The sequence below is a fragment of the Sminthopsis crassicaudata genome, chromosome 3 (genome assembly GCF_048593235.1).
Source record: "Sminthopsis crassicaudata isolate SCR6 chromosome 3, ASM4859323v1, whole genome shotgun sequence".
NCBI classification, from domain to species: domain Eukaryota; kingdom Metazoa; phylum Chordata; class Mammalia; order Dasyuromorphia; family Dasyuridae; genus Sminthopsis; species Sminthopsis crassicaudata.
This window is the reverse complement of record NC_133619.1, coordinates 564,159,937-564,232,025: the sequence shown is the minus strand read 5'-3', so window position 1 is coordinate 564,232,025 and position 72,089 is coordinate 564,159,937. Positions and strand designations below refer to the sequence as shown.

Here is a 72,089-nt window from a genome sequence, read left to right as displayed (position 1 = left end):
ATGAAATGCATCTTAAATGTCTAGGGTGAAACTAGATGTTATTGCATGTTATTGTGTGTATCTTTCCAAGTGATGGAGTCTATACTTGTTAGAGATGAGGGATATCATCAATTATGATTTTGCTTGCTATGGTGTTCTTGAAATGTGCTTTTTAAAACTTCAGAAATGAAGGAGTAGAAATATTCTTACACTGCCTCATTTTCTCTTTTCAGGATCATGGCTGATGAAGTGCAAGAGGGCCTTTGTGTTAATTGCTTGAATGAAGTCATTAAGCTAATCACAGTTGAATGTGGACATATAATCTGTATGTCTTGCTTAAGGAAAAATGCCTCTCCATCTTCTTGTTGTACTACATGCTGGGAATTTTCTCAGTTAAGAACTCATCAAGTTGATATTGCCATGTACCCTGAAGAGGAAGGCATATGTGAGCTACACAGGGAAGACCAGAAGCTGTTCTGTGATAGGAACAAGACCCTACTCTGTGTGACCTGTTCTAAGTCTAGGAAGTCATGAGAACCACTTACACTGGCCCATTGCAGTGGCTGCTCTTTATTACAGGGTGAGTCCAACACAACTTAATGGCATTCCTTCAGGAATGGCACCGATTGTCCATGCACAATTTCACTGTTTCTACATTAGTTTATCACTTAGATCTGAATACTGTTATGTCAGAATGATGAGGAGTAAACTGAGGTCTAAACTGACATGGGTCAGCTCCTTTTCTCTCTCTCCTTCCTTCCCCAAAGTAACCAAGGGCGGGGTCGGCAGCAAAGGAATTTGCTACTTAATGCTGTATGGAAACATAGTCTTTATTGATTAGAATGGAAACACTGGAGAGCCGGTGGGCAAAATGGCTGCATGGTACAAGACCAATTTTGCAAAGAATAGGTTTTTGAGGACTCTGTTTTATACAAGAGCACAATCATTCAGATACAGTGATGTAAGGAGGTTCAGGAGAGTGATGTAAATAAGATAAGGATTCTCTTGTTATCTTTTGGGGACAGACGGAGGTCTCTTCCCAAAAAGGAATTTCCTGCTGGCATTTGGTCTGTTTGAGCAGATTAGAATGGGGGCTGTAAAACCCTGGCCAGATCAGATAGCCCATACTAGTTTGTCCAGATTTTGTATCCAAGGTCCAAGTCCCAAAGGAAGTTGGAGATCAAACTAAGGAATATCAAGGGGCTATCGCCCCCAACAAGAATGGGTTCATGGTCTTTCCTTTTGTGACTCTTCCTAACAAATCAATGAAATAGTACCAGCTTATCAGGGTTATTGAGTTTCTTAGTATGTCACAGAACTCACGCTCAGAAAGAGATTTCCTAACTGTTTATTCCTCTTTCTTTATAGAAGAAGATGCAGAAAAAGATGGAAATCTTGCACAGAAAGGTCAATATAGTTCAGAAAATTTTATTAAAAGAGAAGGAGCAACCTTTAGTCTGGGCTGTAGTATGGAATGTATTCAATAATATATTAAATATTCCCAATCATAGATGATTTTCATTAAAAGCCTCCCAGAATTAATTGACTTGTTTGGAAAGTGAGGAAATTGAGGTTCATAAGTAGTATCTCACTTATCACATGCCACTAAGGAATTCAATTTTTTTCAGCACTTAAGTGTATATCCACTTTATTATTATTATTATTATTATTATTATTATTATTATTATTATTATTATTATTATTATTATTATTTAATGGCATTTTATTTTTCCATATGCATATAGTTTCCAACACTAATTTTGGTAAGATTTTGTGTTCCAGATTCTTCTCCATCTCCTTATCCTTCTCCTCTCCCCAAAACAGCAAGCAATTCAATATAGGGTAAATTGCAATACAGGTGCAATTTCTCTAAACATGTTTCCATATTCATCATGCTGAGCATAAAAAAAGCAGATTCAAAGGGGAAAAAACAAAACCAAACAACAACACAAAGGTGAAAATACTATGCTTACATCATATTCAATCTTTTTTTCCTCTCTGAATGTGGATTGAACTTTCCATGACAAGTTTCCTGGCATTGCCCTGAAACACCTCATTGGTGAAAAGAGCCAACGTTATCACAGTCGATTGGCACATAATCTTGTTCTTACACTGTATAATGTTCTCATTCTGTTCACTTCACTTAGCATCAGTTTCTGTAGGCTTTCTTTGTTTTGTTTTGTTTTTTGCTGAGGCAATTGGGGTTGTGACTTGCCCAGGGTCACACCCTGAGGAAGTGTTAATTGTCCAAGGCCCGATTTGAATTCAGGTCCTCTTGAGTTCAAGGCTTTGCTCTATCTACTACACCACCTAGCTGCCCCTCATATAAGTCTTTTCAGGCTTTTCTGAAATCAATGTGTATATAATAACTTAGAGAACAATAATATTAAATTACATTTATATATCATAAATAATTAGGTAATTCCCCAATTGAGGGGCATCTACTGAATTCCAAGTTTTTTGCCACATAAAAGGAGATGCAAAAACATTTTTTACATGTGTGAGTCGTTTTCCCTCTTTTATGATCAAATTAGTTCAGAAATTTGAATCAAACTAATATCTTCTGACCTGAAATCCAGAGCTAAGTCTTAAGTTGGCTAGTGTTGGAGATGACATGCCATCTTGGTTCAGCTTTCTGATTTGTTTCCCAGTCTTAAGACTCCTTCATCAATCAAAACAGAAAAATGAGATTTCAAGGGAGAAGGAGATTAACCAGATAGAACACATTTGATAAATACACTTTGAGAGGTAAAGAGTTTGCTAAGCAATAGTATGAATTGATCACAAATTGGCATTGAAAGAGTACTTGGAAAATAGTGAATCACATTATCCTTCCACCATCATCTCCTGCAGTAATAATCTGTCAGTAAACACATTTTAAGCTTTTCCTAATTTTAAGTACTGTGACTTGGTAGAGAGAAATTGAAAGACAGAATAAGCCTCAGCCCATCATGATCTCTCAGACTAATGAAAAAGAAAACATGAAAAGAGACATGTTTGGCCAAGATATATACAAGTTAAATTGAATATAATCAATAGGAGGAAGAGACTAACATGAAAAAAAAAATTGAGAAAACTCTCCTCATAGATTGGAGGATTTTATCTGGAGTTGGAAGAATGTTGACCAGGACAAAGTGAGTTCCTAGCATTAAAGGAATTCCAGTGCTAAAGAAATCTGTGGATAGAAGAGCCTCTTTGAGTAAGAGCAAGGAGGCCATTGTCACTGCACCCTAGAATACATGGAGGGCAATGATGTTGAAGAAGACTGGAGAGCTTAGACACATATTTCTGATGCATTTCCAGTCAGGCAGGCATGTTCTTTTTATCAGACTTAGGTATTTATTTACTTAATAATCCCCCCTAGTAATATTAAAAACATTTTTTTTTAACATTTGTTTTATAGATGTTTAAGTTCTAGGCACTCTTCCTTATCCTCACCCACAATTAAGAAAACACATGTGAAGTTATGCAAAACATCTTCTCAAAAGTAAAGTTGTGAAAGAAAACATAGATCTTCTACCCTCATTAAAATAAAAATCCTCAAGAAAAATTAAATAATGAGAGAGAAAGAGAGAGAGAGAGAGAGCGAGAGAGAGAGAGAGATAAGCAGAGTGAAAGAGAGAGAGAGAGAGAGAGAGAGAGAGAGAGAGAGAGAGAGAGAGAGAGAGAGAGAGAGAGGGAGAGAGAGAGAGAGGGAGAGAGAGAGAGAGAGAGGAGAGAGAGAGAGAGAGAGAGAGAGAGAGAGAGAGAGAGAGAGAGAGAGAGAGAGAGAGAGAGAATGCTTTATTCAGATACAATCAGTTTCTTCTTTGGGTATGGATATGATTTTTCATCCTACATCCTTTGGAATAGTTGTGGATGATTGTTCTATTGAGAATAACAAAGCTAGAACATTGCTATTCTTTTTTATACAATATATTTCACTTTGTTCATAAAAGAATTTCCACGTGTGTTTTTTTTCCTCCTGTGAGCATCCTGCTCAATATTTCACAGAGAATGATAATATTCTATCACAAATGGGCATCCCTGCAATTTCCAATTATGTTAGTCTTGAGAAGAGAGCTGCTATGAATATTTTTTGTGCATATTGGTCATTTTGGGGCCATGACAGGGTCAAGGCTGGAACTGCTCCAGCAAGTCATGCACTGGGACCGTATGCTGGACTGCCATCCTGGCATCATAGTCATAGACCTTTCTGCTGAGCTTCTAAATTGCCTCCAGTGAGAAATTTTCTACTCCAGTTTTTGTAGTGTTCTGATGCTTTCAAATTTATTTAGAGTCATTGTGTTAAGGAATTTGAAGCAGTTTGGGGGAGAGGTTGAGTGAGTTCCTGCCTTTATTCCTTTACCTTGGCTCTGCCACATCAGCTGTCGGTAGCAGAGGCAAGTTATAGTTCTCTTGCAATAGGTAACCAATTGCTGTTTTATATTCTTACTAAGGAGAGCGCTACAAATACAGCATCTGTTACACAACTTAGGTGCATTTGGTGAGGAGAAATGACTTCAGAGGATCAGGATTTCCCCAGAACTTAGCTGGTTTGGGTCTAGTAAGAGAAAGACATGCTTCCTTTAGCATGTGCTGGAGAAGTCCATGAAGGTCAAGAAGAGTGAATTGCTTCTGGTGGGGAAGGTTCAGGAAGGGTTGGCCTTGCAGCCATTAGGGAATAACATGACCAAAGACACAGAAACAGGCAATCTGGGTGACTGCAGGGATGGTCTGGCAATTCCAGATGCTTCTATAAAAGTAGAGGGCTTTAATTCATGGAGAAGAGTAAATTTATGGCAAAAAAGTTTCAGTCATACTTAACAGGAAATAGGGAATCATGACAATATTATAAGGAAAAGGGCTTTTGAAAAAAATAATATAATTTCAAAAGACAATTTAAAAATAATTTTTATAAAATTTTGGATTCCAAATTTTCCTCCCTCCCCTCTTCTTAAAAAGGTAAGAACTTCAATATGGGTATTATATGTACAATCATGTAAAGGATAATTTTAATACTGGTATTAAATAGTATTATTCATGTTGTGAAAAAATTAAATGGGGGAGGGGAAGCAGCACAAATTTCCAATTCTTTACCACTACAAAAACAGGTAATATGAATATTTCTTGTGCATATAGGTCTTCTCTGTCCCATCTGCTTTTCTTTTCTTTTTTTTTTTATAATATTATCCCTTGTATTCATTTTTCCAAATCATCCTCCCATCCCTCCACTCCCTTCCCCCATGACAGTTAATCCCATACATTTTACATGTGTTACAATATAACCTAGATACAATATATGTGTGTAAATACCATTTTCTTGTTGCACATTAAGTATTAGATTCCGAAGGTATAAGTAACCTGGGTAGATAGACAGTAGTGCTAACAATTTACATTCACTTCCCAGTGTTCCTTCTCTGGGTATAGTTATTTCTGTCCATCAATGATCAACTGGAAGTGAGTTGGATCTTCTTTATGTTGAAGATATGCACTTCCATCAGAATATATCTTCATACAGCATTGAAGTGTACAGCGATCTTCTGTTTCTGTTCTTTTTACTCAGCATCAGTTGATGTAAGTCTCTCCAAGCCTCTCTGTATTCCTCCTGCTGGTCATTTCTTACAGAGCAATAATATTCCATAACCTTCATATACCATAATTTACCCAACCATTCTCCAATTGATGGGCATCCATTCAACTTCCAGTTTCTAGCTACAACAAAAAGAGCTGCCACAAACTCCCATCTGCTTTTCTGTGCCACTGGCACACAGAACCAGATGTGTCTTAGAAGACACTCAGGATGGAGGATATCCACCAGCAACTATGAATGATACTGGACTTGAAGCAAGTTTGATTTTGATTTGAACCTACTAAGGATATATGTTGTAAACATGGGAAAAATCACTTAATGTTCCCGAGTTCAGTGCCTTGACTGCAAAATCAACAATACTACCTATATTACAAGATGTCCTTGTAGTCAAATAAAATACTTTATAAACCTTTAAATCCCCACATGATTGAGAATTACCATTGTTACTTGAAGTCTGTTGCAGTCTATTTATCATGATTCCTAGTGCATAATAAAATATCTAGCAGAAAGACTTAATAAATGCTCCTTGGTTAATATAGGAAAAGAGGATGACTACAAAAGTGCATTCAGAAATGAGAGGAAAATAAAATGCCTTAGCACTTGTTGCAACTTTACTATCTTTCAGTAATTGAAAACTCAAGTAAGGGCATAGTTTAAGTTCGTTGGAGCAAGCATTAGTCACACAGTAACACCTGTGCCAGTTGATACTGGAAAAAATTATTTGATCAGTTCCCTTCTGTTAGCAGTTAACCCCTCCCCCTTTCCGTCCCCCTCCTCGTTCTCCTCGCCCTGACTCTTCCTTCCCGCTGGTCCTCCCCCTCTCCTTTTTCCTCTCCCTCCCCATCCCCCCCTTTCTCTGCCTCTCCGGGTGTGTAAAGGAGGAGAACAGGAAAAGGCTTTTGTAAGAGGGAGATAACTTGTCGATGGCGGCAGGGAGATGGAGGTCCTTGATTTCTCCACATTTTCCCTAAAAAAAAGAACCCAAAGTTCTGGATTGCCCCAAGCCACTCCAACCCTCCCTCACGAAGACACACAGACTCCTGTTTAGCGTTCCACCATGTCCTACTGCTCTTTTCTATCCCTTCCCTCCTTCAAACTTGGTCCACTGTCAAACGCCCATCAACTTCCTGACAAATTATCTGCTATGGTTCATAGCCAACTCATGTCTCCAGCTCTGTTATAATACAAAAAAAAAAAAAAAAAAAAGAAGGCTCCCCACTCCCACGCCCTAGATTTGTAGGCCACCGGGACCTGGGAGTCCCAGTTCAGCATCCCCTTACCACGCTCCAGGGAGCATCACACAGACCAAATCCCGGACATTCAAGTTCGGATCAGCACACAACGGGGCTGTAGAGTACCGAGGTGGGACTGCATCGGGCAGCATAGTCTCTTGAAGTTGGGCTGAGGGGGGTTCGGTTGTCTCCCCCTCAAGCTGAAAGCAAATGAAATTCTCAATTATTTCTCTTCCACGTCCTGAAAGGTCCCACTCCTAATCAGACGGTACTACTCACGGCGTCATTCCCCAGCAGGTAAGTTCCACAGGGATAGTACAAAGAACCGATCTGAAAGTCCATCTTCAGCTTCAAATGCACTACTGTCAACCCTGGCAGCGGCTGGGGTTCCCAGGAGACTTTCTAGGGGATGTGCCAGGGTACTTTGGGGAGGATGAATAGGGTATGCTTTAGCAAAGATGAGAAGAAGGAAAGGTGATTGGAGGACTTAGTGGCTACCCCGAGCCAAGCTCCCTCAGTGGCTTTCCAGGGAGGAAGCCAGAGTGATCTGCGGCCGCTTCAGGCGCTCATCTTCACCCCGCCTTCTGAACTGGGTGCTATCTTACCAGCAGCCCTGGAAGCACCTATCTTCTTCTGGGAAAACAACACAATTCCCACAGAATTTCAAGACTAGAAGAAAAGCAAAAACCTATAGCCCAGCAACCCCCAGCCTCCTCTCCAAGCCAGGACTGGCGATCCAGCAAGGTTTCTTGGGTTAGATAAGAGCCGGAAGTCTTCAGCCCTGTATGGTTCGAGAGGGGCAGCGCCAGCAGACAATATCCCAAATCTTGGTCTGGCCTTACAACTAACCAGGCTTGCTGTATGCCAGGGCTCCGCGTTCCAAAAGAGGGGCTCAATTCAAAGTCAACCTCAAAGGACAATGCTTAGCACCAAAGGCTAAGTGGGACAGAAGAGGGGGCTGATGCTCCTAGAGACAAGCAAGGGTGGGGGCGCAATTCGAGTTCTGGAGGCTTTACTGTAGGACAAGGAATCAAAAGTCGTGTCTCCTTCCTTCCCCAGTGTAAGTTTTCCTACTACTGAGTTCCTCACCCTGGCTCCACCCCCTACCATTTGAAGTGGGGCACACTGCAAAAGCACTGCACATGCCAGTGGAACATTACTGCCAGAGCAGGCCAGGACTACTGAACCCCGTATTCATCCTGGCACTCTTGGACTCACTCATTTGTGTGACTGGTATAAATAGACTGAAGAGCCCCTTAAACAACTCCTGCCTTTTTGCACAATCCTTCCAGCACTCCCCCACTCATATCCCTTAACAAAACCTTGAATCTTTCTGTCTCAGATGCCACCCTCAATCAGTCAATGAACACGTTTCAGGCCTCATTATTTCCCAGTTCTAGACAGATGGCTCCTTCTGCCAGCAATTTTTGAGGCTTTCAAAGAAATCATGGATGTGGAAAGTGCTTCTCCTCTCAGTCCCATGGTATTCCCAGATGCTGATAGCAGCCCTTACAGAACTCCCTAACATCAGGCTAGCTCAGAGAAGCTATAGAGATACTGGTTAGCAAGAAATGGAAAAACAAGCAAAATGGGTGGGTGGGTGGGGGGAAACATTTGCTTTTCTAGTCCTGTAGCCTTCATTAGAATCCTCCTCACTCAGTTCAATCCAATTTAGCTAACTGTCTTTTGGCCACCTATAACTTTTGCAGGCACTGTGCAGGATATTAGAAGATAAAGACAGGCAAACCAGGCCTAGCTCAGAAGAAGCTCCATTTGTGAAAGAAAGGTAGCGTGAGGGAAAGGAAACGAAACTTGAAATTCCCAAGTAAGTTTTACACACCTCTTGGGGCAACAAATTTATTTAAATAAATTTAAATTCATGTGATGTGCTATAACATGTACATTCAATGCTTTATTAGATTCCCCAGTAACACCTGTACTGCCATAAGCTTTGTTTTGATACTGCCTAAAATTCACTTGTGATAGCATTAATGGTGAATATAATGGGGTTCACATCTCATCCCATAAATATGTTTGTGTTTAATATTAGCCATTTCTAGGAGGAGGGCAGAAAGAGAAGAAAAAATATTTTAAAAGAAAATTTCTTTTCTTTTTTTTTTCCCCCTGAGGCAATTGGGGTTAAGTCATTTGCCTGAGGTTACACAGCTAGGAAGTGTTAAGTGTCTGAGGTCAAATTTGACCTCAGGTCTTTCTAACTTCAAGGCCAGTGCTCTATGCACTGTGCTACCTAGCTCCCCCCAAAAAGAAAATTTCAAGATACCTGTATTTTGTTATGTTATTTAAAAAACTCCTCCTCCTTACATTCAGAATAAAATAAATAAAATAAAAATACCAGTGTTCAAGTTTAGCAGATTACTAAATAAACTAGAACCACATTCTCACCAAGTGGATTTGAAATTCACATTGAATATCCACATCCATGAAGACACCTATAGTTGGGACATCTCCTTAATCAACTTAGTTAAACATCATAACCCCCAATAGAAAACCCAAAAAAGCTAGTGTCCTAGGAAGTTTATCATCACTGTTAGATTAAGTCATGCTGTAGCATTCCATTGTCACTGAAATATTTACCTGCTAGTTTCTTGCAAATGGACCCAATTCTGAAATTCAGAAAAGGAAATAAGTTTCCTAAACTAGAAACCTGTTTTTAAATGATTCATTCAAAATATGTCATTTATTTAAATTTTACCCTTTCCAACACAAGGTGGAAATTCACCTGAACCACATAAGATATAAATTCAATTCATTATTAGATTTCACAGGACCACCTCTTCTGCCATAAGTTTTGTTCTGGAACTTGCTGAACTTCACCTGGGATAGCATTAGCAGTGAGTATGATGGTGTTCACACCTCTGGGAAAGCAGCTAGCCTGCCTTAGTATGTTCTTGGCTTTGGACTTTCAGCAGGTGACAAATACAGAATGATAAAATTGGAAGATCCTCCCTATAGATATCAACTAGTGCAAATAGTACCTAACTGGAAATTATCTCTATTTCAGTGTCAATAAGTCTTACTTTTCTTTACTTTTCAAAAGAATTATTGGAATTCAATACACCACACTGAATTTATGTTGTGACTCAATTCTGGAGGTAGCTCAGTTCCCTTTCTATTTAATTAGGGATCCACTTCAATTTCTAACTACTCAGAACACTGTTCAATGGTGAGAATTGGGAGAAAACTTCATTGCATTGCCAAGTGATTTAGAAGTTGGGCCACCTCTACCAAATCAAGGAATTTCCCCTTTTCCCTCTTCCCCTCCATATCCTGTTTTATATCTTCCTACTTGGTTTTTTTTAATTCAGAAAATGTTTCCCCTGTAAGGGGTCAAGTGCCAGGCTGAGGAGGACTGGTCCAGATTTGCTCTGCAGTTGTCATGTATTACATAATAAATGTATATGGCAACCTTTGTTTCCTTGGTTATTTCAGATTTTATCCATCAATTCTTTTAAAAGAATCAAAAGAATTTAAGTTAGGAGAGCATGCTGAATGAATCCACTACTGATTGTTGTTATTTACTTTCAATTATGTCCTCAGCTGGGGATGGTAATCATTCTACCACTTCTACTTAATTGTCTATCACTCAAAAGTTAGCAATTCCAAACCCATCCTTTCTCCTCCTGCCTCTATTGATTGAGAACAAAATCTAGAGGTAAAATAATTTAAAAAGAAGTTTAAGCCATCCAGCAGAAGGGAGACTTAAAAAGTTGGATGGCTGTTGCCACTGATTTTCTGTAAATTATACATAATATAGGATTCAAACAAGGAAGAAAAAAAGAGAAGCTGCCTGGCCAGCTAAGAGGCATTTTCAAATAAGCCACATGAATCCTTGCGATGTGTACCTAAGGGAAACTCCTAACATTTCTTGCAAATCTTCATATCTGGCTGGGCACCTGGACAGGGTAATCTAAGTTCTGATTTAAATATTTAAAAAATCTTGTTTCTAAGCAACAGATATGTTTTCTAGGTTACATGGTGGCAGGTTCAACCAGTGCTCTGACATTTTCTCACAATTTCCCCAGAACCCAGTAGTTGATTCACCCACAAAGAACTTCCTTCATCTTATATTTCTTTACAAGTTTTAGACTATTTTCTGAGAGATGATGCTTCTCTGCCTTTTCTCACCTCACACCATTTGAAATTTCCCTTCACTTTCCCAGTGTGTACACTGTTTCACCATTTACTCAAGTCTTAGGGTTGGTATTATTATTACAGGGAAGGCAGCCTAAGGTTCCCAATCACACAGTGTCAAGTAGGGGATATGAGCAGAAGATGGGCAGTGTGGAATATGGAGTAAATATATGGCAGTCACTGAGATATGAAACAGAAGAGAGAGACCTTAAAGTTTTCTTGCTTCAATTCTTATTTGATAATTGAAGAAAGTGAGGTCTAAAAGGTGAAGTGATTAGTATAATATCATATAGTGAATAATTGATTTCACATCTCCTTCCAAAGGCCTCTTGAAGTCTATGAATCCTCTCAATGATTCTTATAGCAATCACAGAATTATAGTACCAAGGGTCTTTCTAATTCTGCACTACAAGGAAAAATGATAGGATGACTATTTGACTGAATTTGATGATATTCTGTCTTTGTACTCTTTCATCTGACATTTCTTCATTTCATTTATGACATTTCTTCATGTAAATCTATGGATTCTTGATACTTTAGATCCATTTGGGGGCATAATTGTAAATGTCTACTTGGGCAACCTGACACACATCCAGCAGTAGTGTCTCAGTTCATCTGTCTTCTCCCAGACCTTTCAGCATTGTCTATTTTTTCTATCTCTTTTGAACTTTGACAATTAATTGGTTATGAGGTTCTACCATTGAGTTCATTTGATTATCATTGGCTTAAAGAATACGTTCTTTAAAGAATGGTAATTTCTAAGCTATATTTCCCAAACTGATAATGGGAGAAATTCAGATAACTAGGTGGACAAGAGAAGATAATAATCCTTCCAGATTCCTACCAAGCTTTTTATTTTAGCAAGCTGACTTTCTCCACTTGTTCTGACATGCTGTTTCCTAACCCATGAACATGAAATCTTTCTCTCTTCTCCATTTGCTGGGTTCAGAAGACTCATTCCCAAAATTTTATATTATATTGTGGTGAACTACAGTTCTCAACCTCAATGCCTGCCATATTGTGATGGCCATTTTTGCATTCCTGACCCAGAAAGGAAGTTTTTAATAGAAAAAACTTAACTTTCTTTTTTCTTTTGGGATCTTTTCTTCAGCTTCCACTGTTCTGCCTTTCCTCTCTGTGTTCAGGTGAAGGAAACTCTAAGTCTGTCTCCTCTTAGGCCTTTCATATACTGCTAAGCACATTCATGAAGCCCCTCCTTCCTTCAAGGGGTGAATTCTCCTGACCTCCAAAGCCAAGAATAAACTCATATGTGATAGCCATTTTCTCAGAGGTAGGAATTCCATGGTGCCCAATGTTAATGCAATCACAAAAATGTGAATTTCAGGAAGTATCAGAACCAGGCTTTTGGCAGAGAGGTAATCCTGGATAATCCAATAATGAATTGAATTTACATCTTGTGCTGAACCAGGTAGGTGAATTTCTACCTTGAGTTGGGAGGGGCTGAAATTCAAAGGAAGTATCCTGAGTGAATCATTAAAAAAAAAAAAATATTAAAAAAGTTTTTTATTTATAAATATTGATTTCCTTTTCTGAATTTTAGAATTGGTTCTATTTGTAAGAAACCATAGGAGGAATGTTACATTGAGAAAGAAATGCTGCAGCATGGTTTAATCCAACAGTAATGATGAAGTATATAGACAACTTGCCCCCCCTTTGGTTCTTTGAAGGCAATTAGTTAGTTAAGGAGGAATTCCAATTTCAGCCTTAGGTATATTCAGAAATTTAGATATTCAGTGTGAATTTGAGAGTTAGAGTGTAGTTTGAGTTTACTGATCTGCTAATTTTGCACACTGTATTTTAAAAAAAAATTATTCTGAACATAAGGGGGGAAAGGGAAGGATTTACATAAAAATTCTTTAAAACGTATAATAAAGTTATCTGGTAATTGTTTTGTTTTGTTTTGTTTTCCCTTAACTTTTTTCTTCTTTCCACTCTCCCACTCTGGAGATGGCTAACATTTGGCACAAATATGTTTTTGGGGTGTGTGTTTGTGTGTGTGTGTGTGTGTGTGTTTCCATGAATGTGTATACATACACTATTCTCATGATTCTATTTATCAGTTCTTTAGCTATGTGCAGATGACATATTCCTCTATATATCCTTTGCAGTTAAGTTTGGAATTTATCATACTCAAAAAGTCAGTAAATGTTTTCTTAAAACCATATTTTGTTACTGTATACAGTGTCCTTTTGGTTCTCCTCATTTCATGCATCTTTATTTCTTTGTATGTTTTGCTGAGATCATTGAGCTTATCATTTGTTATATAGTAGCAGTATTGAATCACAATCACACATTACAACCTGTTCAGCTATTACCCAAATGATGAACTTTTCCGCAATTTCCAGTCCTGTGCTGCCAAAAAGAACTGATAAAAGTATTTCAGAACATATAGATACTTTTCCTTTTTCTCTTACCATCTTTTCATTTAATCAACAGAGGCATTAGTGTTATTCCTGGGTGAAAGGGTATACACGGTTTAGAATTCTGAGCAAAATTTCAAATTGTTTTTCAAAATTGTTGGTTACTTCACAGTTCTACCAATAGTGAATTCTTGTCCCACATGTTCTCCAACATTTATTGCTTTCTCCTTCATTCATTGCATAAAATCTTATTAATGAAAAAAATAAATAAAAGGAGGTTTAGCAGTAATAGGCTTCAAATTTTATGATTTGGATATAATTATCAGATTTGTTTAAAGAAAAGTAGATCAGTGGAAGAGAGCAGACATACACTTTATAGCAGCAATGAAAGAAAGTCATCTTGTTTTTGTTAAATCTGAAAACTCAAGATTTGGGAATTAGAACTCACTCTTTGCCACATTGCAAATCATTCTAAATTCTAAAGTGATTGACTGGAGAAAGTGAGATTTAAGCTACATTAAAAAGAGTTTGGTTTTTCAAACTCAGAAACTACTTGATTGGGCCTTGTAAGAAAGTGAGAAGGATCAGCTGACAGGACTAAAGATGATAGTGGAGTCTTCTCAAATATAAGGGAGAGGACATTCTAAAAATCTAGCATTTTCAACTGCTCCAATTAGAAGATGAAATTCAGAGAGGAGGGGACTCTAGAAAAGGAAAACATTAGTATTCTGCTGATGAGCATTCATGGAGAGTTTTTTGTTTTTTTTTTTAAGAATTATACATAAGGAGAGATAAAGTGTGATGGCACATATGGAGAGATGGCTTTTGCTTCAAGAACACCTAGATTCATGTCACATCTCAAACATTGCCTAACTGTGCCAGAGTCCCTTAACGTTCCTTTCATCTTACACTCATTTATTCCACTAAACATAACAAATGGTAAAAGAGGAAAGAACTTTCCCCTCTTGTACTTCAAGTGTCTAAGCTTCTTCTTGCATGAAACCAGAAATGTCTATGCCAAAGGTTAAGTCTGTGCAAAGAGGAAAAATGTATTTTTGTTTATGGAAAAGACCAAGCAGGACAGATTCACTGCAGTGGAACTTCATGGAAGGGAGTAATGTAAAATAAGTAAAAACACAAAAACTAAAAAGACAGAAAGAGACCAGGTTGTGAAGAACTTAAATACTAATCAGAATATTTTGTATTTAAATATGAGCTTAATTTACAATAACCTAAAATTGGATACAAGAAAGAGTTGTAAAAAGATACTTCTTCCACCCTCTTTTCCAGTGTAGAGTAATAGAAATGTGGAGTAATGTTTATAATATCTTGAAGACAATTAATACTGAGTTCTATCATTTGATAATTAATATTACTTTTTAATCCATCTTTCTTCCCTATTTTGCCAAAACCCCATCTCTTAGGCAAGCTCAAAAGGATACTTCTCCTGTCTAGTTCCTCAAAGTATCTATTTATTAATCAGTTCAAAGTGGGTACCCTTGCTTTTGTTTACTAGTTAGTAAAAAAAACAAATCTAGCTTGTTCTGGGCTCTCCCCAGGGGACAACTCTACTACCCTTGCTTCTCCTTTTGAAATTTGGTTGTGGCTTGATCTCCAAGGAAAAGACCAAACAAGAGTTTGGAGTGGTTATGTTTTCCAGGGAAGATTTATTAGAGGCAGTTGAAGCCCAGCTAGCAATGAACATTCCATTACTGGCAGAGGGTGACTTGATCATCTGAACTTTAATGTCACACTATCTGCCAATCTATCAATCAGCATTGTCTTATCTTTGATAAAATAGGTCCTAATACTGTAATGGCAGATGAAAGGAAAGAACACATACCTAAGTTTAGAAAGCCCTCTTGGCCCTGAATGTCTCTATGCATTGAGGGATAGAAGTCAAAGACCCAGTGTTTTGTTACTGCTAGGCTAAGTAATAAACTGTTCATGCTAATGTGGAGACCACTTTATCACCCTGGATACCTTAGAATCAGCTGGAGTCAGGATAAGAAAAGTCTTTATTCTTGGTCTTTAGAAGTAGAAGTGAAGGGAATGGCCGAGTAGGATCTCAGAGACCTCACCTCCTAGTCTGCTGCCCAGGATGAGTCTGGCTAGTGCCACTGTACCTCCTAATCCCTCCCACAATTCTCTGTATACACTGAACAATTGGGCCAGCACAGGATAGTGGGAAGGGCCATTTTGCAAGCATATTCTTATAGAGTATTGTCCACTTAGTAATTAGCCTCAGGTGGTTGATAGTCCAACCTCAGTGCATTGACTCAAGAGTTTCAGCCCTTTACTTACTGGGAATTTTTGCCTACCTATGTCACCCATCTTACTAATAGTTTACACATGACTGTTATAAAATTATAAAAATGTCTTGTCCTGCAGAAAAATTTGCGTTTGTTGTAATTTAATTCACCAAAATATGACATCACCATATTGCTTAACTTCTATGAAGAGACCACTTCCCTATATGCCTCTTCTACCTATACTTCCCCTTTTACTTTTGCCTTATAAAAGACTGATCTCTAGGAGTCAGAGAAGCAATGAAAGTACAGAAGATTCAAAAAGTGATGCATATTTCTTAACTTATACAGGTGCCCAAATGGGAAGTCTTCTCATAATTTACTGAAACGCTTCTTTTCATCATTTTGTTTCTATATTTCAAGTGCATTCTATTGCATCTTGAGACCATAATTTGCATAGTCATTCTCTAAATGATACACACCACTTTTGATTTCAGGTTCTTGCCCCAAATAAAAAATTACTCCCAACATGTTTGTGTAACTGTATTTTTTTTTTTTTACCTTATTCTTTGATGTTTTTTGTTTTAGTCTTTATTTTGGTCGAAAACACCTATTCATCAACTGCCTGTCATTTGAACGGGAATAAAATTTTAAATTCTAATTTTTATTCTGATCCATAAGATATCCAGTCAAATGGACGAAGGTAGAAAACAACACTTTCCAGCTTGACAGTAGAACTTATGAAATTCTTCTACAAATCGTAATTTGTGAGCAAGATTTACTGGCATTGCTGACATTAAAGAAGGAATTTTTTTTTTCAGTAATTACTGAAGTAATTCATATTGGCACTTATTTCCTTCTCACATTAGTTTTCTGGAGTCCATCAGACCCCAAAGTTCTTTAGGGCGGCAATAATAATATGACTTGAATTTTCATAATGTATGAGGTCAATTAAAAAACAATTAATGGAAGGGACAGAGCCAAGGGGCAGAGAGAAACCAGGATGCTGTTTCTTAGATTCCTTAAAATTCTTTAGATTCCTTGAAGAGATAAAGATAATTTTGGCAAAGTTAAATTCATTGTAACAAATATTTTTGCCAAGAAAACCCCAAATGAGGAAACAAAGAGCTTAACACAAAGGAAAGAAATGCACAACAAGAAAGATACAAAGAAGCACACCAAAAGCTAGAATTCATTTCACATTTTTATTGAATGGATTAAAAGATAAGTTAACAGTAATTCAAGTGACATAGGAGTGAAATACCTTGAAATCCATGGCTTTCGAAGAACTTTGACAAATTCTAGGAAGACTATGAAAGCCACAGTCCTCATATGAGTTGTTAATTTTTTTTTAACTTCTATAAAAGAATTGATATATTGTGAAATTTCATAAGCAGAATCCACTGCCAATCAGAAGGCACAGCATACTTGGGAAGAGTCCTCTTCAGCTTGCAGGGTGAAAGGCAAGCCATCTAGAAGTTGGTGATGCTCCTTGTCTTGCAGGGGAAGTTTGGAAATGGAAAAACACCAGCCGGGGAGCCTAGTGGTGGGCTGAGAATTCCTCCTTGTTGGAATGCTCAGAGAGACGAATAGCAGCAAGAACAAAGATGAGAATCCAGTGCACAGAGAGTCATGGGAGCAGGCTTTGTTCCTGGAAGTGGGGGGCCAGGAGAAAACATGGGTGTAACAGGAGCTACAAATGAAATATCAGGTAACTGATAAATAAGAGAACTCTGCAGAACATTGTAAAAGGCCAGAGTGCCAGTACGGTATTCTAGGTAGAGTCCTACCCTGGGAATAGGGCTTTTCAGTCTGTGGTCCAGTGATCCAGGGTAGGATTGCAAAAAGTAATCCTCTTCCTTCCTGACACATCTCAGAAAGAACACAGAGGGACAATGGGTCTTGCTGCCACCACTTTGTCTCTTCAAGCAGGGGGTGTGGATCCCCAGCATCCACTGAGGTAATCCTGTCACATCCACCTCCCAGTATCGTCTCCCTGAGCTGAAGGCCTGCTCAGCAAGGACCATGTGAAGATGCCCGTCATCACCAGGGTGGGTGTCCACCGGCCAGCCTTCTCCAGCTCTTACACTCCTCAGATCCTCAGCCACAATCAGGCAAGGACTGGCTGATGCAGGATCCAACCTGATGTGCACTCTGAAGCGGTTGAGCATCTCTATCATGCCAGGGACGGGACACACTCTGAGCTCCGGGATGAGCGCCTTGGCCCTTTGGGACAACACTGACTCACTCCTTTCCAGCAACTGCTTGACATCCCGGAGCAGATCCACATTGGCTTGGCCCTCTGCTTCCTGGAGATCTAGCATGAGGTCCTGAAGGGTTCTCATTTGCTGGGAAAGTCTGTCCTTCTCACTTCTTTCTTCTTCCTCAATCCTAGCAAAAGGGCATTCCTTGAATAAGTGCAGGTTGTAGATTTTGTAGAATTCTTCTCTAATCATTTTGTGCCAGTTCACAAGAGGTCTGGGACTAGCAAGAAGTTTCTTTGCTTCCTCAAAGTGCTTCTCCAAGCAACTTTGAAGGTGCTGCAGCTTCTTCCTGACATTGGGAGCAGCTTCTTCTACAGGACAGTGCCTGTGAGTCCCATGCTCTGGGGTTTGGCAACATCTGACACAGAGCAATGTCTGGTCGTCTTCACAGAAGAACTCCAAGACTTGCTGGTGAGTGGCACAGCGCCTCTGTCCTTCAGCACTCTGCAACAGCTGGGAGCTGAGCTGTTTCCCCAGTTCAGTCAGCTCTAGCAGGCGCCCATTGATACATAAAGGTGATTCTCTGACCTGAGACACTTGCCTGCATTCAGGGCAAGAGAAAGCTGTAGCTGCTGAGCTTGGGAGACATGCTCGGCAAAAGCTGTGCCCACACCCGATGGTGACTGGCTCACAGAAGTACTTCCAACAGATGGGACACGTGATCTGGTTCTGCAATTGCTGCAGCATTTCCACAGCAGCAGCAGCCATTCTCCTCTCTCCACTTGCTTCTGTTCTGCAGCAGCTGAGATGAAGAGCCTTCACTCCTATTCAAAGCAGTGCTTCTGAGCAGAAGAAGGCTCTCCTTTTATAGCAGGTAGCCCCACCCCTCTAGAGCCTCCCTGGCAAGGTGTGAATTCCCCTGTCCCAGAATTCTGAAGTTCTACCTGATAACTCTTCCCAGTTGACAGAGCCCTGAGGACCTCAGAGTTCACACTTTTAGTTGACTCCTTTGTATGGATGGGTTTCACCATCCTGATGGTTCCCCTATTTTTTAGGAAGAAGCCTCTGAAAACAGGGAGCTTCAGATCAATGAATTTTACAATCTGATTTGTGCAGGAGCCCCATGTAAACACAAAGATCCATAAGTACCTTCTCTCCTTTACCCTGCCATACCCAATCACTTCCAAGTCTCTCCAAGAATCCTCTGCATCTCTGCCTTCAGTCCAGTTATGGAGAATCACAGAATGTGAGATGAGAAACCCTCCTCCATGGTCATTTAGTGCAAGGAACCCATGCTCATGATTAGGGCCATCTCTGTGATCCCCATGTGTGATGCCCATGGCTAAAACACACTGTCGAATCAATATAATGGAAGCCAAAATACAAACAAGGATCAAGAGGAAAAGAGTAGAACAGTTCTTTAATGTTCTTAATCAGTATATGCAAGTGCAAATTTTTGGAAAGAGTTGTCTACTTCATGAAGTTGTCTGCTTCTGGAAAGCATTTCTTCATAGGAATCCTTCCCTAGGGTACTGTCTTTGAGCATCATCCCAAAACTGTCCATTTTGATCTAATTAACTCTGAAATATATCTAGGCAAATCAGCCATACAGTATCCTTAGGGCCTTATTTTTAGGACAGATTTGCAGACACATTTATACCAGTAGATCTGGTTTTCCAGATGCCAAGAGATTTTATTGCTGAATAAATCTTCTAGAAATATATCCTTGTAGAAATTTAAAAGGATCTTAAGAAAATCTAATCACGTTGACTGTTCTGCCACCTGAAACATAAAATTACTAATGTAAACAAAGGTTGGATCTTCTAAGTATATCGATTTCTTAAGCAACAAGCTTAAGCCTCAATCTCCAAAACATGAGAAGATAGACTTTTATAAATTAAAAGCAATTAATTAAATAAAATCAAGTAATTAAGAAAAGAATTCAATATTAGGTGATCAGATTTCTAATGTAAGGACAGATTAGGGCCTGTCCAAGTTGTAAGGATGAGAGAAAGCAATGCAATTCCCTTAATTCATATGAAGGTGTCCTACTCCCAAATATCTATATTTAATCAAAGAGCATGGAAAGAATAACTGATTCATCAGTAAGTTTCAGGTTTCAGATAAGATATATGGGTTGTTTGAGGTATGCAATTGTGAGAAATCTCCCTTCATCAATCTTTGGATCTAACTAGGGTTCTGGGCAGCATAGTCTAGGTTCTTACTTAAAGGTCTCTAAACTGCAAGTAGGCATAGTCCTGTTTCCTGGTTTGACAATAGGATAAACAATATTATGGAAATTTAAACATTTCACAAGCCTTTTTGACAGTAAAAAAAAAATGATATCGTTCATTTTCAACCATTCTTCTATGGGCAGTAAGGGGTTCATGAAGAATATTCTTTACTTATTTGATTACACTTGGAAAGAGCTTTTAGCCATGCCCCTGATCTCTTTCTCAGGCATTTCCTTTTTTACTCTAATCCGCCCCCGTAAAATATCTGCATATGAGTAAATGACTTCCTGACTTCTTAACCAACAGTTACTTTTCTAGTCTTTGGAATTCTTAGACTGCCTCATTTCTTCTGACCTTCCTCTTCCAGCATATAGATAAATTCTGGTAGTCTGTTAGGGGAGTGATATAATTAGCTAGTGATATAGTAATAAATACCTATAGACCTTGACCTCTCCAATTTCTCTCTCTCCCCTTCAATTAATCCCGAAGAGAAGAAAGAATTAACCTGAGCAGGGATGAAGGGACTTTTTTCAAAAAGAAGAGAGTTTTCTAAGGTTATATGGATGGTATATAGTAGGCATTGGGTGTACCTTAATGACTTATATTCTGACTGCAACTTTCTTTCCCCTGGGATTACTAAATCCTGAGGTGTGGCTTATGTTGTACATATTTTTGGAAGGAGGAACATGATGACTGAATCCTCACTTTTATATTCTATCTGGCACCTAAGAAATCTCTCTTGTGTATTGCTTTCATTTGGTTTTCATCCTTCATAACCGAATAAAAATTGGTTTTTAAAAGCCCTTTGGTGTGTCAAACATCGTGGTCAGATACTCTATTGATTCCAACTCACAAGTAGCACAACATTTGTGTTCATGCAGGCTCTGCTTATTGCTCAGAATAAAACTTCAGCCCAATGAAGCTCCATGGGTGCTCCATCAGAAGCCTGATTAAATAATGCATAGAAACAGAATACAAGACAGAGAAGTTGATGAATCTCCCTGAGTTTTATTGTTCCCCTTTCATTCTTTATTCACTTACCCCTTGGAGTTCGATCTCAACATTGCATCTGGACCTGGCACAAGCTTCTACTTTATGAAATATTAGACAAATAGTCATTCTCTATCATTCTCAGAGCCCAGTAAACAGAAATACTGAAGACTGCACTTTCAACAGGAAGGTTTTGTTGGTGTCCTAGAACTGGTATGAAAAAAAGCTTAGATTCATGGTCAAAGGGACTATCCCCATTTCAATACCCAAAGCTTGGCAAGAGAAATCAAGTGAGATTTTTCCCGGGGAGTTTGTCAAAATTCAGGTAACACACCATGGCCAGCAAATGACAAAGAAACTTAGGAATTATATTACAACAATACATATTACCCGTTTAAGACCGCCTTTGGCAAAGGTAAGGCAACCCTGATTGGTAGCTAGTTTGACTTTCAGATACAGATAATGAAGCCATACTGTCAATTTAGGGATGTTTATTCCTTTATAGGCTTCCTTTGTAAGGTTCTCTTGGTTCAGTTTTCTTGGGGTCTCTGGCAGCAGCCTTTGTTTCAGTTCAGTAATCACCAGAAGAGTAGCCAAGAGTTAAAGTCCAAATCTTTTATTTCCTCTTTGCCTGATGCTGGGCAGCTTTCTGAAGAGCCTTTCAATGTGGCCTTGCTTTTAGTGGGGAAAGTGCATGAGGCCAGGCCAGCCACCAGGAAATTGAAGTTCAAATTGAATTTGTCCCCTTGGTTCTGAGAGCTTCTAGTGTGCTTGTCCTCAGTGGTTCTCAGTCCCTACTTATATGCTCTACACTGAGTATAAACCAATCATTTTATCACTATCATTTTTCCTAGGAAGTATTTCATATTTTCTTCTATTTTTTTTTTGTTTCACTGATTCTTGAAGTCTTGAGTGATTCACTTCCATTTGTTCACTAAATACACTAAAAATTAGAGTATTCTTTTCTTCAGTTATTTTTTTACCTCCTTTTGCAATTGGACAATTAAATTTTTGTTCATTGCATTCTTTTTTTCATTTTTTCTATTCCTTCTTGCAATGGTCTCATTTCATTTCACCATTTTTCTTCTAATTCTCTTTTAAGATCCTTTATGCTATCTTCAAAGAAAGTTTTGTGAAATGGCAATCAGGTTGTATCTCTCTTTAGGGCTTCTTCTGGACTTGCTTTGCCTTTAGGAACCTCAGGATTTGAGGGCTGTTTTTCTCTCTCCATAAAAGCTGTCTAGGTTTGAGTTCTTTTTTGTTTTTTATTCATTGTGTGTGGTACGGAAATGGTGAAGGGTCACCATTTAATAAAAAAGCTGGAGAGAGCTCTAGAGAAAAGCAAAGTTTATTGTACATTCTCGTGAGAAGGGCGTCCCACTCTTCAAGTAGACTATCGAAGAGAGGAAGCGCCTCCTGTGGGCAGGACAGCACCTTTAATCCCTAACGCAAAACGCCCCCTCCCACCACTGACCCTCATCCTCATTGGCTGAGAGTCTTACATTCTAAATGCGAGATCTACCCATGAAATTGAACTTGACCAATAAGTACATAGTTGCCCATATTTGGATGAAATAGGGAGATGTCATAGGAGGGGAAGGCAATGCCCTTCAGAGTCCTTCAGGCCTACTTGAACTCTGAAGTAGATGAAGCCTTACTCAATTTTCACAACTGTCTTGAAAGATCTCACCTCATCTCATTCAGTCCCTCCTCTTATTTTGTACACTGAGATCTCTTCAAATTTTTGTAACATAATTTCACATTCCCTATGAATTCCTCACTTCCTTCTGGTTTCTGTTGGCCTTGGGCCACCGGCTCCACCCTTACCCTTTTAACAGCATCTATTTAACAGACCCTTCAGCTTTCTCTTCCAACCTGATCATTCCAGATGATGAGTTTTGGACAATTCTGGTTATTAATCTGATCAAACAAGGGATGTAGATAGGGAATAATATAACACCCCTAAAAGCTATAAGGCCCAACCAAAGGAGCTGCTTCCACCAGCTTCCCAAACCAGGACCATCTAGAAGTATTGAACAGTGAGGTCCAAGTCTGTACAGGAACATGAGCAAGTTTCCTAATGTTCTTAGTGATTTCCTTCACTAGATTACCATTGTTACCAATCTTTATCCCCAATTTCCATCTTGAGCCCAGGTCGCTGGCCCATACTCTTTGACTATTCTTTCTGGAGGCCAGGCCTCACCCCAACCATTTGCATCTCCAGTCCAAGTGATGGAGGTATCTAAACTCCGTTTCTCCCTTCCCAAATTATCATACAACTGAATCCCTAAATATTGGTTTGCCTGTTCGGGAAGAAAGAAAACTTTTGGCCTTATTAGTCCAATATAACAATTCCCTGACCAATTAAGAGGCAGATGAGTATAGGCAGTTAAACCACAGATCCAATAATGACCCTTTAGAGCAGGTTGTTCCCTTGGAAATATGTCTGAGCTATTCCTTGTAAAAGGGTAATATTGTTGGTCTCTCGTCCCTAGGGGGCTTCCCCCACAAAGGGGTCATACTGGCATTTTCAACTGGCCACTGGCCTGTTAGATTAGAGGTACTCCAAAATGTGGAAAACAGAGTCCCATGTTGCCCGGGTGTCCCTGGGGTGACATTATACCAACCCCATTGGTAACTGTACCCAATGTATATGTTCCCTTTCCTCTTATTCTCTTTTATACATCTCAATACATCCCATTCTACTTCACTACACTCAGCAGTAGTGACTTGTTGATAGCAATATCCCTGCTCTCCTATTTCTGGGAGAACATCCAAGGTACAGTCTTTCTAGTCCTTCCCACACTTCAATTGAGGATTCCTCCCCGTATCCCGCCAATATTTAGACATTTTTGTACAGTCAATTGTCTTTGGCCTCAGGTCTGTTCTCGAATAGGTCCACTCACAAACACTATTTCCCAGCTTCAAACCTCGTCCTGTCTGATTTAAGCAGTATTTCCCTTTCCTATCTTTGGTCAATGACCACTGATGTTTCTCTTCTAAATTCCAGAAACCGGTTCCATTATGAATTTGGGATCTGTTGCTAAGGATCCAGGCTGGGCTTAGGGGGACAGGTACCCATGGCCATTGGTTCAATTGTTGGGATCCACCACAGATCCAACAATTTGATAAGTTAAATGTCCTCCCTATATTCTGCATGAGCAGGAGAAATTGGTTCTCATCTCTAGAAGGTCATAAGGAAATAGATAAACCCAAAGCTTAGGGAGAGCCTCATAATGTTCAACTATTATAACACCGTGAAGTTAAGGTGAACTTCCCAAAGGAAAATATATCAAATCACAAACAGGCAAAGAGACCCAAAGAAAAGTCATACAGTTACAATTCCCATTCAGTGGAGGTCCCCTCCTCTTATGTAATTGGAGGTCTCCCCTGTCTTCAACTGTCCACTCTGATAAAGGTGGCGCCACAGGTCCTTTTGTCCTGGTGTGGTGTGTCCAGCCTCGTTCCTGAGTGTATCTGAGTGTATCGCAGTATCTGAAGTCAGTATCACTTGGTAGGGTCCGTCCCAGCACGGAGTCAGCTTCTCATCCTTCCAGGAACGGATCAGCACCCAATCACCAACCTGAATTCTATGAACAGGGAAACCTAGAAGTCTGAGCTATTAGCCCTTTTTGTTGAAGTCCTTGCAAATGTTCCAGCAATGATTTAACATATCTCTTAACAAACAAATCCTTAGTTTCTAAAATAGGGTCCCAGTCTCCCTTAGGATAAGCCTGGAAAGCATGACCATACAATAATTCATAAGGTGAAAGCCCAATATCTCTACGTGGCTTGGTCCTGATTCTAACCAGAGCGAGAGGAAGGCATTTCGTCCAAGGTAGTTGGGTCTCTAAAGAAAACTTAGTCTTGGTTCATCCTTTCTACGTTCCCAGAAGAGGGAGGATGCCAAGGGGTATGGAGATCCCAAGTGATTTCTAAGGCCCTAATCAGATTCTGCAATACCTGGGCAGAAAAATGTGTTCCCTGACCCGAGTCTATCCTCTCCACCATTCTGTACCTAGGAATAATTTGTTCTAATAAGACCTTACTTACTGTCGAGGCAGTTGCTCGGCCTGACGGGAATGCCTCCACCCATGAGGTCAGATGGTCCACTATGACCAGCAAGAACTCGACCCACTGGTGGCAGCTCAGTAAAGTCCACCTGGATGCTTTGGAATAGTCTGATTCCAGGAGGTCGTCCCCCTTTTGGAAGCTGGCGTTGGGCAGCCCTGTTAGTCCTTCGACAAACAAGACAACCGTCCACCAGTTGTCGAGCCATAGTATATAGGCCGGGGGAAACATACCTTGTCAGTATAGCATCACACAGGTTTTGGACATCCCAATGACTGCCCTGGTGCAGTTGCTGAAGGACTTGCCTCATACTTGCTTTGGTCAGTACCTCTCTGCCGTCAGGTAAGAGCCATCATCCTTCCGAGTTCTCAACTGCTCCGAGAGTTGAGGCCTTCTCTTTTTCCTCCTGAGTAAAACTAGGAGAGGGTAGACTAGGGGGAAGTACAGGTATCAAAGCCATTATATGAGAGATTTCCTGATCTCCGGCTCCCTTGGCCTCCCGGTCTGCTAATCTATTTCCCCTTACCTCAAAAGAATTTCCCATCTGATGTCTCTTTACATGTATTACTGCTATATTCCTAGGAGTCAGAATATTTTCTAGTATCTCTCTGACTAGTGTATGATGAACCAGTTCTTTACCTTTACTGTTTACATATCCTCTTTCCTCCCAAATCCTCCCAAATACATGCACCACACCCCAGGCATATTTAGAATCAGTATATATATTCCCATCTTGGTCACACAATAATTTTAACGCTTGATTTAAAGCATACAATTCACAGCAATTCACAAGTTTGAGCAGACCAATGGGCAGGTAGACTGCCCTTGGTAACAGTGGAAGTTCTAACAAACCCATTTCTTTTCCCATTTACCATCCTAGAAGAACCATACATAAATTCTAAACAAATATTTATCATAACCTTGTGTTGATAACAATAAGGAATTTGTCCCAATGAGTTTATATCCAAGTAGATCTTTCATAAGTGAACATTATTCATACAAATCAGTTTGTTTTTAAAAACACCCAATGCAAATACAATCATATACAGAATGTCTAATTCCACACAAGAGAATTCAAGAAGTTTTGATAATAGATTCCCATTAACTTGTAATGGGAGAGACATTCTGCTATTCTGAAACATAAGGTCTTATCAAGTATTCTGATAGAGGCAGGGGTTTTTTTTTGCAGAACTAAGAGGCAAGGAAACTGAGGCAGGACTGAGTCAGCTCAATAATTCAAAGTTAAAACATAAGCTAGCCAATCATAGTCTAGCAAATTTTCAGCTAGAGTCCCCTGTAAAGGCCTTTTGTCTCTGCAGCCTTCTCCAAACCCCGCATCTGCTAAAATCAGGTGTGTCTAGCTAGTGGACAGGTAAAGAGCTTTTTCAACTTTTTGCAGCCTCTCCCTTATCTGTAGAGACAAGAGAGCGAGACAAAAGGAGACCTTTTGTCAATCGCAGCAATTCTTAAAAGAATTGTGCCGAGCATAGAGCTCTAACAACGATCCAGGCCAGAAGCAGCCTGGATGTCCGGTGCAAAAAAAGAAAAAAAAATCTTTTACCTTTTCCAGAGTTCCATTCAGTACCCAAATTATGTCTATTTTCGAGGTCCTTCATCAGGGAACCAAAATGATGAGGTAAGCAAAGAGTAAGTAGTTTCCAATTAGTCCTGAACTGAAATAAGACATCAGTTTTTCCCAATTTTCTGACCAGTTGAAATCTCAGTTTCCCTTCCCCCCCCGTTTACAGAAATTATCATATTATACACAACAGACTAGTAAATTTCCCAAAACATAGCAATAGTTCTGTTGTCCAGGGGACAAAAAGGAAGCAGGATTAAAATTTTTGCAAATAACCCTATCAAATTATCAGATCAGATTAAAATAATCTTTAAACAAGGAGACTATCACGCATGTAAATAAATATTGAATAACTTGTTTTCAGAAAACTTCAGTTCCAACTCCTTAGAACAGTTATAGACTTGAAAAATAAAAATAAAACATTCAGTTATCAACACCATATAAATGTAGGCTTTTCCTTTTAACAGTAGAAATAATTAATATCTAAATCAGCAAGGAGGTGCAGTTATTAAAAACAAAAAACCCCACTATACTTAATGGGAGGGACCTCTCCACGTGGTCACCCTTCCCCCACACCACCATGCTTCCCGACCCAATATATCATAGCTCCATTTAAACTATTAATTACTTTTACAAATCAATCTTTCCTGTCCCGCCTTTAAGTAAATATATATGTATATATTTTTAAACTTTACACTTCAATGTTTGCACGTAACTGACCCAAATTTCATAAAACTTAAAGGTTTCTTTCCCCCGGCCCATGTGGCCCTGCTGCAGTCAGGACACGTGGGAGGAAGAGGAAGGAAGCCACCATCTTCACTGGCTCAATCCCACAAACTTCCCCATGTACAGGGTTTCTGATCCCAAATGGGATTTACTAACAGCTATTTCTGGTCAGCTGAAACGACCCCTGCTTCAAAAGACCTAGTTCTCCTCCCCGCCCAAAGGCCCCTGGAAGGGCTAATGGAATTAAATCCTTTCAGGTCCTTCCTTTCAGGTACCATTTAATCCTTTTGGTACCACCAGTCTGCAACAAAACAACAATACCTTATCATCTTTTTCTTGCTTTTTATTTTTCCTCATATTTTGGCAGTTTGTTCCAATTACTTAATTTATCTCCCAAGGGAATATCTACCGGTATTTTCTGATATTTTTCTCATTTCTCTCCGCGAGGGCTGGCTGGGACTAGGCCACACCCATTGAATTTGGAAGGAGTTTAACAGACTCCTAAATGCCCAAACACGCTAACTGTCACCAGTTAACTCAGTCACCCAGGAAGGCCTAGCTCTCTTCCTGTCTACCGTCTATAGCCCCCTCCAGAATCTATAACGAGACTCAAGGGGCTTCACAGGACGCTTACCTCCACTGGGTTGCTGCGCAGCAAATTTCTTGACTGATCTGTCCTCCACCAACCGGTTGGGATTTTCACCGCGGAGTTTCCGTTGCTTTTCTCTGAGTTTCTCCACTTCGGGTCCACTCTACGTCAGGGAGCAAGGAGAAGCCCCTGGAAGCTGGCGGGCTGCCTAAATCAAGGCAGGGTGCCATCCCACTAGCACCTAGGAGTTCACTTACTCACCGAGTAAAGGATCCGGACTAGCCCCCAAACTGTGTGGTACGGAAATGGTGAAGGGTCACCATTTAATAAAAAAGCTGGAGAGAGCTCTAGAGAAAAGCAAAGTTTATTGTACATTCTCGTGAGAAGGGCGTCCCACTCTTCAAGTAGACTATGGAAGAGAGGAAGCGCCTCCTGTGGGCAGGACAGCACCTTTAATCCCTAACGCAAAACGCCCCCTCCCACCACTGACCCTCATCCTCATTGGCTGAGAGTCTTACATTCTAAACGCGAGATCTACCCATGAAATTGAACTTGACCAATAAGTACATAGTTGCCCATATTTGGATGAAATAGGGAGATGTCATAGGAGGGGAAGGCAATGCCCTTCAGAGTCCTTCAGGCCTACTCGAACTCTGAAGTAGATGAAGCCTTACTCAATTTTCACAACTGTCTTGAAAGATCTCACCTCATCTCATTCAATTGTTTTAAAGGCTTGAGGTGCTTTCAATGCAAGGGAGGGACAGCTGCCCTGGGGCAGTTCTGCTGATTGATTTCCAGTAATGGGACTATTTGTGTTTTAGAAAAGGCAAATCTGCCAAATCATCTGGTAGCAACCTGGACAGAGTGGCCTAAGGAGGCTCACACAAGATCCCCAGGTTCGTGGAAGCTACAACACTTTGACTCTCCACTCCAGCTTCTTGCCCTGGTCTCCCTATACTATGGTCTGGGCTTGGCAGACTGTCCCTCTGCCAGATTGAAACAGACCTGTTCTGAAATTCTTCCAAGGTATCTTCTTCTTCTAGAAATGTATTGTACTACAAATATTTGTGGATTCTTTGACTTCAAAACCAGTTTAGAGGCTTCATCTGGGGTAGGTTTGAGAGAAGGTTAGAGGAGGTTACAGAGAATTGTGTCTGTTCTCCTCCATCTTAGCTCCACCCCCTACCATGTCCTTTCCACAAAACTGGAATCCTTCCTTCTTTTTTTACAAGGCGCTCTCAATCATTAAAGCCTCCTTGTTCCTCATTTCTAGAGAAATGTCTCTCCACTTTCAAGAAAGAATGTGAAGATTTCAAAAAAAAAAATCATGCTTGTGGCAAAGTAGAGCTCCTCCTCTCTGTCCCATCATATTCCCAGATGTTAATAGCAGCCCTCACAACACTTGGATAACTTAAACAACTTAAACAACATATAGAGAGATCATCTAATATCTGACCAAATGGAGCAATAAGTGGAATGGAAAAAAAGCACTAGCCATCCCAATGCTGTAGCCTTCATTGGAGTCCTCATTTTTAAAATCAATAGAATTCAATTCAGTTAACACTTTTAGACACCTATCATTTCACCGGTATCATGGAAGATATTAGAAGACAAAAGATAAACAAATCAGACCCTGTCCTCTAGGTGCACCATTTGTGAAAGAAAGGTAGGATTAGGGAAAGGAAATTAAATTTGCAGATAAGTTGTTGACACTTTAATGTCTTGTTCTACTAATTTAAAATGATAGATGAAAAAAATCAATTAATGTTCTTTGTATGTTGAACTGTTTATAAAAAAGGTATTCTGTTGTTAAAATAAGAAGCAAATCAGTTTTTCTGTTACACTTTTTTAGACAGTTTCAATCCTCAGATTGCTTGTGGAAGATTAATTGACAACTGTGGAAAGGATGGAATAAGGAGGAAGAAGACACTTAACTGAGAGAAAAATGCAATAGAGAAGAAGTAATAAGTATGCCACTGTAGATCCAACAGAGAAGGAATACCCCTTCTTGGATCCTGGAGATGGCCCTCATCATGGCTGTGGGCTCCTTGAACTAAATGGCCATGCAGATCCATTTTTAATCTTAAATTCTGTGACTTTCCAAAAGTAGATTGAAGGGAGAAATGCACAGGACTTTTGGAGCTTCTTAGAACTGATTGGGTAAGGCTGGGTAAGGGAAAGAAAGCTCTTCCTAACAGACAGCCACAAAGCTGCAGGATGGTGAAATCCAAACATTCAAAGGAGCCAACTAAAAGTGTGAACTATGAGGTCCTCAGGGCTCTGTCAACTGAGAACAGTTAACAAGTAGAACTTCAGAATTCTGGGACAGGGGAATTCACACCTTGCCAGGGAGGCTCTAGAGGGGTGGGGCTACCTGCTATAAAAGGAGAGCCTTCTTCTGCTCAGAAGCACTGCTTTGAATAGAAGTGAAGGCTCTTCATCTCAGCTGCTGCAGAACAGAAGCAAGTGGAGAGAGGAAGAATGGCTGCTGCTGCTGTGGAAATGCTGCAACAATTGCAGAACCAGATCACGTGTCCCATCTGTTGGAAGTACTTCTGTGAGCCAGTCACCATCGGGTGTGGGCACAGCTTTTGCCGAGCATGTCTCCCAAGCACAGCAGTTACAGCTTTCTCTTGCCCTGAATGCAGGCAAGTGTCTCAGGTCAGAGGCTTCCCATTACTCAATGGGAGCCTAGCAGAGCTGACTAAACTGGGCAAACAGCTCAGGTCCGAGCTGTTACAGAGTACTGGAGGACAGAGGCGCTGTGCCATTCACAAAGAAGTCTTGGAGTTCTTTTGTGAAGACGACCAGACATTGCTCTGTCTAAGATGTTGTCAAGCCCCAGAGCATGGGGCTCACAGGCACTGTCCTGTAGAAGAAGCTGTGTCCAATTCCAGGAAGAAGATGCAGCACCTGCAAAGTTGCTTACAGAAGTACTTTAAGGAAACTAAGAAACTTCTTGTTAAGGAAAACAAACCTGTTATTGAATGGGAGGAGATGATCAGCAGAGAATACCGGGAACGGGATTCCCTCATGTGGGATGAGTTATATCATTATCTGGAAAGGATGGATCAAGAAACAAAAAACAAGAAGGAAACACTATCCCAGGAAAGCAGCACCCTTCAGGACCTCATGCTAGATCTACAGGAAGCAGACTCCCAACCCAATCTGGATCTGCTCCGGGATGTCAAGGAGTTGCTGGAAAGGAGCAAGTCAGCATTGTCCCAAAGGGCCAAGGCTCTCATCCCAGAGGTGAGAGTGTGTCCTATCTTTGGCATGCTAGAGACCCTCAACCAATTCAGAGTGGACATCAGGTTGGATCCTGCAGCAGCCAGTCCCTGCCTGATTGTGGCTGAGGATCTGAAGAGTGTAAGAGCTGGAGAAGGCTGGCAGGTAGAGAGCCCACATGGTGATGACTCTGATCTTCCCATGGTCCTTGCTGAGCAGGCCTTCTCCTCAGGCATACAGTACTGGGAGGTGGATGTGACACAGCTGCCTCAGTGGACACTGGGGATTCACACAACCTACTTGAGGATAAAAAGTCCCGGGAGAATAACTAAATATGCCTCTGTCTTTTTCCTGAGATGTGTCAAGAAGGAAGATGGACACTATTTGCAATCTTATCCTGGATCACTGAACCACAAACTAAAAGATCCTATTCCCAGGATTGGAGTATACTTGGAATACAAATTGGGCACTCTAGCCTTTTACAATGTTCTGCAGAGTTCTCTTATTTATCAGTTACCTGATATTTCATTTGCAGCCCCTGTTAGACCCATGTTTTCTCCTGGCCCCCCACTTCCAGGAACAAAGCCTGCTCCCATGACTCTCTGTGCACTGGATTCTCATCTTTGTTCTTGCTGCTATTCGTCTCTCTGAGCATTCCAACAAGGAGGAATTCTCAACCCACCACTAGGCTCCCCGGCTGGTGTTTTTCCATTTCCAAACTTCCCCTGCAAGACAAGGAGCATCACCAACTTCTAGATGGCTTGCCTTTCACCCTGCAAGCTGAAGAGGACTCTTCCCAAGTATGTTGTGCCTTCTGATGGTCAGTGGATTCTGCTTATAAAATTTCAAAACATAGCAATTTTTTTCAGCAGTTAAAAATATATATAACAACACACCTAAGGACTGTGGCTTTCATAGTCTTCCTAGAATTTTTCAAAGTTCTTCGAAAGCCATAGATTTCAAGCCATTCCACTCCTATGTCACTTGAATTACTGTTAACTTATCTTTTACTCCATTCAATAAAGATGTGAAATGAATTCTAGATTTTGGTGTGCTTCTTTGTATCTTTTTTGTTGTGCATTTCTTTCCTTTGTGTCAAGCTCTTTGTTTCCTCATTTGGGGTTTTCTTGGCAAAGTTATTTGTTACAATGAATTTAACTTTGCTAAAATTATCTTTATCTCTTCAAAGAATCTAAAGAACTTTAAGGAATCTAAGAAACAGCATCCTGGTTTCTCTCTGCCCCTTCTTGGCTCTGCCCCTTCCACTATTTGTTTTTTAATTGACCTCATACAAAATAAAACTTTGAGTCATGTTATTGTTAACACCCTCAACAACATTGGATTCTGATGGGCTCCAGAAAACTGATGTGAGAAGGAAATCAATGCTAATCTGGATTACTTTAGTAATTCCAGAAAAGGAAATTCCTTTTTTACTGTTAGCAATCCCAGTAAATCTTGCTCACAAATGACAAATTGTTGAAGAATTTCTCAATCCAGAAGTCCTGTTATCATGCTGGAAAGTGATGGCTTCTTGCTTGATTCATTACCAAACTAGAACCACATTCTGACTGAGTAGGTTTGAAATTCACATTGAATATCCAAGTCCCTGAAGTGTCCTAAGGCTAAAGTTGGGATGTCTCCCTAGTCAATCATCATAAACCCAAATAGAGAACTCAAGGGGGCTAATGTCCTGTATAATTTATCATCACTATTGGATTAAGCCATGGTAATTGAAATATATCCCTTTTAATTTCTTGCAAATGGACCCACATCTGAGATTCAAAAAAGGAAATCAGATTCCTCAATAAGAAACTTTTTTTTTTTTTTTAATAATAAAAACCTTCACTTAGGCATGCTTCCTCTCGATTCGACCCCTTCCAACAAAAGGTGAAAAAGTCATTTGCCCGAGGTTACACAGCTTGGAAGTGTTAAGTGTCTGAGGTCAAATTTGACCTCAGGTCTTTCTAACTTCAAGGCCGGTGCTCTATGCACTGTGCTACCTAGCTCCCCCCAAAAAGAAAATTTCAAGATACCTGTATTTTGTTATGTTATTTAAAAAACTCCCCCTCCTTACATTCAGAATAAAATAAATAAAATAAAAATACCAGTGTTCAAGTTTAGCAGATTACTAAATAAACTAGAAGCACATTCTCACCAAGTGAATTTGAAATTCACATTGAATATCCACATCCATGAAGACACCTATAGTTGGGACATCTCCTTAATCAACTTAGTTAAACATCATAACCCCCTAATAGAAAACCCAAAAAGGCTAGTGTCCTAGGAAGTTTATCATCACTGTTAGATTAAGTCATGCTGTAGCATTCCATTGTCACTGAAATATTTACCTGCTAGTTTCTTGCAAATGGATCCAATTCTGAAATTCAGAAAAGGAAATAAGTTTCCTAAACTAGAAACCTGTTTTTAAATGATTCATTCAAAATATGTCATTTATTTAAATTTAACCCCTTCCAACACAAGGTGGAAATTCACCTGAACCACATAAGATATAAATTCAATTCATTATTAGATTTCACAGGACAACCTCTTCTGCCATAAGTTTTGATCTGGAACTTGCTGAACTTCACCTGGGATAGCATTAGCAGTGAGTATGATGGTGTTCACACCTCTGGGAAAGCAGCTAGCCTGCCTTAGTATGTTGTTGGCTTTGGACTTTCAACAGGTGACAAATACAGAATGATAAAATTGGAAGATCCTCCCTATAGATATCAACTAGTGCAAATAGTACCTAACTGGAAATTATCTCTATTTCAGTGTCAATAAGTCTTACTTTTCTTTACTTTTCAAAAGAATTATTGGAATTCAATACACCACACTGAATTTATGTTGTGACTCAGTTCTGGAGGTAGCTCAGTTCCCTTTCTATTTAATTAGGGATCCACTTCAATTTCTAACTACTCAGAACACTGTTCAATGGTGAGAATTGGGAGAAAACTTCATTGCATTGCCAAGTGATTTAGAAGTTGGGCCACCTCTACCAAATCAAGGAATTTCCTCTTTTCCCTCTTCCCCTCCATATCCTGTTTTATATCTTCCTACTTGGTTTTTTTAATTCAGAAAATCTTTCCCCTGTAAGGGGTCAAGTGCCAGGCTGAGGAGGACTGGTCCAGATTTGCTCTGCAGTTGTCATGTATTACATAATAAATGTATATGGCAACCTTTGTTTCCTTGGTTATTTCAGATTTTATCCATCAATTCTTTTAAAAGAATCAAAAGAATTTAAGTTAGGAGAACATGCTGAATGAATCCACTACTGATTGTTGTTATTTACTTTCAATTATGTCCTCAGCTGGGGATGGTAATCATTCTACCACTTCTACTTAATTGTCTATCACTCAAAAGTTAGCAATTCCAAACCCATCTTTTCTCCTCCTGCCTCTATTGATAGAGAACAAAATCTAGAGCTCAAATAATTTAAAAAGAAGTTTAAGCCTTCCAGCAGAAGGGAGACTTAAAAGTTGGATGGCTGTTGCTATTGATTTTCTGTAAATTATACATAATATAGGATTCAAACAAGGAAGAAAAAAAGAGAAGCTGCCTGTCCAGCTAGGAGGCATTTTGAAATAAGCCACATGAATCCTTGAGATGTGTACCTAAGGGAAACTCCTAACATATCTTGCAAATCTTCATATCTGGCTGGGCACCTGGTCAGGGTAATCTAATTTCTGATTTAAATATTTAAAAAATCTTGTTTCTAAGCAACAGATATGTTTTCTAGGCTACATGGTGGCAGGTTCAACCAGTGCTCTGACATTTTCTCACAATTCCCACAGAACCCAGTAGTTGATTCACCCACAAAGAACTTCCTTCATCTTATATTTCGTTACAAGTTTTAGACTATTTTCTGAGAGATGATGCTTCTCTGCTTTTTCTCACCTTACACCATTTGAAATTTCCCTTCACTTTCCCAGTGCGTACTCTGATTCACCATTTACTCAAGTCTTAGGGTTGGTGGTATTATTACAGAGAAGGCGGCCCAAGGTTCCCACTCACACAGTGTCAAGTAGGGGATATGAGCAGAAGATGGGCAGTGTGGAATATGGAGCTTGACTGGGACCAATTTGAGGTCCTAGAAAAGGAGGGAAAATATTTCATTAATCTCAGAATAAGTAGAATGAATTGGTTAATGAGTGAACACTGAGATTAATTGTATGCCTAAGGGAAATGGAAAATACCAGGATGACAAATTATAAAAGGTTTTTTTTTTTTTTTTTTTTTTTTTTTTTTGGAGGGAACAAACTATCTTATATTTTACAATTGCTGCATCCCAGTACTCCACACAGAGTATAATGGTGGGGAAATATGTGGAGAAAACATAAGCCCTAGATCCTACTTACTGTGTGCTGCTCTAATTTAAGAAATATTCACAACCTGGATGTCAGATGCTTAGAGGCTCAAGAGAATGCCCAAAGTGGGTGTCCCTCTAAAGAGAGTTTTTGTTGTTGTTATTGAAGATCTACAATTTAGAAAGTGCTGGAAACCTTAGAGGTCATCTAATTTCATCATTTCATTTACACAGGGAGAAACAGAACAGAAGAGATTTTTTTTAGCGACTTGGCCAAATTCAGTACTAGAATTTCAGCATAGTTTCTGCATCCAAATTTCTTATTTTCCCTTTGTAACAGAATGGTTTATCTATTATTATTTATTGCTATAATTAATTATTATGCTTATTTTATTACATAAATGGCATAATGGGTACAGCACTGGGACTGGAATCAGGAAGACCTACTGCCAATATCCAGTCTCATATGTATTTAGCTGTTTAATTCTGGGCAAGTTATTAACCTCTATTTACCTCAGTTTCCTGACAGTATGATTAGGGAAATGAAATCCCCTAAGTCATTGTGCTGATCAAATGAGAAGATATTTGTAAACTTTCTGGCACAGTAACTGGCAAATAGCTGGCATTTAATAAATGTTGACTGATTAATGGCTACTATAGGCTAGAAGATTACAAAAGTAATGGAGAACTCCAAGTATGATTAATCAATTCATCAGTGAATGCAGAGGACCTGAATTTAGTTGGATCAAAGATTTCCTCACTATCAGAGGTCCCTCCTCTTGGTGCTAGCTACTTTTATATACTTGAGAGAGTACCAAAAATAGAAGGAGACATTACAATTTACTGCTTCCTCAATTCCAGAAGTGAGGAAATGATAGGGATGTCTATCAAAAATAATTATATCAGCAGACCTTTTTATAGGTCATGAGACTTTGCACAGGTCACAAATTCTAGGTGACCCAAAGGCCCTAACACACTTTCAACAACATCTCAGGGCATTCTACAAGTCAAGAGCCCCTAGGGTTTAACCAATGCTATCCTATAGTCTAAGGAAGTTGTGAGCTTGAAATAAAGATCAATAGGGAGTGGTTAGTAGTGGTTCATAGGAGAGAGAGCTATTGCACTAGCAAGTGCATCTTATTACAGCATTTCCCAAGTCAAAAAGGGGAGTAATTATTACATTACTAACAATAGGAAGGTAATTGAGAAACATAATAAATATAATCTTCAAGGAGGATTAATTCTTATCCTAACAGCAGCTTAAATTAATGATTCTGTTTGATTCACTAATACAATCACTGATACTCATAAAATCTCAACAAATTGATTAAATACTGATTGATTTGAATAAGAGTATCAAAATTATCTCATACAGCTTTGGAAATAGGAGAGCTTTTCTGGTTCTGAGCAACTCACTTGGCCTCTCATCCTACAGTTCCCTACCCACCATGCAGACAATTTCATGTACTTGATGGGGGTTTTGTGTGGACCAAAAAAAATAATGTATGAAATTCATCATAAATGTCTAAGGTGAAACTAGATGTTATTACATATTATTGTGTCTATCTTTCCAAGTGATGGAGTCTATACTTGTGAGAGACTTTCTCCAGGTTTATGGGGGATATCATCAATTATGATTTTGCTTGCTATGGTGTTCTTGAAATGTGCTTTTTAAAACTTCAGAAATGAAGGAGTAGAAGTATTCTTACACTGCCTCATTTTCTCTCTTCAGAATCATGGTTGATGCAGTACAAGAGGGCCTTTGTGTTAACTGCTTGAATGAAGTCATTAAGCTAATCACAGCTGAATGTGGACATATAATCTGTATGTCTTGCTTAAGGAAAAATACCTCTCCATCTTCTTCTTGTACTACATGCTGGGAATTTTCTCAGTTAAGAGGTCATCAATTTGACATTGCTATGTACCCTGAAGGGGAAGGCATATGTGAGATACACAGGGAAGACCAGAAGCTGTTCTGTGATAGGAATAAGACCCTACTCCTTCAGGAATGGCACTGATTGTCCATGCACAATTTCGTTGTTTCTGCATTAACAGTATTCAGATCTAAGTGATAAGCTATGTCAGAATGGGTTCATGATCTTTTGTAGTGTGCTGTTGTCTCCAGGAGCTGCTGTTTGCTCTCTGGGAGGAGATCTGCTGTGTCAACTCAAATCTCTCAGACAGATTCTTCTTCCTCTAGAGAACTGTTGTCTCCAGACAGTTGCTGTTAACTCTGGTCCAGAGTGTGACTTCCCTCTTTTATCCTCCCAGAGAATGGGTGTGGGATAATGCAAAGGCTTCTGGGAAAAATTACTTCAACCAATGAACTTGCTCCTCCTAAGCATGCAAGCTCTTCCCCAGAAATTCACAAGTAAAACTCCCAGTCATGGCTGGAACTAGAGAATTGTCAAGTACTGACTTAGCACTTAGTAAGAACCTAACAGTCTTTCCTTTGGTGACTCTTCCTAACAAATCAATGAAATAGTACCAGCTTATCAGGGTTATTGAGTTTCTTAGTTTCAAGTAGGTCACAGAACTCAGGCTGAGGAAAGAAATTTCCTAACTGCTTATTCCTCTTTCTTTACAAAAGAAGATGTAGAAAAAGTTGGAAATCTTTCACAGAAAGGTCAAAATAGTTCAGAAAATTGTATTAAAAGAGAAGGAGCAACTTCTGCTCTGGGCTATGGTATGGAATGTAAGTATCAAGATACCTCCCTCAATAATATATTGAATATCCCCAATCACAGATAATTTTCATTAAAAGCCTCCCAGACTTAATTGACTTGTTTGAAAAGTGAGGAAATGGAGGTTCATAAGTAGTATCTCACTTATCACATGCCACTAAGGCACTCAATTTTTTTCAGCACTTAAGTGAATATCCACTTTATTATTATTATTATTATTATTATTATTATCATTATTATTATTATTATTAATCATTTAATGGTATTTTCTTTTTCCATATACATATAATTTCCAACATTAATTTTTGCAAGATTTTGTGTTCCAGATTTTTCTCCTTCTCCTTTCCCTTTTCCTCTCCCCAAAACAGCAAGCAATTCAATATAGGGTAAATTGCAATACAGGTGCAATTTCTCTAAACATGTTTCCATATTCATCATGCTGAGCAAAAAAAGCAGATTCAAAGGGGAAAAAACAAAACAAAACCAGAAGCCAAACAACAACACAAAGGTGAAAATACTATGCTTACATCATAGTCAGCCTTTTTTTCCCTTTCTGAATGTGGATTGAACTTTCCATCACAAGTTTCCTGGCATTGCCTTAAAACAACTCATTGGTGAAAAGAGCCAAGGTTATCACAGTTGATTGGCACATAATCTTGTTCTTACACTGTATAAATGTTCTCATGATTCTGTTCACTTCACTTAGCATCATTTCCTGTACGTTTTCTTTGTTTGTTTTCTCTTTCTTTCTTTCTTTTTTTTGCTGAGGCAATTGGGGTTGGGGACTTGTCAGGGTCACACACTGAGGAAGTGTTAAGTGCCTGAGGCCAGATTTGAATTCAGGTGCTCTTGAGTTCAAGGCTTTGCTCTATCTTCTACACCACCTAGCTGCCCCTCATGTAAGTCTTTCCAGGCTTTACTGAAATCACCTTGTATATAATAACTTAGAGAACAAGAATATTAAATTACATTTATATATCATAACTAAGTAGGTAATTCCCCAATTGAGGGGCATCTACTGAATTCCAAATTTCTTGCCACACAAAGGGAGATGCAAAAATATTTTTACACGTATGAGTCCTTTTCTCTCTTTTGTGATCAAATGAGTTCAGAAATTTGCATCAAACTAATATCTTCTGACCTGAAATCTAGAGCTAAGTCTTAAGTTGTCTCGCATTGGAGATGACATCTATCCCTGCCATCTTGGTTCAGCTTTCTGATTTGTTTCCCAGTCTTAAGACTCCATCAATCAAAACAGAAAAATGAGATTTTAAGGGAAAAGGAGATTAACCGGATAGGACACATTTGATAAATAGACTTTGAGAAGTAAAGAGTTTGCTAAGCAATAGTATGAATTGATCACAAAGTGGCCTTGAAAGTGTACTTGGAAAATAGTGAATCACATGATCCTTCCACCATCATCTCCCACAGTAATAATCACATATTAAGCTTTTCCTATATTTTAAGTATTGTGACAATTGGTGGGGAGAAATTAAAAGACAGAATCAGCCTCAGCCCTTAATGGTCTCTCAGATTAATGAAAAAGAAAACATGAAAAGAGACATGTTTGGCTAAGAGATATACGAATTAAATTGAGTATAATCAAGAGGAAGAAGAGACTAACATGAAAAAAAAAATTTGGGAAAACACTGCTCATAGATTGGAGGATTTTATCTGGAGTTGGAAGGATGTTGGGAACTCATCAGGTAGTGACAAGGACAAAGTGAGTTCCTAGCATTAAAAGAATTCCAGTGATAAAGAAATGTGTGGATAGAAGAGCCACTCTGAGTACAAGGAGGCCATTGTCACTGCAGCCTAGAATACATGGAGGGCAAAGATGTTGAGGAAGACTGGAGAGCTTAGACACATATTTCTGATTCATTTCCAGTCAGGCAGGTATGTTCTTATTATCAGACTTAGGTATTTATTTACTTAATGATTCCCCCTAGTAATATTAAAAACATTTTTTTACATTTGTTTTATAGATGTTTAAGTTCTAGGCACTCTTCCTTATCCTCACCCACAATTAAGAAATCACATGTGAAGTTACGCAAAACATTTCTCAAAAGTCAAGTTGTGAAAGAAAACATAGATCTTCTACCCTCATTAAAATAAAAATCCTCAAGAAAAATTAAATAATAAGAGAGAGAGAGAGAGAAAGAGAGAGAGAGAAAGAAAGAGAGAAAGAGAAAGAGAGAGAGAATGAGAGCTTTATTCAGATACAATCAGTTTCTTCTTTGGGTATGGATATGATTTTTCATCCTAAGTCCTTTGGAATAGTTGTGGATGATTGCTCTACTGAGAATAACAAAGCTAGAACATTGCTATTCTTTTTTTATACAATATATTTCACTTTGTTCATAAAAGAATTTCCAGGTGGTGTTTTTTTTTCCTCCTGTGAGCATCCTGCTCAATATTTCATATAGAATGATAATATTGTATCACAAGTGGCCATCCCTCCAATTTCCAATTATTTTTGTCTTGAGAAGAGAGCTGCTAGGAATATTTTTTGTACATATTGGTCATTTTGGGGCCATGAACGGGGACAAGACTGAAGCTGCTCCAGCAAGTCATGCACTGGGACCGTATGCTGGATTGCCATCCTGGTGTCATAGTCATAGTCATAGTCATAGACCTTACTGCTGAGCTTCTAAGTTGCAGGGCATTGGGGCATAGGAAATTCTTATCAACTCTTACTCATTGATGAAAAGCAGAAAACAAGAGGAAATAAGAGGAGAAATTCCCTAAGTGTCTCTGTAGAGAATGATCTTTAGTAAGGAATCACCATGTGCCTCTTTCCCAAATTATATAAGATAAAGAAGAAAGACTAGGTCCTGAAGGATATAGTTGTCCAAGGAGAAAGAAGTTTGTAAATCAGAGGTGTAAACCATTTTCCATTCCTTATGCTTTCTTTGTACTCTTAGAAAGCTCATTTTCTAACTTCTTTCATTTCTGCCTGCTAAGAGGAAGTTATGTTGTGCTGACTTCTATAAGATCTCTTCCATATCTATTATCTTAGACTATATTTTAGAAATGAAATTAAAATCCAGGAACTTATGATATACAATTAGAAAGTGGCTCCTTGGAGATAAGACTTTTTTAGATACTTAGGCCTTGACAGCCCTGTGAAATGAAGAGATTCCGTAGAAAGATCTCTGTTAAGACATAAAACCTTCAAATATTTGGAGAATATTTGTCTGCATCTCAAGAACTTATGGCCCCAGGTCAATAGACAGATGGAGATATAATTTCCTTTCATTATTTCTTCTCAACATGATGGACTAAAGGAGTGACAAAATTTGGGGAAATAAAAGCTGGTGACATTGATGAAACAATTTACTTTGAGAGATTGAAGACACTATAGAACTTGACTTTTAACTAATTGTACTGTCCCATGAATTTATCAAGAGCATCTAATGTAGACTTAGGTAATGAAGGTATAATTTAATTCATGAGAACTGGAGAAATCTGGGCATTCCAAATTTAGGAAATTATTCTTATAATTGGAGCTATTCTGATCTTTACTATAAGGAGAAAGAATTCACATGACTTACTGGGCCATTTTGCCTTGCTTAAAAGCCACAGAGACTAAAATACTACCTTCACCTCTCCCTTGAAACCTTTATTATCCTACAAACAGATTTCATCTAAACAGATATGGGGGTGTATTAGAATAAAAGGAAATGCTTGAAAAAGAAAGCTCTAGTCCTCAGCTAAGATTGCAGTTCCATTTCCTAACCATAGCATAATTATTTACTGAAAATTCTTCCTCCCAAGATACTAAATGTTCTGGTTATCCATAGAAGGAATGCTATAGAATTCAAGTAAGGTCTTCCTCTCGCTAAGGATGTTGAAATCCTTTCTTTTGGACTGAAATCTTTTCCTTTTCATAGGATATAAACCGACAGAGAGATGCAATGACTACAACTTGTCTGAAGAGAAAAAAAAAAAAAAAAAAAAAAAAAAGGGCTGTCACAATTGTCCCTGGCTTCTCAGAGAAGAAATACCTTGACCATATATTTGGAAGAGTTCAAGCTGAGGATATTGTATTAAGAGGATTCTTTATTGAGGCTAAGTCCCAGGATAAAGTGTTTGAAGAATTCTATGCCAGAATTATCAATTTTAGAATTGCTATGAAGAGGGATGAATCATCTACCAAGTTTTCTCTCCAATAAAAAGGCAGCATGAGGAAAGAACCTTTGCACAGAAGTTAAGGTAGTTCTAAATAATGTTGACTCATTGAATGAATTCTTGCCAAATATTCATGTGTACTGCTTTCATATTTGGTCAATCATAGGAGTATAAATCTAGAGCAAAGCTCCTTAACTAGGCATAAATGAAATTCCTGCCCACCCCCAAAATCAATGGATTGATATTAGGGGGTCTGTGAATTCCTGATATTCTATCAGGACCAGCTTCCCAAAACATTCCCATTAGCAATGGAAAGTTATTTCTAAATTAGTGATGACCTGATCAGCATAGGAGAGCTCAACTTATGGAAAAACCAATTTGATATACGAAATTACTAAATATTCACTCCATTTTTCACAATCCATGATCTGCTTTTCTCAGGTGGCAGGGAAGTAGGATGAAAACAGATAAAGAAAATTCTAGATCAATCTCCCTAATGAATATTGATACTAAAATCTTAAATAAAATATTAGCAAAAAGATTATAGAAAATCATCCCTGGAATAACAGACCATGACCAACTATGATTTTTACCAGGAATGCAGGGCTGGGTCAATATTAGGAAAGCTATTAGCATAATTGACTATATCAGTAACCAAATTCACAAAGAACATATGATCATCTCAATAGATGCGGAAAAAGCATTTGATAAAATCCAATGTCCATTCCTATGAAAACCACTTGAAAGTCTAGGGAAAAATGGACTTTTCCTTAAAATAGTCAGGAGCATCTATTAAAAACCATCAGTAAACATCATATGTGATGGGGATAAAGTGGAACCAACCCCAATAAGATTAGGAGTGATCTTATCACCATCATCATTATTATTCAAGATAGTATTAGAAATGCTAGCTTCAGCAATAAGGGTAGGGAAAGAGATGAAAGGAATTAGAATAGGTAATGAAGAAACCAAATTAGCATGCTTTGCAGATGATATGATGGTATACAGAACCCTAGAGATTCTACTAAAAAGCCATTAGAAATAATCCACACCTTTAGCAAAGTTGCAGGATACAAAATAAACCCACATAAGTCATCAGCATTCTTATATATCACTAACAAAATCCAACAGTTAGAGCTACAGAGAGAAATTCCATTAAAGTAACTGCCAATAGCGTAAAATATTTGGGAATCTATCTGCCAAGGGAAAGACAGGAATTATATGAGCAAAAATACAAAACACTTTGTACACATATAAAATTACAGAGTAAGATCACTTGTACCATCTTTTGACGCTACTTCTGAGCCAGTCAACCATCAGGAGTGGGCACAGCTTTTGCCCAGCATGTCTCTCAATCTGAAGAGCTACAACTTTCTCTTGACCTGAATGCAGCTCTCAGGTCAGAGACTTCCCATTAATCAACAGGTACCTAGCATAGCTGACTGAATTGGGCAAACAGCTCAGCTCCCAGCTTTTGCAGAGTAATGGAGGACAGAAGCAGTGTGACACACACAAAGTCTTCAAGTTCTTTTGTGAAGATGACTAGACATTACTATGTGAGATGTTGGCAAACCCCAGAGCATGGGGCTCACAGGATCTCTCCTGTAGAACAAGCTGCTCCCAATTTCAGGAAGAAGCTCTAGCACATTCAGAGTTGCTTGGAGAAGCACTTTGAGGAAGCAGAGAAACTTCTTGCTGAGGAGGAGAGAACTGTTGTTGACTGGCAGGAAATGATCATAGGAGAATTCTACAAACTGCACTGCCTCCTGATGGAGGAGCAATCTCATTGTCTTCCAAGGAAAAAGCAAGAAGAGCAGGGCAGAGTATTTCAGCAAAGGAGAACCCTTCAGGACTTCAGGCTAGACCTAGAGGAAGCAGATTCCCAACCCAATCTGGATCTGCTATTGGGTGTCAAGCAGTTGCTGGGAAGGAGTGAAGCAAAATTATCCCAAAATGCCAAAGCCGTTATTCCATAGTAGAGAATGTGTCCCATCTCTGAAATGATAGATGCTCACCTGATTCAGAGGGGGACATCAGAATGGATCCTCCATCACCCAGTCCTTTCTAAGAAGGCTGGCAGGTGGACACCCAACCTGGTGATGACTCTAATCTTCCCATTGTCCTTTCTGAGAAAGCCTTCAGCACAGGCAGATAATATTGGGAGGTTGATATAACAATTACCTCAGTAGATACTGGGGATTTACACACACCTGAAGAGACAAAGTGGTGGCAGCATGACTCATTGTCCTTCTGTTCTTCCTGTGATGTGGCCAGAAGAAAGAGGATTACTGTTTACAATAGTATCCTAGAACATTGAACCACAGACTGAAGGGCCATATTCCCAGGATAGCGCCCTACTTAGCATATCAAACTGGCATTCTCGCTTTTTCCAATGTTCTCTGGAGTTCTCTTCTTTATCCATTACCAAAAATTTCATTCATAATACCTGTTACACCTATCTTTATTCCTGGCTTCCAGTTCTAGGAACAAAACTTGGTTTCATCTCTGTCTAGGTGATTCTCATCTTTGTACTTGCTGCTATTCATCTATCAGAACATTTCTCCAGGGAGGAGCTCTCAACCTACCACTAGGCTTCTTGGTTGGAGTTCTTCCATCTCCAAACTTTCCCTGCAAGAAAATGAATATCATCAACTTCTAGATAGCCTGCCATTTACCCTGCAAGCTGAAAGGGGACCATTCCCAAGTGTTTTGTGCCTTCTTGTTCTGAGTGGATCCCATGTATATATGAAGTTTTACAACATCAATTGTATTCCAGAAATTTAAAAATTAACATCAACTCCTATGAAGACCATCATTTTCATAGCTTTCCTAGAATTTGTTAAAGTTCTATGAGGTCCATAGATTTCAAAATTCTATGAGGTTCATAGAATAGAGGTTCCTAGAAGTTCCCTTTTCTAGTCCTGTGCCCCTTAAACTACAGTAAACTTTTTTTTTTCTTTTTCTAAGGCTGGGGTTAAGTGACTTGCCCAGGATCACACAGCTAGGAAGTGTTAAGGGTCTGAGACCAGATTTGAACTCGGGTCCTCCTGAATTCAGGGCTGGTGCTCTATCCACTGTACCACCTAGCTGTCCCCAAGTCTAACTTTTCTAAAATTTTATTCCCCTCTTTATAGCATCTAAAGACATTTGAAGAATGTAACTGTAACTTCCCTCTCAGAGATCACCTAATCCCAGGCCTTTGGAAGCTCTGTTAAACAAAGAACCACTGCCCAAGGAGGCAGTTGCATTTTATGTGATCACTTACTGCACTCCTTCAGAAATAGCAGCTTCCAGGGCATCCATTTGAAAGGCACTGGAGGCAACCTTGTTACATCTTTTTATAATCTCTTCAAGGCTTGCATCCCCATCTAAGGAGAGCATGACTTTCTGGCAATGGGCATTAGCGTTCTCTCCAACTAATTTCCAAATAAGACCAGCTGCTTCTCCTTTACCTACTAATCTCTCAACAGCCACCTGTAGGGAACCACAAACATCAGGGAAAGATTCATCTAGGCTCTGTCTGCAAAGTCTGCTAAATCTGCAGACAGAGTCATCCATTGCAGAGACTCCCCAGTTGTAAGGAAAACGTCTTATTCCACATCCCTGCCTATGGACTCTAAGCTGGTTATTTATATTAACTCTCCTTTGGGATTACCCCATGTCTAGCCCACTCAGCATGAATAGGTGGATCTGCAGAAGGGAGACACCTGGAGTTAGTGCTTCATTCTAAGAGGGGATCTAGCAACAGGACACACCCCTTCTCATCTCAAGGAACCATTAACACCTGTAAGACACAATCTCCTGCCTCAGAGGCCAAGCCCTTTTTACCCCCTGGGCCTGCCCTACCAGCTGACATACATGGCAATTCTCAGAAAAGGAGAAATGTCCCTATAACAACTTCCTGGCTTCTCTCTCCTCTTCTGTTTCTGCTGTTCAATAATTGTATTTCAATCAGTTTCATACATTATAAAAATTTGAGGCATATTATTCTTAACACTCAAAAGACCAATGGATTTGACTGGCTCCAAAAGGCTGATGGAAGAAGGAAATGAGAGTTAATATTCATTACCTCAATTATCCCAGAAAGGCAAACTCCTTTTTTTTTACTGCCAGAAATCCTTGTAAAGCCTATCCACAATGCAAAATTGTTGAAGAATTTCTCAGTCCAGAAGTTTAAATATCCTGCTGGATAACAATTTTGTCTACTAGGTAAATTTGGCTGGATATCTTATTGATCAGGAGGCAAGATTAGAACCTAAAATTTTAATCTGCCTTAAATGACAGACAGTTGGTAAGCAGATAGAATTTACGAGAAAAAAAAAAAGAGTAAAAAAAAATCAAAGAAACAAGAAAAGGAATCACCTATACTAGTTTGTATTTTTTTTTTTTTTAATTCAGGGCAAGAAATTAGAAAACCGGAGTATGTATCAGTTGGGAATGGCTGTGAATGTTTTGGTATCAAGATGCAAGAGAATACATTTGAAACAGAAGAAATGACGAAAAGAACAGTTTCTAAAATTCATAGGAGGAATTTCACATTTGGGCATGTGTTTCAGATAGAAAATATATGTAGGATTTAGTCTTCCCTCCTCTTGTAGGACTATAGTAAAACAATAAAGTATTGCCAACATATATATGAATTTGACAATATCAAATAAATTGCTGTTTGTTTTTAAATACTTCTCTGAAGTTTATGTTGTCTATAATAATATAGGACTTTTACGTGTCAAATATTTATCACTTTATTTGCTCACATTCTCTGCTCTTAAGAACATTAGGAATTTGACATCTTTTTTTAAAGAAGCTATTTTTATGATTATTGTTAAAATAAACTTTACTGATCACTTTACTTTTTAATCTTCTGTACTTTCATTGCTTCTCTCACTTCTAGAAATCAGTCTTCTATAAGGTAAAATTAGAAGGGCGAAATATAGGTAGAAGTTGGGTGTAAGAGTGTGATAAGTTTAACAGTAAGCAATATACTAAAGTCAGATTGTGGTGAATAGTATTATAACTGAGGCACATTTTCCCCCAGAACAAGATATCATTTTAATAACAGCCATGTGTAAAGTGTTAATAAGATGGATGGCACTGGCAGGCAAAATCCAGGGATTGTATGACTAATTTTTTTCTTAGGCTAGCTGTTATAAAGACAGTGGGACTTTGATTTCTGGGTCACAATGAAAAGAGACATTGAGGGCTAAGAGAGCCTTCTAAACTTAGGTTCGTTTTCCTTCTCATTGACCTGACAAGACAGTGGCATCTTTTGACAAAGGTAAGAGCGCTAGTAGTTTGTATGACTGCTGGGTGAAGTAATAACTGAAAAGGATATGAATGGGACCAGGTGAATTCAAGCTTACATCTTGACTTTATTTCTTACAGCTTCCTTTTTATATCCCACCTTAAGCATGTTTTTCTCTGTTATACATTACACAAATGCCAGAAAACCACACAAAGTATAACCAAGGTTGTGACATTTCCTTGTTCTGTTAGTCAAGGCACATCCTGTTTGTGTTTTTCTCTTAGGGGGCCCTTTTTGCTTCTACATAAGGTATACTCTGGTTATATTCTGATCTTCTATATAAATAATCCAAGGGAGCTTGGATATAGGTCACCAGCTTTGGTTAGGGGGCTAGCCAAGTCCCCTAAAGTCATCCAAGAGACCTCATCTTGCTTGGATTTTCCAAAAGACTTACATCTGACTCCTGATTGGTAGATTGGCAGATAGTTCAGGTACCGATAATCAAGACATCCTCAGCCAATTATGGAATATTTATTAATTGACTATCTTCAAAGGCCTCTAATAAATCTCGGCTAAAAAATAAAATCACACCAAACCTCTTTTTTGCCCTTCCTTGGAGATCAGATCCCAAATTTAAAAGTGAGAAGCTAGGACAGTGGAGTTGTCCCCAAGGGAGAGAGCAGTTCCAACTAGTTCTTTTTCTTAAAGAAGAAACGAAAGCTGGGGTGCCACCTTTAAAGTGGCTAATAAGTAGATACTCCAGGAGGCTAGGACTAGTAAAGGTACCCTTCTGCATGTGGCTAAGAGATCGTTTTTTGGTAAAATAGTGGGAAAATAGAGATGACAAAATAGTTTTAATTATCAAATGATACAACACAGTATTAATTTTGTTCAATATGTTATAGGTATTACTTTGCATATCTATTTCTCCCCTATGGAAACAAAACAGTGAAGGCAGAAGTATCTTTATATATATATATATTCCTTGTAATTGATTTTGCTTATTGTAAATTAAATTCATTTAAATACAAGGTATTCTGCTGGGTATTTATGGATCTTCCCAACCTGGCCTCTTTCTATTATTTTAATTTTTGTGTCTTTTTTTGTTTGCTTTTTATGTTGGTATACTATTCGCCTCCATGAACTGACAGTGGCTCTGTCTTGCTTTCTTTTTCCCATAAACAAGTAGGAATTTTCCATCGTTGTATAGACCTGATCTCTGGAGTGTGTGTTCCTTGTAGAATCCCTAACCTGCACCTTGGAGAATCCCTGGCACGCAAGATGAAGTTTAAGCACTTGAAACACAAGTTGGTGGAAAAGGTCTTTCTAAATTTTACCTTTGGTGGAATACTTGGAAGACGAAAGATATTATAGAACAATCAGGAAATACCTGAGGGATGACATGAATTCAGGCCTCCCTGATGCAGAAGGTATCTCTCCATATGAGCCATCACTTTTTGTCTCTCCTTATGTCTAACAAAATTTCTAAAAAGAGAACTGTCCCATGATGACCCGACCTGCGGGTCTCGAACTAAGGGGGGTCTGAAGCCCCATGTCAGCCTGTAAGCACAAGGCTGGTAAGGCTACAACCTGGGAATGGGTGAAGAAAGAAAGAGGCGGAGACGATTCTGCACAGGGCAGAAAAGTTCGTTTATTGAAGCAAAGTAGAGGGTTTTTATACGTTGTGGCCACATAGCAAAGTAAGTTTCCATAGAACAAAGGATATAACATCTGTTGACCATATGTCAGGAAGTCAAGGCAATGTGTGACAGATTTATGGTTGAAACATTCATCATGTGTTTGACAGGTTTTAAGATCTAAAGAATACTTATTGTTAACACCTAGGTCAGAGAAACCTTGGGGTAGGGAGTTCTCACACATCCAGGACATTCCTTTGGGGCCAAGACTTTTATCTAATCTTAAAATGGTTTGCAGATGTCTGGGTGAAGAGCCTTGGCATGTCCCCCTTCTTCAATTTAAAAAAAAATAGGAGGGAAGGCGTTTTGACTCAGAAGAATCACGTCTAGCCAATTTGAAATTTTAATTATTATAATCCTGTTGTTACGGTTTTTCTCAATTCTATGCATAGGGAGGAGAGCACTGAACAGAGCAGAGAATTAGCAGAGGCTTCTATCCCTAGGGTCAGATGGTCCACTGCGACCAACAGCTATGGGGAACACCAATTTTTGTTGAGTTTGTCTGTCTTTGTTAGGCCGTTGATTCAGAGGTGGTCCTGTCCATTCTATGGTAGGCAGAATTCCTAATGACCATATGCATTGCAGGCCGATTTGAGACAGGTATCAAGCAGACAGTCCTGATGATCTTCCGGTGCTCGTGTGTTGCTGAGGTCAGTACCTTTCTGCCTTTCAGGGAACAGCCAGTGCATTATGAGTTTTGCATCTCCATCTCCATATTTCTCTCCCCTAGCAAGAGTATGAGAAAGCCTGGCCTTTTATAAAGGCTTATCAGCCAATTAGAGGTTAGAATTTGAGGGACTAATTCTTATGAATATCATTTTGCCTTCTCTCTTATCAAAGGTAAAGGCCAATGCCTATTGATGTACAACAATTTGCATTACATCAGATAACTGTGAGATTCTATATAACATTATCTGATCCAAACTTTCTTGATGCCGCCAAGCAGCATTGTTTTTTATCATAAATTGTGGTAGACTCGCAGCTAAAAAAGCTACCTCCTGTTGTATTTTATATATTAGTATTTCCTCTATCACATTAAGAGCCAAATTAACCACTGATATAGCTGTATCAAAAGAACTATCTCGTTTCATTCTAGTTAATTTTCTTATCATGTCTATAGACAAAGAAGGATTTTTACCAAAAATTATTTAAGGGTTTGGCACATACATCTGTGCAGGTGCGGGGTACGGAAGGGCTTCCCTAGTTGACTCGTTCCGTATCGTCTGTATCTTGACAGTTCTTTATTAATTGTCTATGCCCAGGGAGGGAGCCACTCTTCTCTGGAGCACAAACATCTCTAGGAATGGCTAGTTCCTATCATCTAGTGTCAAAAATATACAGAGTCCATGGAACGGTCAAGTTCCCATAATTTGGAAGCTGAGGCCTGTTAGATTTGAGTGAGCTTATAATCCTAATATGAAATTTTAAATTTCTTATTCATTTGGCCTTAAGATCACGAAAATAGTAAGAGGACTGAGCTAATGGAGGAAAATTAGAATAAATTGTTTTCATCTTCCAATACATATAGCAATTACACATTATTACAAAAAGAACAACAATAATAATATGGGTATGGCTAAACTATTAAAATAAATGGTAGCGCTACATGATCTAAATAAGAAATCATACCAATGGTGGTTAGTATCCGATGTTACTAAATGAGAGGCCTCGATAAGTTGTCCTGCAGCTATAAGAGTCTGTATTCGATGTTCATTTAATGCGCGCTGATTAGACTCTAATAGTTTCTTCATAACTAAAGATCTGTTTAGGATATCCATATATATGAAGTAAAGCAAAGTAATTAGGTAAGACAAAAGGTAACACATGAAATTGACACATAACAGCCCATATCTTAACTTGACAATACACAATAGTTCCAGTACACCAAAAAAAAAGTACACATAGCATTTTCAGGTCATTGTTTTTCCATGCTTCTGGTAAATTAAACATATAATCCCACATTGCAACAATCTCTGAGCATTTTCTTTTTGTATCTAGGTATACATATTTTGTAAAGGGTATTTGGTCCACTTAAATAATTTACTAATATTTTCAGTAAAACCCAAACTAGTAATAATACTATCATCAAAAATCTGTAGAAATTGGCCTTGATATTTTAAAGTATTTTGGTGGGGTAGGATCGTTGTGGGCAACTATTGAGCATTTACAGTCAAAGCCTGAGAAACATCTTGCCCAGCACTGCGCAGTCTGCTGGCCAAGGTCTCAAGGTCTATTGAATTAACTATACCCAAACCAGTTCCAGCACCACCAAATAGGGTATCATACCAGGTTCTTTTCTTTCTAACACAATTCATCAGAGGAGGAAAAGTTACATTATTGGTACAAGTTTTTAGGAACTCTTATGATTGATGGAGGATGTTTTGTAGGAGGGGGAGGTGTCAGTAATAGATATTTTATCTAATAGTGAGGTTTCAATACTGCTATCAAGATTTTACATGCACAGTTCATCAGTTGCTTTTCAATGTTGGTCTCAGTTTGTTCTCTGCATTCAGTTGGGAAGTCCACACTCTCGGAGCCCACTCTCTTTCCTATGTAGCACTGCTGTATCTGGATCTGGATCAGTCCTTTCCAGCTCAGGGTCAGCTTGTCCTCCTTCCATGTCTGAACCAGGACCCCATCTCCAAGCTAGAACTCATGCACTGTTGAAATCCTAAGGGAGGAGTCTGAGCAATAAGCCTGTTTAGTTATAAAGTTTTCAGATGTTACAGTAAAGACATAACATATTTCCTTAAAAAACAAATCCTTGGTTTCAAATATTGGATACAAGGAAGAATTTTGAATCCCTTTTGGATAAGGGTGACCATACAACAATTCATAAGGTGACAATTCCACATTTCTTCAGGGGTTTTGTTTTAATTCTTAATAAGGCAAGGGGAAGGCACTTGGTCCAGGGCAATTGTGTCTCTAATGCCAATTCAGTCAGTTGCTGTTTAATTTCCTTATCCACCCTTTCCACTTTACATGATGAGGGAGGATGCTATAGCTTGGGCCACAGATTGGAGGATCTTAGCTGTGAAACAGGTGCTTTGGCCTAAATCTGCCTGCTCCACCATCTCCTCTGTACTTACAGATTCCTCTTCTCCAGGCCGCTTTGCTTCCTTATCTGCAAAGCAGTTTCTCCTTATCTCAAATGAATTTCCTCTTTGGTGCCCCTGCACATGAATCACTGCAGGATTCTTAGGTAACATAAGATTAGTCAAAATTTCAGTGACCAATGCCCTGTGTGCCAATCCCTTTCCTTTACTGTTTACCATTCCCCTTTCTTCCCATATTTCCCAAATATATGAACAATTCCCCAAGCATAATTTGAATCAGTCCTTCAAGCAATTTTAGGGCTTGATTTACTGCATATAATTGACAAATTTTGAGCTGACCACTCTTTTGGCAAGAATCCAGCTTGAACCAGAGTCAAATTTTCCCATTAACAATAGCATAACCATTTTTCCTTTTCCCATTAACTATTTGTGAAGAACCATCTATGAACTATTCAGTGCCTTTCAACAAAGGGACTTCCTACAAATCTTCCCTAATCTTAGTTTGGTAATCAATCACATATGGACAATCATGTTCAAGGGACACATGTTCCCCAGGGGAAGTGAATAAGAACATGGCTGGATTAAAGTTATGGTCTGGTGAGAGTGCCAAATCATCTCTTTCCAATAGTATTGCTTCATATTTTAAAATCCTTGAATCAATTAGCCACCTCCTGGCCTCTTTGATTCAGAATTGATTGAACCTGGTGCAGGACATTCACTATTAAACTATTCCCAAAGGTTAATTTCTGACTTTTCTTGTACCAAAAGTGCTGTGGCTGATAACACTCCTAAAGCCACATTGTTTACTGTATTTATATTTTACCTCATGTTCCACAAATTGCAATTTGTCTTAAGAAATTATCAATCCCTGTGCTCCTAAATAATTTAACAAACTGATAGTGACTTGGACAAGGTCACTTTTTTTTTTTTTCTGTCACAAAAAGATCATCTACATTTTGTAAGACTTTTAACAATAAGAAATTTATCCCAGAATGTTCACACAATTCTTATATCCCCAAGTAGATATTTTATAAGTTGAACATTGTACCAATTATTTTGTTTTTAAAATACCCAATACACAGAAAAATCCCAAATTACATATTGCCATAACAAAAACATTTTCAAAAGGACAAAGGCAAGAACTATTATACTTGGAGTCCCTGTAAATAATTGGCATCAATACAATTAATTAAAACTTCTATTTTCACATAAAGGAATCTGAAAAATTCTTAAAAACATCAATTAAACATTTTTTTTTAATAAATAACCCTTTCAGACTATATATCACATTTCTGATCATATTCTTTGAACACAAAAACTATTATATATCTAAGGAAACAAATGTTCAATAAATTAACATCTTGTAAGAGCAGCTTGACCCCTTTATCAGTTTGCTTTCTTCAACCAAAAACAGCTGCAGCTTCCTACTGCTGTTCTCCCCCTGTAAAAACACATCCTTGTCTCACAGTCATCTCTCCGTGACTCCCCTTTCCAACTAGTTCCTTCTTTTCCCCACTGATTTCTTCTTGAAATCTTTTGCTCCCACTAATCAATCCTTCTTAAATCACCTTCATTCTCCTGTCCCATCTCTCTGTCTTTCTCTTCCCAATGCTTACTTACTTAAACCTAACACTTCCAAACCAATAACTCTTCTGATTTCATTTAAACTATTAATTGCTTTTGTAAATCTATCTCTCTTGTCCCTTTTCTTTAATCACCCTTTTTTTTTAAACTTTAAACTTTAAGATTCATAACCCATAATGATAACAAATTACCCAATGTTTCAGAAGCAAACCAAATAGTTTTTCTTTTTTTTTTTTTTTTTTTCTGCCTGAGTGCTTCAAGGCCACTAGTAGAAGCTTCCCAGGCGGTATGGTATTAAGCAGATAAGATTGTAATGCTGTTACTCCCCTTTAGCAGGCTTTGAAAATCTGCTTTTCAGAGAAAACTTTCCCACCAGTGTAAAATAGTCAAGTTTTTTCTTTTGTTTTACTTACAAATTGGTACAACAGGTTAAAAAGTTTAAAATCACAAACAATTTTATATTAAGTAACATTAAAATAATCAATTCCCAAATTTCTTAATCATTGTTTTTAAAACTTAACAAAGCTCTTAAATCACCAAAGCAAACTAGAGGCTTTTCCTAGGACCCCCGCTGCCAGAGAGAAGTTTGTTTCACCTTGAACATTCTTCCCTCCCAGAATCCAAACAGAGCTTCTCTAAACTTCAAAGCCCATTTTACTGCATTTCTCTGTCTTCACAGGGAATGCCTAGATATTCCATGATTTAAGACCACTCTGAAAGAATTACTATTCTGAATGAATTCCAATTTCCACAATTCAGCCTGTTATTTTTCTAAGCCTGTAACACAGAGGCTGAATTCCTATCTCTTATGAGCTTGCTAACTTTTAACACAGAACAAAAAATTCAAAGCAGACAAACATACACAGACAGACACAGAACTCTATTTTTCTTAACTTTTAAGCCTCTTTCTCTAAAGCTTTCTTTTAAGATCTTTTATGAAAGCTTGTTCTTTAGAGAGCTGGGAACCCATGATTGCGGCAGATGGCATACTCACCGTTTGCAATCTTTTGATTGCTGAAGTAGGGGGTCTGGCCAGACGGGTACGTTCCTTCTCCTCGCCGATCTGCGGGGCTGCCACGAATCTTCAGGTCCCTGTTCGAGGGCGCCAATTGACCCGACCTGCGGGTCTCAAACTAAGGGGGGTCTGAAGCCCCGTGTCAGCCTGTAAGCACAAGGCTGGTAAGGCTACAACCTGGGAATGGGTGAAGAAAGAAAGAGGCGGAGACGATTCTGCACAGGGCAGAAAAGTTCGTTTACTGAAGCAAAGTAGAGGGTTTTTATACGTTGTGGAGCAAATGCCGCGTAGCAAAGTAAGTTTCAATAGAACAAAGGATATAACATCTGTTGACCATATGTCAGGAAGTCAAGGCAATGTGTGACAGATTTATGGTTGAAACATTCATCATGTGTTTGACAGGTTTTAAGATCTAAAGAATACTTATTGTTAACACCTAGGTCAGAGAAACCTTGGGGTAGGGAGTTCTCACACATCCAGGACATTCCTTTGGGGCCAAGACTTTTATCTAATCTTAAAATGGTTTGCAGATGTCTGGGTGAAGGGCCTTGGCACCATGAATGCTCATAAGCAGAATACAAAACTTCAGATCTCCCTTGCCTCTGAATCTCATCTTCCAATAGGAGAAGTTGATAATGTTCCCTTCTTTATATTTACTTCTGACAGCTGATCCTGTTACATTTGCAGTCCTACAATATCCAAATAAGTAATCTCTGAATCAGAAAGGCCAAACACTTTTCTATGAAGCTTAAAACTCACTTTCTCCAATCAGTCATTCTGGAGCATAGAATAATCTACAGTGTAGCAAAGAGTGACTTCTCTGTAACCTCCTCTAGCCTTCTCTCAAACCAACAGCAGATGAAGACTCTAAACTGGTTTTAAAGTCAAAGAATGCACAAATATTTGTAATACAACACATTTCTAGAAGAAGATACCTTGGAAGAATTTCAGAACAGGTCTGTTTCAATCAGGCAGGGGACAGTCTGCCAAACCCAGACCATAGTATATAGTGAGACCAGGGCAAGAACCTGGAGTGGAAAGTCAAAGTGTTGTAGCTTCCACCAACCTGGGAATGTTCTGTGAGGCTTCTTTAGGCCATTTTGTCCTGGTTGCAAATAGATGGTTTGGCAGATTGGCCTTTTGTCAAAGACAAATTGTAAATCACTGAGTGCAGGAAGAAGACCCGACCTAGTCACATTACCCAGCACTGGAAATCAATTAGCAGAACTACCCCTGGGCAGCTGTCACTCTTGTATTGCACACACTTCAAGCCTTAAAAAAAAACAATAAAAAACAAAAAAGAATGATCACCATAGGCAGATTTTATGGAGAGAGAGAAAAACAGACCTCAAATCCTGAGGTTCCTAAAGGCAAAGCAACTCCAGATAAAGCCCTAAAGAGAGACAAAAGTTGGTCCCCATTTCACAAAACTTTCTTCAAAGATTGCATAAAGGATCTTAAAATAGAATTAGAAGAACAATAGGGAAATGAAATGAGATCATTGCAAGAAGGAATAAAAAAATTTCTATTTTGTGATCAATAATGATCTCTAATCCTTCTTTGGTTATAAATTCCTTCTTCCTCCACAAGTCTGAGAGAGGTAAACTATCCTATGTTCTTCTAATTTATTTGTAATCTCATTTTTTTATGCCCAGGTTATGAACCCATTTTGACCTTATTTTGGTGTACGGTGTTAAGTATGGATCAATGCTCAGTTTCTGCCATACTGATTTCCAATTTTCCCAGTAATTTTTGTCAAACAGTGAGTTCTTATCCCCAAAGCTGGGGTCTTTGGGTTTGTAAAACACTAGATTATTAAAGTTATTGATTGTTTTTTCCTTTGAATCTAACCTGTTCCACTGACCAACTAGTCTATTTACAGCACCTTCATTTGATTTTTTTTTTCATTAGTTCTCTTGAAATTCTTAACCTTTTGTTTTGCCATATGAACTTTGTTGTTATTTTTTCTAGGTCATAAAAATAGATTTTTGGAAGTCAAATTGGTATATCGCTAAATAAATAGATTAAATAGTATTGTCATATTTATCATATTTGCTTGCCCTATCCAAGAACATTTAATATGTTTTCAATTGGTTATATCTGATTTTTTGGTGTGAAAAGTGTTTTGTAGTTTTACCCATATAGTTCCTGATTTTCCCTTGGCAGATAGATTCCTAAATATTTCATACTATTGGTAATTACTTTAAATGGAATTTCCCTTTATAATTCTAACTGTTGGATTTTGTTAGTGATATGTAAGAATGCTGATGACTTATGTGGGTTTTATTTTGTATTCTGCAATTTTGCTAAAGTTGTCGATTATTTCTAATAGCTTTTTTAGTAGAATCTCTGGGGTTCTCTAAGTATAACATCATATCATCTGCAAAGAGTGGTAATTTGTTTTCCTCATTATCTACTCTAATTCTTTTAATCTCTTTCTTGACTCTTATTGCCAAAGCTAGCATTTCTAATACAATATTGAATAGTAATGGTGATAGTGGGCAACCTTGTTTCACTCCTGATCTTACTGGGAAGGGTTCCAGTTTATCCCCATTACATATGATGCCCCAAACTTCTTGATGTACAAGTGACCTGTTGTAAGTGAATTCTAGCTGAATTTGGAGATATCTGTAGTTGCCAGAAACTACAGAATTAGCCTTGACCAGTGTAAAGCACTTGAAGATTCAAAACATTGCTTGAGACTTTCTAAGTATTCTGCTCCCTAGCTTATTGCATGTGCATGTGTTTTATTCCTTTTGCCCCTGAGCCCTGCTCAAAAGACTCAAAAACCCATAAATACGTTCCCCTTCCCTCACTCTACTTTGAGCAGCTGTGAATTTGCTCTGCTCTCTCCATCTCTCTCAATTTAAACAAAGATAGAATTTTTTTCCACATTTCTCTAGTACTTTGAAACCTTAGATCTAGTCATTAAATCACAGTGGAATGGCAGAGAAACTGAGGCAAAATGGAGATTAGAGAGTCTTTAATGTTTTATTTAAAGGGAGAGATTTACTGGGACCAAATGGATCCATGGTTTCTTCCCAGGGCTGAATGGGACTATTGTCTCCAAGAATCCAGCAGAGAATGTTGAATACAAAAATTCCTTTATAGGGTAACAAGAATAATGACATAATGGGGGGAGGCACTGGAGAGGGAGAGGCACCTGATATTCTAATTAAATGGGATGGGGAGAGGCACCTGATGTTCTAATGATGTCTAAAATCTAAGATCTTCAACTTTCAAACATTCTAATGATTAAGAGGGAAAGGTTGTGTTGCAGTATTGAGCATTACAATTAGGAATAGAGGCAGAATAATTCAGGGAAACTGGGTCAGGAAAATTATGGAAACTGAATTAGATCCATAAAAGGGAACTGTGGCACTACAACAGCCTTTAATTCACACTTTATACAATAAAGTTGTTTTCTCACAATAACTCTGTGAAGTAGGCAGCACAATAATATTACCTTCATTTTCAAGCCAAAATTTTCCTTCATTCAAATGTATTTGCCTACTAAGCAAAAGGCTGTAAAGGGGATGGAGACTAAATTTTCTGCCTTCCTGAGAGTGTAAGATCAGATAATCAGAGTCCAGTATTTAGCTTGGATTAAACAATCTTCTCAGTTTGGCCATTGGAGGTTCAATTCAGGTCTCTTTTAGTTTCATATTAAGGCTTCCATTTCCTTCTGAAGGAACTGCCATCTCTCTAGTGGGGTGAGCTGGTCTGAAGTGATTACTAATAATATTATCTAATTTCACAGTGCTTTGAGATTTGCAAATTACTTTATATAGCTAATCCTGTTTGGTCTTTAAAAAAGCTTTATAATAAGAAGTTATTATACGCATTCTAAAGACAAAATGGCAGACAGAAGTTAAATTACTTATCTAAAGTCACAGAGCTAGTTAGTGGTTGAGAACATTTTTGAACTTTGTTCAATAACCTTATGTACAAGGCCACCTAGTGGCCTAAGTATTACTTTCTACTATCCACCTTCCCTGCCACCTCAGAAAGGCAGATCATGGATTGTGAAATTAGAGTGAATATTTAGTAATTGTTTCTATCAAATTGGTTTTTCCAAAAGTTGAGCTGTCATATGCTGATCAGGTCATCAGTAATTTGGAAAGAACTTTCGATTGCTAACGGGAATGTTTGGGAAAGCTGGTCTTAATATCAGGAATGTCAGGAATTAACAGACCCCCTAATATCTATCCATTGATTGGGGGTTGGGCAGGAATTTCATTTATGTCAGATTAAGAAATTTTGCTCTAGATTTATAATCCTGTGATTCACCAAATATGAAAATAATGCACATGAATATTTGACAATGATTCAACATTATTTAGAATCACCTGAACTTCTGTGCAAAGGGTCCTTACTCATACTGCCTTTTTATTGGAGGAAAAAGCTTGCTAGATGATTCATCCCTCTTCATAGCAATTCTGAAAGTGATGATAATTCTGGCATAGACTTTTTTTTTTTTTTTTTTTTTTTTTTTTTGAGGCTGGGGTTAAGTGACTTGCCCAGGGTCACACAGCTAGGAAGTGTTAAGTGTCTAAGACCAAGAAGGGGCAGAGAGAAACCAGGATGCTGTTTCTTAGATTCCTTAAAATTCTTTAGATTCCTTGAAGAGATAAAGATAATTTTAGCAAAGTTAAATTCATTGTAACAAATAACTTTGCCAAGAAAATCACAAATGAAGAAACAAAGAGCTTAACACAAAGGAAAGAAATGCACAACAAGAAAGATACAAAGAAGCACACCAAAAGCTAGAATTCATTTCACATTTTTATTGAATGGAGTAAAAGATAAGTTAACAGTAATTTAAGTGACATAGGAGTGAAATAGCTTGAAATCCATGGCTTTCGAAGAACTTTGACAAATTCTAGGAAGACTATGAAAGCCACAGTCCTCATGTGTGTTGTTATTTTTTTTTAACTGCTGAAAAAGAATTGCTATGTTTTGAAATTTCATAAGCAGAATCCACTGCCAATCAGAAGGCACAACATACTTGGGAAGAGTCCTCTTCAGCTTGCAGGGTGAAAGGCAAGCCATCTAGAAGTTGGTGATGCTCCTTGTCTTGCAGGGGAAGTTTGGAAATGGAAAAACACCAGCCGGGGAGCCTAGGGGTGGGCTGAGAATTCCTCCTTGTTGGAATGCTCAGAGAGACGAATAGCAGCAAGAACAAAGATGAGAATCCAGTGCATAGAGAGTCATGGGAGCAGGCTTTGTTCCTGGAAGTGGGGGGCCAGGAGAAAACATGGGTCTAACAGGGGCTACAAATGAAATATCAGGTAACTGATAAATAAGAGAACTCTGCAGAACATTGTAAAAGGCCAGAGTGCCAGTACGGTATTCTAGGTAGAGTCCTACCCTGGGAATAGGGCTTTTCAGTCTGTGGTCCAGCGATCCAGGGTAGGATTGCAAAAAGTAATCCTCTTCCTTCCTGACACATCTCAGAAAGAACACAGAGGGACAATGGGTCTTGCTGCCACCACTTTGTCTCTTCAAGCAGGGGGTGTGGATCCCCAGCATCCACTGAGGTAATCCTGTCACATCCACCTCCCAGTATCGTCTCCCTGAGCTGAAGGCCTGCTCAGCAAGGACCATGTGAAGATGCCCGTCATCACCAGGGTGGGTGTCCACCTGCCAGCCTTCTCCAGCTCTTACACTCCTCAGATCCTCAGCCACAATCAGGCAAGGACTGGCTGATGCAGGATCCAACCTGATGTGCACTCTGAAGCGGTTGAGCATCTCTATCATGCCAGGGACGGGACACACTCTGAGCTCCGGGATGAGCGCCTTGGCCCTTTGGGACAACACTGACTCGCTCCTTTCCAGCAACTGCTTGACATCCCGGAGCAGATCCACATTGGCTTGGCCCTCTGCTTCCTGGAGATCTAGCATGAGGTCCTGAAGGGTTCTCATTTGCTGGGAAAGTCTGTCCTTCTCACTTCTTTCTTCTTCCTCAATCCTAGCAAAAGGGCATTCCTTGAATAAGTGCAGGTTGTACATTTTGTAGTATTCTTCTGTAATCATCTTGTGCCAGTTCACAAGAGGTCTGGGACTAGCAAGAAGTTTCTTTGCTTCCTCAAAGTGCTTCTCCAAGCAACTTTGAAGGTGCTGCAGCTTCTTCCTGACATTGGGAGCAGCTTCTTCTACAGGACAGTGCCTGTGAGCCCTGTGCTCTGGGGTTTGGCAACATCTGACACAGAGCAATGTCTGGTCGTCTTCACAGAAGAACTCCAAGACTTGCTGGTGAGTGGCACAGCGCCTCTGTCCTTCAGCACTCTGCAACAGCTGGGAGCTGAGCTGTTTCCCCAGTTCAGTCAGCTCTAGCAGGCGCCCATTGATACATAAAGGTGATTCTCTGACCTGAGACACTTGCCTGCATTCAGGGCAAGAGAAAGCTGTAGCTGCTGAGCTTGGGAGACATGCTCGGCAAAAGCTGTGCCCACACCCGATGGTGACTGGCTCACAGAAGTACTTCCAACAGATGGGACACGTGATCTGGTTCTGCAATTGTTGCAGCATTTCCACAGCAGCAGCAGCCATTCTCCTCTCTCCACTTGCTTCTGTTCTGCAGCAGCTGAGATGAAGAGCCTTCACTTCTATTCAAAGCAGTGCTTCTGAGCAGAAGAAGGCTCTCCTTTTATAGCAGGTAGCCCCACCCCTCTAGAGCCTCCCTGGCAAGGTGTGAATTCCCCTGTCCCAGAATTCTGAAGTTCTACTTGTTAACTCTTCCCAGTTGACAGAGCCCTGAGGACCTCAGAGTTCACACTTTTAGTTGACTCCTTTGTATGGATGGGTTTCACCATCCTGATGGTTACCCTATCTTTTAGGAAGAAGCCTCTGAAAACAGGGAGCTTCAAATCAATGAATTTTACAATCTGATTTGTGCAGGAGCCCCATGTAAACACAGGGATCCATAAGTACCTTCTCTCCTTTACCCTGCCATACCCAATCACTTCCAAGTCTCTCCAAGAATCCTCTGCATCTCTCCCTTCAGTCCAGTTATGGAGAATCACAGAATGTGAGATGAGAAATCCTCCTGCATGGTCATTTAGTGCAAGGAACCCATGTTCATGATTAGGGCCATCTCTGTGATCCCCAAGTGTGATGCCCATGGCTAAAACACACTGTCAAATCAATATAATGGGAGCCAAAATACAAACAAGGATCAAGAGGAAAAGAGTAGAACAGTTCTTTAATGTTCTTAATCAGTATATCCAAGTGCAAATTTTTGGAGAGTTGTCTACTTCATGAAGTTGTCTGCTTCTGGAAAGCATTTCTTCATAGGAATTCTTCCCTAGGGGACTGTCTTTGAGCATCATCCCAAAACTGTCCATTTTGATCTAATTAACTCTGAAATATATCTAGGCAAATCAGCCATACAGTATCCTTAGGGCCTTATTTTTAGGACAGATTTGCAGACACATTTATACCAGTAGATCAGATTTTCCAGATGCCAAGAGATTTTATTGCTGAATAAATCTTCTAGAAATATATCCTTGTAGAAATTTAAAAGGATCTTAAGAAAATCTAATCACATTAAGAAAATCTAATCACGTTGACTGTTCAGCCACCTCAAAGATAAAATTACTAATGTAAACAAAGGTTGGATCTTCTAAGTATATCGATTTCTTAAGCAACAAGCTTAAGCCTCAATCTCCAAAACATGAGAAGATAGACTTTTATAAATTAAAAGCAATTAATTAAATACAATCAACTAATTAAGAAAAGAATTCAATATTAGGTGATCAGATTTCTAATGTAAGGACAGATTAGGGCCTATCCAAGTTGTAAGGATGAGAGAAAGCAATGCAATTCCCTTAATTCATATGAAGAGGTGTCCTACTCCCAAATATCTATATTTAATCAAAGAACATGGAAAGAATAACTGATTCATCAGTAAGTTTCAGGTTTCAGATAAGTTATATGGGTTGTTTGAGGTATGCAATTGTGAGAAATCTCCCTTCATCAATCTTTGGATCTAACTAGGGTTCTGGGCAGCATAGTCTAGGTTCTTACTTACAGGTCTCTAAACTGCAAGTAGGCATAGTCCTGTTTCCTGGTTTGACAATAGGATAAACAATATTATGGAAATTTAAACATTTCACAAGCCTTTTTGACAGTAAAAAAAAGATGATATCGTTCATTTTCAACCATTCTTCTGTGGGCAGTAAGGGTTCATGAAGAATATTCTTTATTTATTTGATTACACTTGGAAAGAGCTTTTAGCCATGCCCCTGTTCTCTCTCAGGCATTTCCTTTTTTACTCTAATCAGCCCCCACATAAAATATCTGCATATGAGTAAATGACTTCCTGACTTCTTAACCAACAGTTACTTTTCTAGTCTTTGGAATTCTTAGACTGCCTCATTTCTTCTGACCTTCCTCTTCCCAGCATATAGATAAATTCTGGTAGTCAGTTAGGGGAGTGATATAATTAGCTAGTGATATAGTAATAAATACCTATAGACCTTGACCTCTCCAATTTCTCTCTCTCCCCTTCAATTAATCCCACAGAGAAGAAAGAATTACCCTGAGCAGGGATGAAGGGACTTTTTTCAAAAAGAAGAGAGTTTTCTAAGGTTATATGGATGGTATATAGTAAGCATTGGGTGTACCTTAATGACTTATATTCTGACTGCAACTTTCTTTCCCCTGGGATTACTAAATCCTGAGGTGTGGCTTATGTTGTACATATTTTTGGAAGGAGGAACATGATGACTGAATCCTCACTTTTATATTCTATCTGGCACCTAAGAAATCTCTCTTGAGTATTGCTTTCATTTGGTTTTCATCCTTCATAACCGAATAAAAATTGGTTTTTAAAAGCCCTTTGGTGTGTCAAACATCGTGGTCAGATGCTCTATTGATTCCAACTCACAAGTAGCACAACATTTGTGTTCCTGCAGGCTCTGCTTATTGCTCAGAATAAAACTTCAGCCTAATGAAGCTCCATGAGTGCTCCATCAGAAGCCTGATTAAATAATGCATAGAAACAGAGTACAAGACAGAGAAGTTGATGAATCTCCCTGAGTTTTATTGTTCCCCTTTCATTCTTTATTCACTTACCCCTTGGAGTTCGATCTCAACATTGCATCTGGACCTGGCACAAGCTTCTACTTTATGAAATATTAGACAAATAGTCATTCTCTATCATTCTCAGAGCCCAGTAAACAGAAATACAGAAGACTACACTTTCAACAGGAAGGTTTTGTTGGTGTCCTAGAACTGGTATGAAAAAAAGCTTACATTCATGGTCAAAGGGACTATCCCCATTTCAATACCCAAAGCTTGGCATGAGAAATCAAGTGAGATTTTTCCCGGGGAGTTTGTCAAAATTCAGGTAACACACCATGGCCAGCAAATGACAAAGAAAAAGTTTAGAAACTTAGGAATTATATTACAACAATACATATTACCCGTTTAAGACCGCCTTTGGCAAAGGTAAGGCAACCCTGATTGGTAGCTAGTTTGACTTTCAGATACAGATAATGAAGCCATACTGTCAATTTAGGGATGTTTATTGCTTTATAGGCTTGCTTTGTAAGGTTCTCTTGGTTCAGTTTTCTTGGGGTCTCTGGCAGCAGCCTTTGTTTCAGTTCAGTAATCACCAGAAGAGTAGCCAAGAGTTAAAGTCCAAATCTTTTATTTCCTCTTTGCCTGATGCTGGGCAGCTTTCTGAAGAGCCTTTCAGTGTGGCCTTGCTTTTAGTGGGGAAAGTGCAGGAGGCCAGGCCAGCCACCAGGAAATTGAAATTCAAATTGAATTTGTCCCCTGGGTTCTGAGAACTTCTAGTGTGCTTGTCCTCAGTGGTTCTCAGTCCCTACTTATATGCTCTACACTGAGTATAAACCAATCATTTTATCACTATCATTTGTCCTAGGAAGTATTTCATATTTTCTTCTATTTTTTTTTTGTTTCACTGATTCTTGAAGTCTTGAGTGATTCACTTCCATTTGTTCACTAAATACACTAAAAATTAGAGTATTCTTTTCTTCAGTTATTTTTTTACCTCCTTTTGCAATTGGACAATTAAATTTTTTTGTTCATTGCATTCTTTTTTTCATTTTTTCTATTCCTTCTTGCAATGGTCTCATTTCATTTCACCATTTTTCTTCTAATTCTCTTTTAAGATCCTTTATGCTATCTTCAAAGAAAGTTTTGTGAAATGGCAATCAGCTTGTATCTCTCTTTAGGGCTTCTTCTGGACTTGCTTTGCCTTTAGGAACCTCAGGATTTGAGGGCTGTTTTTCTCTCTCCATAAAAGCTGTCTAGGTTTGAGTTCTTTTTTGTTTTTTATTCATTGTTTTAAAGGCTTGAGGTGCTTTCAATGCAAGGGAGGGACAGCTGCCCTGGGGCAGTTCTGCTGATTGATTTCCAGTAATGGAACTATTTGTTTTTTATAAAAGGCAAATCTGCCAAACCATCTGGTAGCAACCTGGACAGAGTGGCCTAAGGAGGCTCACACAAGATCCCCAGGGTCTTGGAAGCTACAACACTTTGACTCTCCACTCCAGCTTCTTGCCCTGGTCTCCCTATACTATGCTCTGGGCTTGGCAGACTCTCCCCCTGCCAGATTGAAACAGACCTGTTCTGAAATTCTTCCAAGGTATCTTCTTCTTCTAGAAATGTGTTGTACTACAAATATTTGTGGATTCTTTGACTTCAAAACCAGTTTAGAGGCTTCATCTGGGGTAGGTTTGAGAGAAGGTTAGAGGAGGTTACAGAGAATTGTGTCTGTTCTCCTCCATCTTAGCTCCACCCCCTACCATGTCCTTTCCACAAAACTGGAATCCTTCCTTCTTTTTTTACAAGGCGCTCTCAATCATTAAAGCCTCCTTGTTCCTCATTTCTAGAGAAATGTCTCTCCACTTTCAAGAAACAATGTGAAGATTTCAAAAAAAAAATATCATGCTTGTGGCAAAGTAGAGCTCCTCCTCTCTGTCCCATCATATTCCCAGATGTTAATAGCAGCCCTCACAACACTTGGATAACTTAAACAACTTAAACAACATATAGAGAGATCATCTAATACCTGACCAAATGGAGCAATAAGTGGAATGGAAAAAAAGCACTAGCCATCCCAATGCTGTAGCCTTCATTGGAGTCCTCAATTTTAAAATCAATAGAATTCAATTCAGTTAACACTTTTAGACACCTATCATTTCACCGGCATCATGGAAGATATTAGAAGACAAAAGATAAACAAATCAGACCCTGTCCTCTAGGTGCACCATTTGTGAAAGAAAGGTAGGATTAGGGAAAGGAAATTAAATTTGCAGATAAGTTGTTGACACTTTAATGTCTTGTTCTACTAATTTAAAATGATAGATGAAAAAAATCAATTAATGTTCTTTGTATGTTGAACTGTTTATAAAAAAGGTATTCTGTTGTTAAAAAAAGAAACAAATCAGTTTTTCTGTTACACTTTTTTAGACAGTTTTAATCCTCAGATTGCTTGTGGAAGGTTAATTGACAACTGTGGAAAGGATGGAATAAGGAGGAAGAAGACACTTAACTGAGAGAAAAATGCAATAGAGAAGAAGTAATAAGTATGCCACTGTAGATCCAACAGAGAAGGAATACCCCTTCTTGGATCCTGGAGATGGCCCTCATCATAGCTGTGGGCTCCTTGAACTAAATGGCCATGCAGATCCATTTTTAATCTTAAATTCTGTGACTTTCCAAAAGTAGATTGAAGGGAGAAATGCACAGGACTTTTGGAGCTTCTTAGAACTGATTGGGTAAGGCTGGGTAAGGGAAAGAAAGCTCTTCCTAACAGACAGCCACAAAGCTGCAGGATGGTGAAATCCAAACATTCAAAGGAGCCAACTAAAAGTGTGAACTCTGAGGTCCTCAGGGCTCTGTCAACTGAGAACAGTTAACAAGTAGAACTTCAGAATTCTGGGACAGGGGAATTCACACCTTGCCAGGGAGGCTCTAGAGGGCTGGGGCTACCTGCTATAAAAGGAGAGCCTTCTTCTGCTCGGAAGCACTGCTTTGAATAGAAGTGAAGGCTCTTCATCTCAGCTGCTGCAGAACAGAAGCAAGTGGAGAGAGGAAGAATGGCTGCTGCTGCTGTGGAAATGCTGCAACAATTGCAGAACCAGATCACGTGTCCCATCTGTTGGAAGTACTTCTGTGAGCCAGTCACCATCGGGTGTGGGCACAGCTTTTGCCGAGCATGTCTCCCAAGCACAGCAGTTACAGCTTTCTCTTGCCCTGAATGCAGGCAAGTGTCTCAGGTCAGAGGCTTCCCATTACTCAATGGGAGCCTAGCAGAGCTGACTAAACTGGGCAAACAGCTCAGCTCCCAGCTGTTACAGAGTACTGGAGGACAGAGGCGCTGTGCCATTCACAAAGAAGTCTTGGAGTTCTTTTGTGAAGACGACCAGACATTGCTCTGTCTAAGATGTTGTCAAGCCCCAGAGCATGGGGCTCACAGGCACTGTCCTGTAGAAGAAGCTGTGTCCAATTCCAGGAAGAAGATGCAGCACCTGCAAAGTTGCTTACAGAAGTACTTTAAGGAAACTAAGAAACTTCTTGTTAAGGAAAAGAAACCTGTTATTGACTGGGAGGAGATGATCAGCAGAGAATACCGGGAACGGGATTCCCTCATGTGGGATGAGATATATCATTATCTGGAAAGGATGGATCAAGAAACAAAAAACAAGAAGGAGACACTATCCCAGGAAAGCAGCACCCTTCAGGACCTCATGCTAGATCTACAGGAAGCAGACTCCCAACCCAATCTGGATCTGCTCCGGGATGTCAAGGAGTTGCTGGAAAGGAGCAAGTCAGCATTGTCCCAAAGGGCCAAGGCTCTCAACCCAGAGGTGAGAGTGTGTCCTATCTTTGGCTTGCTAGAGACCCTCAACCAATTCAGAGTGGACATCAGGTTGGATCCTGCAGCAGCCAGTCCCTGCCTGATTGTGGCTGAGGATCTGAAGAGTGTAAGAGCTGGAGAAGGCTGGCAGGTAGACAGCCCACATGGTGATGACTCTGATCTTCCCATGGTCCTTGCTGAGCAGGCCTTCTCCTCAGGCATACAGTACTGGGAGGTGGATGTGACACAGCTGCCTCAGTGGACACTGGGGATTCACACAACCTATTTGAGGATAAAAAGTCCCGGGAGAATAACTAAATATGCCTCTGTCTTTTTCCTGAGATGTGTCAAGAAGGAAGATGGACACTATTTGCAATCTTATCCTGGATCACTGAACCACAAACTAAAAGATCCTATTCCCAGGATTGGAGTATACTTGGAATACAAATTTGGTACTCTGGCCTTTTACAATGTTCTGCAGAGTTCTCTTATTTATCAGTTACCTGATATTTCATTTGCAGCCCCTGTTAGACCCATGTTTTCTCCTGGCCCCCCACTTCCAGGAACAAAGCCTGCTCCCATGACTCTCTGTGCAGTGGATTCTCATCTTTGTTCTTGCTGCTATTTGTCTCTCTGAGCATTCCAACAAGGAGGAATTCTCAGCCCACCACTAGGCTCCCCGGCTGGCGTTTTTCCATTTCCAAACTTCCCCTGCAAGACAAGGAGCATCACCAACTTCTAGATGGCTTGCCTTTCACCCTGCAAGCTGAAGAGGACTATTTCCAAGAATGTTGTGCCTTCTGATTGTCAGTGGATTCTGCTTATGAAATTTCAAAACATAGCAATTTTTTTCAGCAGTTAAAAATATATATAACAACACACCTAAGGACTGTGGCTTTCATAGTCTTCCTAGAATTTGTCAAAGTTCTTCGAAAGCCATAGATTTCAAGCCATTCCACTCCTATGTCACTTGAATTACTGTTAACTTATCTTTTACTCCATTCAATAAAGATGTGAAATGAATTCTAGATTTTGGTGTGCTTCTTTTTATCTTTTTTGTTGTGCATTTCTTTCCTTTGTGTCAAGCTCTTTGTTTCCTCATTTGGGGTTTTCTTGGCAAAGTTATTTGTTACAATTAATTTAACTTTGCTAAAATTATCTTTATCTCTTCAAAGAATCTAAAGAACTTTAAGGAATCTAAGAAACAGCATCCTGGTTTCTCTCTGCCCCTTCTTGGCTGTTCCCCTTCCACTATTTGTTTTTTAATTGACCTCATACAAAATAAAACTTTGAGTCATGTTATTGTTAACACCCTAAACAACATTGGATTATGATGGGCTCCAGAAAACTGATGTGAGAAGGAAATCAATGCTAATCTGGATTTCTTTAGTAATTCCAGAAAAGGAAATTCCTTTTTTACTGTTAGCAATCCCAGTAAATCTTGCTCACAAATGACAAATTGTTGAAGAATTTCTCAATCCAGAAGTCCTGTTATCATGCTGGAAAGTGATGGCTTCTTGCTTGATTCATTACCAAACTAGAACCACATTCTGACTGAGTAGGTTTGAAATTCACATTGAATATCCAAGTCCCTGAAGAGTCCTAAGGCTAAAGTTGGGATGTCTCCCTAGTCAATCATCATAAACCCAAATAGAGAACTCAAGGGGGCTAATGTCCTGTAGAATTTATCATCACTATTGGATTAAGCCATTGTAATTGAAATATATCCCTTTTAATTTCTTGCAAATGGACCCACATCTGAGATTCAAAAAAGGAAATCAGATTCCTCAATAAGAAACTTTTTTTTTTTTTTTAATAATAAAAACCTTCACTTAGGCATGCTTCCTCTCGATTCGACCCCTTCCAACACAAGGTGAAAAAGTCATTTGCTCGAGGTTACACAGCTAGGAAGTGTTAAGTGTCTGAGGTCAAATTTGACCTCAGGTCTTTCTAACTTCAAGGCCGGTGCTCTATGCACTGTGCTACCTAGCTCCCCCCCAGAAAGAAAATTTCAAGATACCTGTATTTTGTTATGTTATTTAAAAAACTCCCCCTCCTTACATTCAGAATAAAATAAATAAAATAAAAATACCAGTGTTCAAGTTTAGCAGATTACTAAATAAACTAGAAGCACATTCTCACCAAGTGGATTTGAAATTCACATTGAATATCCACATCCATGAAGACACCTATAGTTGGGACATCTCCTTAATCAACTTAGTTAAACATCATAAACCCCTAATACAAAACCCAAAAAGGCTAGTGTCCTAGGAAGTTTATCATCACTGTTAGATTAAGTCATGCTATAGCATTCCATTGTCACTGAAATATTTACCGGCTAGTTTCTTGCAAATGGACCCAATTCTGAAATTCAGAAAAGGAAATAAGTTTCCTAAACTAGAAACCTTTTTTTAAATGATTCATTCAAAATATGTCATTTATTTAAATTTAACCCCTTCCAACACAAGGTGGAAATTCACCTGAACCACATAAGATATAAATTCAATTCATTATTAGATTTCACAGGACCACCTCTTCTGCCATAAGTTTTGATCTGGAACTTGCTGAACTTCACCTGGGATAGCATTAGCAGTGAGTATGATGGTGTTCACACCTCTGGGAAAGCAGCTAGCCTGCCTTAGTATGTTCTTGGCTTTGGACTTTCAGCAGGTGACAAATACAGAATGATAAAATTGGAAGATCCTCCCTATAGATATCAACTAGTGCAAATAGTACCTAACTGGAAATTATCTCTATTTCAGTGTCAATAAGTCTTACTTTTCTTTACTTTTCAAAAGAATTATTGGAATTCAATACACCACACTGAATTTATGTTGTGACTCAATTCTGGAGGTAGCTCAGTTCCCTTTCTATTTAATTAGGGATCCACTTCAATTTCTAACTACTCAGAACACTGTTCAATGGTGAGAATTGGGAGAAAACTTCATTGCATTGCCAAGTGATTTAGAAGTTGGGCCACCTCTACCAAATCAAGGAATTTCCTCTTTTCCCTCTTCCCCTCCATATCCTGTTTTATATCTTCCTACTTGGTTTCTTTAATTCAGAAAATCTTTCCCCTGTAAGGGGTCAAGTGCCAGGCTGAGGAGGACTTGTCCCTATTTGCTCTGCAGTTGTCATGTATTACATAATAAATGTATATGGCAACCTTTGTTTCCTTGGTTATTTCAGATTTTATCCATCAATTCTTTTAAAAGAATCAAAAGAATTTAAGTTAGGAGAACATGCTGAATGAATCCACTACTGATTGTTGTTATTTACTTTCAATTATGTCCTCAGTTGGGGATGGTAATACTTCTACTTAATTGTCTATCACTCAAAAGTTAGCAATTCCAAACCCATCTTTTCTCCTCCTGCCTCTATTGATAGAGAACAAAATCTAGAGCTAAAATAATTTAAAAAGAAGTTTAAGCCTTCCAGCAGAAGGGAGACTTAAAAAGTTGGATGGCTGTTGCCATTGATTTTCTGTAAATTATACATAATATAGGATTCAAACAAGGAAGAAAAAAAGAGAAGCTGCCTGTGCAGCTAGGAGGCATTTTGAAATAAGCCACATGAATCCTTGAGATGTGTACCTAAGGGAAACTCCTAACATATCTTGCAAATCTTCATATCTGGCTGGGCACCTGGTCAGGGTAATCTAAGTTCTGATTTAAATATTTAAAAAATCTTGTTTCTAAGCAACAGATATGTTTTCTAGGCTACATGGTGGCAGGTTCAACCAGTGCTCTGACATTTTCTCACAATTCCCACAGAACCCAGTAGTTGATTCACCCACAAAGAACTTCCTTCATCTTATATTTCTTTACAAGTTTTAGACTATTTTCTGAGAGATGAGGCTTCTCTGCTTTTTCTCACCTCATACCATTTGAAATTTCCCTTCACTTTCCCAGTGCGTACACTGTTTCACCATTTACTCAAGTCTTAGGGTTGGTAGTATTATTACAGAGAAGGCGGCCCAAGGTTCCCACTCACACAGTGTCAAGTAGGGGATATGAGCAGAAGATGGGCAGTGTGGAATATGGAGCTTGACTGGGACCAATTTGAGGTCCTAGAAAAGGAGGGAAAATATTTCATTAATCTCAGAATAAGTAGAATGAATTGGTTAATGAGTGAACACTGAGATTAATTGTATGCCTAAGGGAAATGGAAAATACCAGGATGACAAATTATAAAAGTTTTTTTTTTTTTTTTTTTTTTTTTGGAGGGAACAAACTATCTTATATTTTACAATTGCTGCATCCCAGTACTCCACACAGAGTATAATGGTGGGGAAATGTGTGGAGAAAACATAAGCCCTAGATCCTACTTACTGTGTGCTGCTCTAATTTAAGA

The 72,089-nt window shown here is 39.0% G+C and overlaps 2 protein-coding genes and 1 long non-coding RNA gene across 3 annotated transcripts; 1 reads left to right on the top strand and 2 right to left on the bottom strand.

Annotated features, from left to right (window-relative positions):
• Nucleotides 1–16,759: 16,759 nt before the first annotated feature.
• LOC141562412 (E3 ubiquitin-protein ligase TRIM21-like) lies at nt 16,760–61,453 on the bottom strand. The gene is made up of 3 exons (XM_074302455.1): nt 60,179–61,453; nt 38,898–38,939; nt 16,760–17,258 (listed from the first exon to the last, which is right to left on the bottom strand). The coding sequence occupies exons 1-3, from the start codon at nt 61,451–61,453 to the stop codon at nt 17,196–17,198; spliced, it is 1,380 nt and encodes a 459-aa protein (XP_074158556.1). The 3' UTR covers nt 16,760–17,195.
• On the bottom strand, nt 49,181–55,138 carry LOC141563511 (uncharacterized). The gene is made up of 2 exons (XR_012488443.1): nt 54,881–55,138; nt 49,181–51,930 (listed from the first exon to the last, which is right to left on the bottom strand). It is a non-coding gene; the product is annotated as an uncharacterized LOC141563511 (long non-coding RNA).
• Nucleotides 61,454–66,996: 5,543 nt separating the features above from the next.
• On the top strand, nt 66,997–68,373 carry LOC141562411 (tripartite motif-containing protein 43-like). The gene has a single exon (XM_074302454.1). It carries the CDS (start codon nt 66,997–66,999, stop codon nt 68,371–68,373), a length of 1,377 nt encoding a protein of 458 aa, XP_074158555.1.
• The last annotated feature ends 3,716 nt before the right edge of the window (nt 68,374–72,089 follow it).

Excerpts from the sequence above, each read along its gene's own strand:
- LOC141562412 (XM_074302455.1), bottom strand. The coding sequence starts at position 61,453 with ATGGCTGCTGCTGCTGTGGAAATGCTGCAACAATTGCAGAACCAGATC. Across the intron at positions 38,940-60,178 it reads AGTTACCTGATATTTCATTT|CAAAAAAAAGAAAGAAAGAA; the intron begins GTAGCCCCTGTT and ends CAATTGCCTCAG. Across the intron at positions 17,259-38,897 it reads AGAAAACAAACAAAGAAAAC|CTCCTGTTACACCCATGTTT; the intron begins GTACAGGAAATG and ends TTTCATTTGTAG.
- LOC141562411 (XM_074302454.1), top strand. The coding sequence starts at position 66,997 with ATGCTGCAACAATTGCAGAACCAGATCACGTGTCCCATCTGTTGGAAG.